Source organism: Fringilla coelebs (assembly GCF_963513975.1).
Source record: "Fringilla coelebs genome assembly, chromosome: 3".
NCBI lineage: Eukaryota > Metazoa > Chordata > Aves > Passeriformes > Fringillidae > Fringilla > Fringilla coelebs.
Window position 1 is genome coordinate 56,947,874 of NC_140030.1, and position 71,691 is coordinate 57,019,564.

A 71,691-nucleotide genomic window follows, 5' to 3' on the forward strand; every position below is an offset into this window, starting at 1 on the left:
GTCCTGGAGCAAAGGATTCCCTCCCTGACTGGCTTCTTGCTCATTCCCTGATGGCTGCCAGGGAGATGTCTCATAATTAACCTGCAGTGTCATGTTGGCAGCTGATGACCATTTCACACGAAGTCATTTCCATGGAACATCTACGACACTGGTTGCTCCTGGTTACATCCCCTTCAAACATGAATACTCTAATGCAGTATTCCATTCAGACATCACAGTATTTACAACACAGCTGCATAAAACTCCCTAGCCAGCCTTCATTGTGGACTGCTTCAGGGGGCCATCCAGCTTTCTTCTCTCCCCCCTACACTTTCCCATAGTCTACCTTGCACAGGATCTTATCTGATTGAAAGCTAATCCTGTAAAAATAGAACAATTCAGATAACAAAGCATTTGCTTCAGTCTGAAGAGTGATTTCCTTTTACAGAAACCTGAAGCTACAGCTGAATAACAACATAATGAAATTGCATCTTCATTCAGTCTCACTGCTGTAATTACTGAACAAAAAACATGTGCAGTGTCCTGAAGTTCAGTAACCTTGTTTTTACTGCACTCTTACTGATAGTCCCAAGCAGCCCACGATTCCATGCTGCAGAATGTCCAAGCACAGGAAACACCCTCCCCACATCTCCATCTCCTCTTTATTACCCAAACAAGGGATTGCAAAATAAAGGCATAGGGGAATGAAATCGTGTAGTAAGGAAGTGACAGTATCAGAAACGGCCTCTGTGCCTTCTCTGTCTGATGTCATACAGCATCCAGTAAGTTAGAGCCTCATGAAGATACAGATCCTTGGCATCTCGGTCATACTAGTAGAGGAAGCCGGGCAACCAAGTTAGAATTGGATGGAGGAATGGAGGCAAGGAAGAGAAGGCAAGGAGAGGACAACAAATTGTGTAAACTATATAGGTATAGAATAAAATTGCAGCACAACTGATAAACTTACAAGTCAAATTAGGTAGGTGCCAAATCACTTTATTTACATTCCATGTTTATGTGATCATAGCTACTTGCTTATATTTGCACATTTTCCAAATATATATCTAAAGATGCAATCTTCAAAACATGTCCTAGTCTAAACAGGAAAAGCTCAGGCTGAGAAAGCAGTCAAAACTATGAAATGATAAGGGTTCATCTCTTCATCAGCAAAAATAATATTCCCAACATCCAGGAATGACTGCACTATTCTGAGGAATATGTGCTAGAAAAAGTTATACTCTGAAGAGAGCAAGCATGTGGAGACAGACGGTGGTAGTGCGTGCTTGCAGGCATTTTGTTTTGAATTTCTGAAGACCTTTAAGGTTATGCTGAAAAAAACGTAAGCTTAATCAAAATTCAAGCAAAATCAGGGTTTATAAAGATTTTCTTCATAACTTGCCAATGTGATCAGCTATTCAGAAAAAAATAAATCAACATCTGCTGTGATACAGCCATCCAGAACCTGTAAGAACTGTCAGAGCAAAGACATCACAGCACTTTACCCCACTTTGGCTGTGTAATTGTAATGACTCAGAGCCTGAAGCCCATAAAGAACAAAACCAGCCTGAAGGCACTCTGTAAAAATGCTGAAGACACCGTGCTCAGTTACTGAACTATGGTAAATTCAGAATCCTGGTTTCCAAAACCAGGCCTTGCTTGTCGGCGTTCACCCGCAGGCGGGGGATCCGTGTCTGCAGGAAGCCACAGGGTGGCAGCGCTGCCCCACGCCGGAGTGCAACCAGCCGGGGAACAGGAGAGCCAAACCATGTCCTCGCAGCCGATTTGAAGAGAAAATTTGAAATATTTATTTTTGACGAGCGAACCTAGTCATGCATTTCAAGGATTAAACTGAATCTAGCAGAAGAAAACATGCCAACTCTAAAGAATTCAAAATTTAAATTTCATACTGTTCCTTCTATCTTAATTAAAGCTATTTTGCTACCGCATCACATAAGCAAAGTACATAATTACAGAACCTCAGTTTCAGAAAATTTTCAGTTCAGTGAATACTCTGCAGTTCACCCATATAAATATACAATTATAGAATTTTCATATAAAGACCAATATTCTATATTTGAAGTCAACTTGACATCTGTTTCATTCGTCAGTCTGGGTGTTGAGTCCTTAATGGGCCACATTGCAGGCACATTGCTGGACTCCCATGTGAAGCACAACAGCTTTTCCAAGAGAAAATACAAGTGTGACTAACGCTCTTCTCCCTTCAGACAGCACAGGTGGGACAGTGACAGATTTAGAGGACCATCCTGGACAGAGAGAACCAGTGCCATGCAGGCACCCACACTGCGTCCACATGTCCCAGTCTGTCTGCCCTCTAAGCACGCACCATGCAGTGACCAGAGTCCTGCTGCAGTGCAACACGCTCGTATGGAGCAGCAATCCCGGCAGCGAGCCCCGCTGCCTGCTGGCTCCTGTCAGACTAAGGCTGGGTTCAGGCACAGCGTGCAGTGGCCAGGCCAGAGACCAAGGGGTCCGCAGCAAGCTGAAGGGGTGCCAAGGCCAGCGCCCCACAGAAATGCCTCGTTGGTGCCACGAGTGTTCACAGCGCCCGAGCTGAACAAACACTGCATCAGCTCTCCAGCGGCTCCGCTGGCAAAGGCGCCGCCTCGGATGTGGCCGAGCTGAAGCCTGTTATCAGTTCTACAAGCTTTAGGACACGAGACAATGGCAGAAACTGATGCACAGGAAGTTCCAGCTGAACATGAGGAAGAACTGCTTTACTGTGCGGCTGATCGCGCCCTGGAACAGACTGCTCAGAGACGTTGTGGAGTCTCCTTCACCGGAGATACTCAAGAACCGGCGGGACACAATCCTGTGCCATGTGCTCTGAACGACCCTTGCTTGAGCAGGGAGGTCGGACCAAATGATCCACTGTGGTCCCTTCAGACGTGCCCCGCTCTGCGATTCCGCGCGGATCCGCGCACAGCGGGCCCGTCCCGGGGCGTAGCGCGGCTCCGGGGGCGGCGGACGACAGCGGAAGCGCTGCAAGCGCGGCCCCCTCCGTCCCCTCCTCCCTCCCTCCCTCCCGCCGCCGCGACTTCCGGCGGCCGCTCTAGCCGCGCCGCGTCTATGCCCGCGGCGCTGGGGGATGTTTATTGTCGCGGGGAGTCGGCTCAGCACCCGGAACGCCGCCGGGCGACCGGCACCCACTGACCGGCACCGCGCTGCGCCCTGCCCTGCCCCGCCCCGCCCCGACCGCCGCCCGCCCGCACGGTAACGGCCGCCGCCCGCCGACGGGCCGCGCTCCTCCTCCTCCTCCTCCTTCCCCTCGCCGCCGTCTCGGGTCCGCGGGCCCGGCCGCAGCCGCCGCCGCCGTTGTCCCCCCGCGTCCCGTCCCTCTCCGCCGCCGCCCCTGCCCGGCCGAGGTGAGGGAGGCGGCGCGGGGCCTCCCCCGCCTGGCCGCGGCCCTGCCGGTGCCTCCCGCCGCGGTGCCGATCGCGCCCGGGGCAGCAGGGCGTGCGTGGCCGGGGCCGCCGGGGCAGGGAGAGGGAGGAAGGGGCAGGGCATCCTGCGGGGGAACGGCCCGTTCCCCGGCCGGCCCGCGCCCGGCCCCGAGGGCTTTGTGGCGGCCCCGTGCCCTGCGGCGGCCGATGCCCGCACAAGCCGGCGCTGCCGAGCGGCGGAGCTCGGCGTGGCCAGGCCGCCTTGCTGCCTGCGCTTTGTTTGTGCCGTGCTGGCCGCAGAAGTTTCGGGCTGGGGTTGAGGGGAGAGAAGAAATAGTTGTTGACCAGAGCGTTGTGACGCTGGCGCATGTAGGGCTCTGAGTGGGATTCCCAGCAGCGGGAATAGGAAGGGTGCTTCTTCAGCTGGGACGCGCAAATGGTAAAAATGTTTGACTGGGAGGGGGTGAGAGGCTTACCCGTTGCCTTAAAATATTTTGTTACAGCTAAACATTTTTACTTTTCTTACGACGTTTCATCATGTTGGAATGGCCACCGAACTTGTTGGTTTGGACTTTTGATGATTTTACACATATTATAAAGACCAAAAGGATCCTTCTTAATACTTGGTATTCCTGGATGTTCTAAGGGAAAGATGGCACAAACTTGAGTTCAAGTGCATCTTGCTTTGAATATGAATGGACCTTTTGATGAGAGAAAGATTTGAGGAAAATGGCGTGTAATTAATTATTTAAAATATGCTTTCTTGTCTTGCTCCATATACTCTTCGGTTTTATTCTTGCAAATGGATTTGTGTTGGACAACCCTACAGAGATGCAGTAGGCTTATCCAAGAGCAGAATTGATGTCCTACTTGCTTATGATATAGCTGGTATTATCGCTCTCTGCATGGATCTAATTGAACAAATCCCTGCTTTGATACTGGCTTTGCACATATTTGAAAATCTTCTCCCCCAAAATATAAATAGTCATGACTCTTCAAATCCTGAAAGGTGAGAACAGTAGCTTCAAGATGGCCTTTTGCTTTAGGCACAGTTTAACTTGCCATTGCAACAGAAAGTAAAAGCATGCACCACTAGCTCAGTGGCTGGAACTAAGAAAGTTGTTTGGAGCAGAGGATGTTCTGTACAGACAATAGTAACTATGTTGCTCTTGTTTTCAGAGAGTCATTCACTAGCCACTGTGATCTTAATGTGCCTAGGAATTCCAGCAGATTTCGGAGGTGTGTCACCTCCGGCGTTCCATATGGACCTGTTTCCTGAGGGGCTGAGCACAAATCTTTTAAAAGTACATCTTCAGTGGAAGGATGTAATCATCTCTCCCCATTCCTGGCAGGCTTTATTTATTCTCCATTCTCATATGGAAATGTCCTGTAGAGGTTCATGTTAACTTCTTCAAAGATGCCTTTCAGGCATTAGTTTGACAAATGTCTACTGACACAGTAGTGACCAATATCCCTGTTGGAATTCTTTGTGGAGTTGGTCAGTTTGTGAGCTGCTTTGGAGAAAGGTTAAAAATAACCAGTAAAAGTTGCTTATACTTAGGCTGATGGTGAAAAAGGTGTTTATTAAACTGTTCTGACATTAACATAACCATTGTTAGATATCCACCATCTACCTTTATAGCTCTGAGTTTCTTGGATCAAAGGTAGTCAAGAGCTTAAAATAATACTTTGTTTATATACCCCATCCCAAGTGCCTTTCCTTTTTCTTTGATGACGGTGCTGTGGTTGGTTTGGAACTTTCTGAAGACAGACTGCTGGCTTTTTTAAGATTGTAAGATTTAAGATTTCCGTGCAGGGTGTTTTGTCTTCACATGTGTTTACAGAGTATCTAAAATAGTATGTCTGTGATTCTAACAGTGGATGTAGAGGTAATGCTTTAAGAACTTGAGTGTTCATTCCTCCCTCCAAAGTATTTCTTATTCTGTGGAGTTTCTCCAGTTTCAGAGTAAGATACATTACAGTGTCAAATATCCTTACATTAGCTTTTGTTGTTGTTTTTATTTTTGTGTTATCATGTTTAATCTAGCTACTTTTTTTTCCTTCTTTTTTTTTTCTCTTAGGGTAATATTTCAGATGTATCCCTGAAATCTATGTTGAAAAGAAAGAACAATCCTCTAAAATTTCCCTGATAAAACACAATAATGCAAACTTCTGCAGAGAGGTATTTCAGCTTGTTTCCTCTGTCAGGATAGATTGTGTTAAGCTGGCGCAAAACAATTTGAAATCAAAGTTAGCTAGTTTCTTGTGTTGGAGAAAGTCAAATGAAGTACATAATCTAACAGAAATGCTGTACATGTAGACAAATTATTTTCAAATTTAGCCTGTTATTAAATTAGCATTAGCTGGCAAAACATAATTTTAGAAATGAGAATTAGACTGCCAAAATTCTACAGTTCAGATGAGAGAACTTTCAAAGGGCAAAATTAATCAACAAAACCTAAGCTGAGCTCAATTTAAACAAATCCAGAACTGGAAAGAACCTCATGTTTGGTTTCTATTCAACCTCTCTGTTCTGCAAGTGTAACTGCGTAAATATGGAATATAAATAGGCTTATAAGTAAGGAGCACTATTTTCCCCATTTTGCAGAAAAAATATGGAAATGCAGAAATTCAGGTTTTGGGAAATAACAGTCAGTGGTACAGTGCTGTGTATGAATAGCAGAGAATACAAGAGACAGCTGGGAAAGAGGAGGATCAGAATGTTCCAGCTGGTCATGCTTACTGGAGATACGTGTAATAAGAGCAACATCTTTCTTTCTTGGACGTTGTTAGACCTTTTTCGCAAATATGTTCTTCAGGTTTTTTTTTTTTATGTAGTCCATGTATTTATATTTTTTAGGAAAGTTTAAGTTGGTTTTGTTCTCATGGTTCCTCTGAATTTAAAGTTATTTAAGGCTTCTGAAAGAAAGGTAACAGGACATCTCGGTAGATTTTTTTTTCCCTTTTTGTAAGTAAGGTGTGAGACATTAAAATGAATGCGTAAATCAAAGGCTGTGATATGTTAATGCTTACTTACTGCTTGATCACAAGTATCCAAGCCTAGAAACATTTTGATTACCCAATCTTTCCAAACCATGCCTTGAAAGAGTTTTAACATTGTATTTGTATGCTTACTAGGAATGGGTGTGTTCAAAATGATTGACATAATATATAGAAGTTGAAATTAAAAAGCCTCTTCCTTAGTGTCTGTTGTCTTGAGCTTTCAGAACATGGCTCATTAAAATGGAGGCACACCACTGTAATCTGTGTAATTTTTCTCGTCTTAATATCTATGCAAGTAGATTGTACTTCTAACCAAGATACATTGTAATTGCTGAAAACATCCTTACTGACAGCTCCACAGCCGCCTTTTCTGCCTTAATAATAGATCTTTTCCTTTTAAATTGTAATTTTCCTCTCTTTTCAACTACTTTTTCCTTTGTTCTGAATGAGCATGTGACTTTTCTCCCTGGATCTTTTTAAGATAAACCATGTTTTATGGGGACATTATCATACAATACTATGGTTTGCTTAGATGTTAGCAACCTTTTGGTGGTGTTATGCACAACTCTGATGTTCTTTCAGATTGTAGATGGAGACTGAGTGTGCCAGCAGATGCTTGCTGATAATTGGGAGATGCTACTTATTGGAGGTATTTTGTTGACAATCTTTCCTGGGTTCCAGTAAGAGCCAGGAGTTGAAGCCAGCATGGAAAACAAATGCCTCTCTGAAGATGCCACAGGTTCCAGCTCCATGCTGGCCCTGCCTGCATGCCATTCAAAATCTGCACATGTGCTATCTTTGGCTCTGGTGCCATAAATTACTTTCCCAATCTGTAGTAGTCCATCAAAACCAGATGGGATAAGTAATTTCTAACTTTGAGCATTCATGTAATTTTTGGTTCAATAAAAAAGATTAAAAAAGGGATCTGGGAGTACTAATTAGTTACTGTTTGTTCTCTTCTTTGCCTGCATTCCCTCCACCCCCACATATAACCTTTGGTTTTTTATGTTTTCCTCTTGCTGTTTCTTCATCTCTTTTCTGTATTATCATCCATCTTGCCTTTTCTTGTATTGGACAAGCCAACAATTACAGAATAATTCTTTCAGCGAGGAACAAGCTGCGGAGTGTAAGCAGGAGCCACCACAGCAGCTGACACAGTACGTTGTGCACATCTGCCATGTAGTTTTTTACTTCTGTGTTGTCAGTGAGTGGTAGTTGAAGATGCACCTTGAGTTCTCCATTACAGGCTATGTCATGATGTTTAGGAAGGCAAAGTCAGATGAAAACACTGATAATAGCATTAATGTTGTATCTTGAAGATTTTTTAATATAGAACATAAGGCCAGAACATTTCAAGTGATATAAATACATCATAGTCTGTTAGGTATGTTATTGTTCTTGATGCACAATGTCCTGCTTCTTCCATGGCAGTGACCATGTGGAGCATTTCACATATGTGACGTGTTTTTGGGTTTTCTTTCCTTTGCTTTATTTTTATTTATTTTGGATTAAATACTGCTAAAAGATTTATGTAAGTCCTTTTTGCTGTATACCAGTGATCTTGCTCTTGTCCCTTCTCATTTCTTCACCTGAGATCTATTTGAGATGCCTGCTGTCTTGCCTTTGTATGGTTCCAGAAGAGAGTCGGGTGTTCTTGGGCTGGGATGAGCAGTAGCCCAGCTGCTGGAGTTAGGATTCTCTTTCCCAGCTGAGGTGTGTGTGAGGAGTTGTCTTTGATGATCACGGATACTTCCTGGGTGCCTTAGGTTCGCAGTGCATGCACTGGGCGGCCATCCTCGCTGTTGCCCGTGCTTTTCCTCAGGAGCATTCCATCTCACTCTGCCCGTACAACGCCTTCCTGTGGGCAGCGCAGACAGTCAGCCCGGGCTGCTGCTGCCACCAGGACATTTTGTGTAGCTTGCTTTAAGCTCTTATTGGGAGAGATAGGCCAGGAGTGCTGGATGAAGATGGGAAAGCTGTGGTAGTAGGCTGTCTACAGACTGCTGTTTGTGTAACCGGTATTAGTTCAAAGTTATTCATAGGCTCATCCATTCCAACACGAATGTCAAACTGTTCAGAATTATCAACTTCAGCAGTCAGAGAAGTGTATTTTCCTGAGGTGTCTAATGACATCCTTAAATGAGCTGAGGAAAGATTATCCACTGGAGCTATGGAAGAAGTTTCAGTAATCTTCACAGTGTCTTAATATACCTAGGAAAAATTGTAACATATTTAACTGGCAATTTAAAATGCTTTTATATAGATGTGTCTATGTACTTCATTTCTGTTGAGTCTGGCAACATGGCTTTGAACAAGTTACCTCTTATTTTCGAGCACAAAGGATGCAGACCTTCCCCCTCCCCTCACATTGTTAGATGAGTCAGGATGTAGTGACTTCTGCTTCTTGTCTCTTTTAAGGGGCAAATGTATACAATGGCATTAACAGGCAATTTTCTATTGGTATGTTTAATTTTATAATTTTTCCTTCTCAGGATGTGATCTTCGTGGTGAACTGGTGGGAAAATTGAGTTGTAAATCACCCCAATGGATGCAGACAGTGATGTTGCACTGGACATTTTAATCACAAATGTAGTGTGTGTTTTTAGAACAAGATGTCATTTAAACTTGAGGAAGATTGCATTAGAGGGAGCAAATGTGATATACAAGCGTGATGTTGGGGTAAGAGATTCAGCATACCAATTATCTGTTTTTAGAAATGTTCCTTAAGCTAAACATTCTTCTGCCTAATACCTGTATATGGTGGATAGAAAAAAGCAGAATTTTCTTTCTCTGTTTTGCTTGCTGTAGGTATTTAGTTACTAATACATTGCTTGTACAGAAATGGGGGTGATGAAATGCTGTCTCAGGAGGCAGCACTTTTTTTTTTCAGGTGAATATTTGGTACAAGGTATTTGATGAGGCCTCTTACACCTCAGGGTCTGTCTTGCCTCCCAAAATTTGATGGCTGTGTCATGAAAATATATCTTGATACAGAGTCAGCAATGTCAAATCAAATAAGGAAAAAAATCACCATGGTGCTTGTAGTTTTCAGCTTTTTATTCAGTGAAAAATACCTTCATTTAATCTATTCTGTGTACACTGAGTCATTGGCTATTTCATGCTTATTTTGCTCTTCTCAGGAGCTAGGCTTTTTAAGTACTGAAAGAGATGAAGGAGCAGTTCAAGCCTATCAAAACTAAAGGGAGTTTTTGTGTAACTTTAGTTGATTTGGGTAACAGGTAATTTTTTTTTCTAGTATGAGATTGAATTACTGCTAATTTCCAATTTTTCTACTTTTCTCTTTTAGAAGGTTTTAATGAAGCTTAGGAAACCTAGGATTACGGCCACAATTTGGTCCTCAGGAAAAGTTATTTGCACAGGAGCCACAAGGTGAGTTCATGAAGATTCTTTCTCTACCTCTAAATCCTTGTGTATTTTAAAATACAGCATTGTAAATGAAGAAGAGGCGGTACTTGCTGCTGCTTAGATTGGCTCACACTGGATCACAAGTCGATCCTTGTCAAGCTACATATTTGGGAGGAAGTTTTCTATGTGAAGTGTTTGTGTCAGATAGTGTTGAAATCTTAAACAACATCAGTTTAGCCTTCTTGGGAGAACAGCAGGGAAAACTGCCTTGTTAAGAAAACCCTAAAGAGATTTGAGAAGCCTTTAAGAATTCTGTGTGTTTAGCTAGAAGTTGAGACTTGGGAAGGGATGACCTTTCCCAAGGACATCTCTATTTTTTAAAGAAACTCCACCTGAATTTAATCAAGTTTTACAGTGTTGAGGGACTGAAAAGAAGTGAAGCAGACTCTTAGTTCAGAGACATCTGACAGTCACTAAACTCTTAAAGAGCTGGATTCCTTTAAGATATGTTTGCATTTCGAAGTAAGGATGAGCTAAGGTAAACTAGTAAATTTGCATACTTTCTGTGTATGATCTCTGTTCCAAAATTTAAGAGGATTGTTCCGGCTGTTAACTCCAGACTACCCATGAACTTGTTTATCTGTTAAGGGTACTTAAAATCATGTATGATTAAAACATGTCTCTCACTTCAGCTGGAGCCAAGATATTCTGCAAATAGGGCATGAAGAACTCCATTGGAATGTCTGTCTAGTTAAAATGTAATACTTACATTAGGATCAAGTGAAGGCTGTCCATGAGATCATGGTTGATGTGCTACATTATATAATGGTTCATCTTGTAGTCTTAGTAGCTATTGAGGTGTGTGTGTGTGTGCACAACTATATAGTCTATTTCTGCTAATGCTAAATCCTTTTCTTTCTCCTTTATAGTGAAGAAGAAGCTAAATTTGGTGCCAGGCGACTAGCTCGTAGTCTACAGAAACTAGGTTTTCAGGTAATTCTGATGAAAAAGGACTTGCATGACTCAAGCAATGCTGGTAGTTTATTTTTTAGAAAGAAACAAAGAAGAGGGAGCATAATGATTTAGCAGTTAACGTGTTTTCACTCAAATGTGCCTTTTGTGTAGGAATGCATTTTCCAGATGCTGATTAAAGAGAAGCTGTTTTCTTTTGTGGATTTGAGTTTTGTTTGGCAGCTCAGAGCGGTGCTTCTTCACTGGATAATAAACAACAAAATTTGTTTAATATATGAACAGATGTGTCTTAGATAGAATTTACAATTCTCAAAAGATTTATTTGGAAAATGCTGAAACTTTACTGTAATTTGAATATAATTTTCACTCATTTCTAATGGAATAGCAGATACGTTTCCATCTGAATAAGGGCAAGTTTGAGCTTCTCAAATTAAACATGCGGGGAGAAAAGTGCTCCTGCACTGTCATGTTGCACAGCTGGAAATGTGCCAAATAAAATACTTAGGACAGGAAACACCCTCATTTATCTGGGTTTGGGTTAACATTACCAGTCAGAAACACCACTTGCATTTCATAGTAAGGGTTGAAAAACAGCAACATGAACCACTTCAAATTACACGATTTGGTGGTCTAAAACTTCCTGATAGTCTGTTGTGCTGTTTACACACAGGTTCAATTTAGGGACAGACAATTAAATAGACACAGCAACTGTCATTTTCAGGGAAAGACGACTTTTGATTATAGTACATAAAGGCAATGGTGGCAGCCTATGCTGGTAATGCTGCATCAAACCCCAGCAAAAGTGTGACACTCCTACTGTCACAAATGTGTACTTTGAACCCAGCCCTTTAAAGTCAGAATGAAATGTTAAGTCAGTTAGATGCACAGTACTTTCAGTGTGGACACACCAAGTTTTGTCATAAAGTGAGCAGTTTGTATTTTGAAGATTAGGTCAGTTTAAGGCTAAGTTGCTTCTTTCCAGCTATCTTTCTAACTATCTTTCTAACTATCTTTCTAATATCTAAGAAGTGTAGATTGAACAAGAACAGCCATTTAAAGTTTAGGCAACCTCAGAAAATGAGCAAAAGTTTCCCCAGTGACATTGCCAACACTGACCTGTCAGCAGTGCAGTTTCTTTGTATAGCAGTTGTCTGTTGGCTATTTTGTTGTCATCTAAAGTTGTCATCTACCATAGGGTAGAAAATAACTGAAAGTTATTCAAATAGTTTGAGTTGGGTTTTAGAAAGTTACAGAGTAGAAAACCAGTTTGCTCTACTCACCACTGGACATTTAAAGCAAAACAGTTGTCATCTTTTTTTTTATTCGTAGCTTTAATCCAAATGGTATATAGCAACAAGGCATTAAAGAAGTTTGCAACAATATTTAAGCTTTTTCTCTGCTTATTTTGATGTTCCATGAGCTGTTAAATTTAGTTTATTTTCAGTGGGGGGGTGTTTACTACATCAGTTTGAGTTGTTTCTGTGTCTCATCCTTAAATTGTACTATAACCATACTGCTGCAGTGACCATGATACAACTGTGAGGTATCTAGTTCAGCAGTTACTCCACCACAGAAGGATAATGTAAATGTTCTGAGTCTATGAAGTACTCTTTAGATGCCTATTAGAAAAGTATCAGTCTCAAGATTCTAATTTTGACTCATCAAAATATTCTAAGTAGTAGCCTTGTCTTTTTTTTTCTTTTTTTTTTTTGCAACCCATGCATCTGACTTGCTGTAAATTCTAATTTTTTTTTTCCTGTCTCTTTTGAAAAGGTAATTTTCACAGATTTTAAAGTTGTGAATGTTTTAGCAGTGTGCAACATGCCCTTTGAGATAAGATTGCCGGAATTTACGAAGAATAACAGACCTCATGCGAGGTACGTAGGATTTTAAAGAATTTTAGTTCTGGACTACTTCTTAAGTTTTTATTTTTCAGTTCTAGATCTCTCTTTTTTACTTTTCATTTTGTTTTCTAGTTATGAACCAGAACTTCATCCTGCCGTGTGTTACAGAATAAAATCTCTCAGAGCTACCTTACAGATTTTTTCCACAGGCAGTATCACAGTTACAGGTATTTTAATGTCAAAAAATAAATATTTAACTTGTTGGGAATATTTAACTTTAGAGCCAGTAGGTTTGGGAAATCAAGATTTTTAAAACAATCAAATGGTTATGTTAAAAGGATTTAGTTTCCCTGTGCTAGCTCCTAGTTTGTTTTTGAGTGAAAGTGCCAGAAGAGTTGTAGAGAAAGTGTTATTATTGGTAGGTTCAAAAAATAGTTAGACTGAATGTACACAGTCTGTTTTTTTAATGAAACCAAAAGTAAGGTAGCACTTAAGAATGCAGGTAATTATTGTTTATTTCAATATTTGAATTTTCTTCCTTTTTTTTTTTCCATTTGTAGAGATGTTAACTACACTGCATTTAGCATTAACATCCGTTTCATAAATACATATTTCCAAACTGCAGATTTATGGAAACTCATAGGATAGCACATTGTATAGTATAGCATAAATGAAGCTGACCAATATTTACAGTTCTTCAGACTTGTGCTCTCTTCTTTTAAAGCTCAGCTAAGAGAAAAACCACTGAATCACAGGCATCAGTGATTTTTCCCATGTAATCAGAGACATGGTTGTCCTGGGTCTTGGAGAGGCCAGCAATTTTTTCTTCTCTCTTCATCATTTTCATTTTTCATTCTCTTTTCTGTTTGCTTGTGAGATGTCCACCACAAGTGTCCAGGTACAAGAAGTCAGTTTTTCAGAGAATACATGTTAAAATGGTACAAAACAAAAAAAACCATTTTGTGTCACATTAGCAGGAATTATGTCTTGCAGTTGTTAGAGCTCAGCTGCTGGTTCAGAAGCTGAGTAAGGACTTTTTTTTATTTTCACATCTTAATTCAAATGCCTATGTTTATGCAGAACATTTCCCACAAGATATTGGAAGCAATGTTTTCTAAAGAAGACAAACTTCCATCAGATTCAGTAAAACTGAAGGGCTAAAAAGTACTTCAAGATTGCAGTATGTGTTTGGAACAGTGCAACTGGTCTAGCCAAAACTAGAAACTAAATTTAAAATAAATAAGAAGCAGTATCACTGCAGTAATAAAAAGCTCTCGGCATGTCTTGTCAGCCTCCTAATGAGATTCGGCTTCTCTGTAAGATTTTTATTACTTCATTGCTTACAAAATCACTTCCATATTTTTAGAATTTTCCTTTCAAACAGGAAGGTAAATATGGTAAACATAGAAGTTTTGCATCCTTCTAGTTTAGTTGTTGCAGTGAGTTTGAAAAATTAACTCAGACCTCTGTTGATTTTCTGGGCTTCTGCTTTGCCTCTCTTCTAGAGGACAAAAATATCCTGAGACTTACACTTCTTATTATAAAAATTATTTAAATTACTTTTCAGCCATAGTACACTCCTTCTTAAGTGTGTTCAGATGAAGTTTCCTTTAAAGATTCATGTTTCTGTAGTACTAGTACTTGTAATAATACCTCTGCCTCAGAGAATTTTGAGATACATAATTAGAAATGCAACAAAAAGCCCAGGAAGGTGAGTTCTTGTCATGAGACAAGTATAAAAAGATTTTGTTACTTTCTTAAAAGATGATAAAAATCACTAGCATGTAATAGAAAGAAGTATTGTTTCTTTGCCTCCAAAATGAAAAATGAGGGGGTTGTTTAGGGGCGTTGTGTTGTTTTGTTTTGTTTTTTCCTTCTTTTATATGCCCTAGAATGATGATCCAGTTTTTCCATTTCTTCATCTTTAGAGAGAGTAGCATTTTTTTGCTGGAACTATTTGCCTTCTCATATTCTCACTATTTGAAAGGCTTCTCCTTTCCTGAGAACTTTCTTTTCCAATAGCAGCCAAATTTAAGGAGGGTGCAGTATCTACCCAGAAGATACCCTAGGCTTGTTTTAGCTGGGTGCTTCACTCAACCAGTTTGAAAATATAGGAAGAATTCTATTCTTGTCCATTTCCTTTCTGACTGAGCATGTAAAACAATAATTACTAAAGTAACTTATGCTTCACTTATTGTTTCTGGGAGTATTTTGAGCAGTTCTCTATACTTGGAAGAAACTTCTGAAGTCTAAAGTGGGGTTACAAAAACCCTGCATTCCTACTCATCAAAGTATGTGAGAAATTGCTGTTCTCCTTTACCTGCATCACCAAACTTCTATCGAGAATTAATATCTTCCAGTAGGTTACTGCTCACTTATTTGCAATCTTAATTTTTTGTTGGCTAAAGTGGTCTGGTACCACTAGCAAGCATTGCTAGGTCATTTTTCATTTTCTTGCCTGGATACTCACAGATCATGTTAGATAACCTTCACATACTTCATCCTGAGATGATAAAATCATTCCCTGGCTTGCAGGTTTTGTCCTCAGATCAATGGTGAAGCTATTTGCAGAACCTGGGATAGAAAGTAATAGTCTATAATTTTCAAACCTATAATAACCTTGCTTGAAATGTACTTCAGTTAAAACCAGCATTATTTAACAGTAGCTTTTGTTGGTAGGTTTTTAAAGCAAGAGCAAAGAGTGGCTAGGCTTGAAGAAATACTACTTTCTATACTGACATAAGTAAAAGAACTAATTTTACCTCTGCCACTCAGCCTCTTCTCTGGGCTGTTTAAGCCAGTAAATTGAAAATCAGCCAAGCTGTTATGAAATTAAATGACAGTATTATTTAATTGTAATCTATCCATTGACAAATGTAGAACCTCTTGCAGATTTACAAGAAAAGACTTTCACATGAAAAGCGATCAGAGAAAATCTGTTAAGTTAGGTGAAATGGGGAGAACTTCTTGTCTGTGGTATGAAGTTGTGATTGCTAATAATATTAAGGCTTTTTTAGAGGTACTGTTGTTATTTTAATTTCTGATTCCCTGAATTTTCTCTTCCTACTGCCTTTTTTTTTTTAACTGTGTCTTAGGGCCAAACGTAAAGGCTGTTGCCAGTGCTGTGGAACAGATTTATCCATTCGTGTTTGAAAGCAGGAAATAAATTTTGTAGTTCACCACTTGATGGTTAGGTTCCCTAACCAAGCACCTTCAAAGACTGCTGCACATTGGACTAAAAGCAAAAAGGAAAACTGGACCAACCATAGCAGAGGAATACAGACTCTTTTACTTGCTCATGGCCACAGTATAGACTCCAGTTCTTTTGGATTTTACTCTTAACAGTGCTGTATTGTAAAAACGGAAGTTTACAAGATATGAAATTGCTGCTTTTAAAAAGACATTCTATTTATTTTTGCAGTAATTTCTGTGTATTCATAAGCAAAGCTGTCACGATGTGCACTACCTTTAAGACATTTTTTTTTTAGCTTGAGCTTGTGTTTTATTTGTGAATAGTCTTTTACATTTTTGTATGCTGAATATTGGGCACCAAAGAAGCTGTAAAAGTTATCTTTTTCACCTGATGAATGTGCACAAATAAAAGTTTGGAAAATATTTCTCTTCATACCTGTTCTGTTATAGTCCTTCCCTTTTTATATTACAATTAAAATTGTATAGTTGCAAATTAATTTGAAACAATGTAAGAATAGTCTTTTGCTGATACCTTCTGTTTCTGTTTGTAGTATGTGTAAAACTTTGTGCTTGGGCTAGATTGAAATCTATAGTAGTTACGTATGTTTATCTGAGGATGAAATTTGGTTTGTTCCCAGTTCTCTTAACTACATGCCAGACTTCAAGTATTTTCTTGTTGTTACATGAAGAGAAGACATTTCTAAATATAAAGATCTACAGCAAGTGTTTTCCTGTAGATGAATCCTAGAATATGCTGAGTTGGAAGGGAGCCATCAGGATCACCAAGTCCAGCTCCTGGCCCTGTGCATGACACCCCAAGAGTCACACCCTGTGCCTGAGAGCAGTGTCCAAACGCTTCTTGAACTCTGTCAGGCTGGTGCTGTCACCGTTTCCTTGGGGAGCCTGTTCCAGTGCCCAACCACCCTCTGGGTGAAAAACTTTTTCCTGATACCCGTCCTAGACCTCCTCTGACTCAGCTTCACGCTGTTTCCTCAAGTCCTCCCACTGGTCACGAGAGTGAAGAGAGCGGTACCTGCCCTTCTGCTTCCCCTCGCGAGGATGCTGAAGACCACAATGAGGTCTCTCCTCAGTCTCCTCTTCTCCAAGCTGAACAAACCAAGTGACCTCAGCCCCTCATAGAGCTTCCCCTTCAGACCCTTCACCATCCCTGTGGCCCACCCTTGGACACTGTCTGATAGCTTAATTACGTTATCAACTTATGAAGCTACTGTAGAAAAAACAACTGCCTTGTCCACCTACTCAATGCAAAAGAAAAAAATTTAAATGTGAACTTCAGGAAAATTGTTGTGCTTCAACTGGAGAAGATGTTATGGTCACTCTAATCCAGCCCCAGCCTATTGCTGAACAATTAACACAGACCTTTTCTACACTCTTCTTACTGTATACTGTTTTAATGACAGGAGCTGCCAACAAGCAGTGAAGCTTGATTCTGGCATGTATTATTATTGGTATTAATCTTGGACTTGGAAGCCAGTAGATGTTTCTCTCAGTAAATGCACATTTGAAGCAGAAGAGAGATGAATGCTTAAAAGTAACTGCAAATGCTACTTTTAAAAAGATAAAATAAATATGTATAAATGTATGTATGTCTTTTTTCCCTATCTCACTGAAGAGAATGTAACACTGCTCTTGCATGCTGCAGGTAATGTTCAGTCCTAGGGGGCGCTAAAAATAGTAAACTGAGCTGTTACTGTACTAGAAATCACAGCTTCCAAAGAAAGTTGGAAGAACAGCTGGAGGAAGCAAATGCCAGATTACAGATTTCATCTGCCTGATGGGGTGATGTAGAACTTGGGGCTGTCCATAGTGACTTTGTGCAGAAAGTATGTAAAGGCAGGAGCAGTATGGGAGATGCTTCACCAAATCCCCTCAGAACAAAAAGAAACAAAACTTTGCCATAAGTTGTAAGTGGTATCTTCATCAGTGCCTTTTGGAACTCTGTAGGTGTCAGAGAATTGTTTGGGTCAGAAGGGACCTTCAAGATTATCTAGTTCCAGCCCCCCTGCTATGGGCAGGGACACTTTCCACTAGACCAGGTTGCTCAAAGCCCCAGTCAACCTGGCCTTGAACACACCCAAGGATGGGGCATCCACCACTCTGGGCAATCTGTTGCAGTGCCTCACCATCCACACAGTAAAGAATTTCTTCCTTATACCTAATCTAAACTTACCCTTTTTTGGTTTAAAGCTGCTCCTCCTTGTCCTGTCACCACATGCCCTTGTAAAAAGTCCCTCTCCATCTTTCTTAGAGGTTACCTTTGGGAGTGGCAAGTTGCAGTTAGGTCTTCTTTTTTTCCAGATGAACAATTCCAATTCTCTCAGCTTTTCCTCATAGGACCTGTATTCTATCCCTCTCATCTTCTTGGAGGCCTCCTCTGGACTCATTCCAGCAGGTCCATGTCCTTCCTGTGCTGGGACTGCAGAGCTGGATGCAGCTCTCCAGGTGGGGTCTCACCAGAGCAGAGGGACAGAATCTCTTCCCTCACCCTGCTGGCCACACTGCTTTGGATGCAGCCCAGGCTCTCTGGGACCCAAGTGCACATTGCTGGGTCATGTCCAACCTCTCACCCACCAGAACCCCCCAGATCCTTCTGGGCAGGGCTGCTCCTGGTCTGTTCATTCCCAGCCTGTGTTGATCAGGAGTTGCCTGGACCCAGGTGCAGCACCTTGTTAAACCCCTTGGTAAACCATGTGAGATTTGCATGGGCCCACTTCTTGAACTTCTAAGAGGGCTTATAACCATGAAATTATGAAGTTGAGTTCAACAGTCAAGGAATTCAATATAGCACGCTATATGTAGCAAAGCTTGCTAGTTTTCCAGTTTGTGTCAAATAACGTGGACCTTGGCACTCCTGACATAAATAAGGATTTTGTGCATAGTCAAAGAGCAATGAACAAACCACCATTAGGGAACACTAGTTATTGTTACAATTTTAAAAAGGAAAAAGCAGAAGGTATTTGAACAATGAACAAAATTGTAATAGGTTTTGAGGGACAAAGTGTAGTCTCAAACTGATGAATGAAAATTTGGACATTACAACTACAATAGCCGTTGTAGATTAGGCTTGCCTCTTTGAATCAAATTACAAAGCTCTTGAGTGCTACCAGTGAATATCTGGAGCTTTTATGAAGCATATGTGTCTCCTAAATTTATCTGCGGAGAAAGAGGAACATTTTGCTTTGTTAGTACTGTCACGTAGTGTGAAATCTGTCTCAGAACAAAAATGAAAGCTAATAATGAGCTCCACTGTATTAAAATGGGCACTGGTTCTTTTGAAGTGCTGCCTAGATCCATGCTAGCAGTTTGAAGCCTTTGTAACAATCCATAACAGAGCCAAAAAGCACACTACCAAACTTGCAGGGTAATATGGAAGAGAATAATAGCAAATAAAAGATCCCTTGAAATGTGTGCCCACCCGTCCTTCTAGTTCTAAGGGAGCCTCAAACTGTGAAAACTACATTTTAAAACCTCTGATGATGAGGGGCATCTGCTGGTATATGCTTATTCTCAGGGATATCACTCCTTTTCCTACTGCTCTGAATAGGTAGGTCCCCACCTCTGTTTGGAATAGGCCTTGCTGCTGATGCTTTCTCCTGTGTGCACACAGCCACCCTTTCCCATCGGCACCAGCTAGCATTTTCTCCTTGGCTGCCTCCAGCCAGGCTCTGGCTACCAACTCCTGCATGCTCAATAGGAGATCCAGGCCAGCCAGTGTGTCCCAGGGGGATGGCTCTCACCTCCAGTGTGGGGAGCAGTGCTTTGGATAAACTTACCTGTCAATCAACCATCTCTTCCTCAGTGACCATGTTTCCTAGAGCATCTGTCCCTGATTTCTCCATGTGGATCCCATGCAAAACTCCCCACAGTGCTCAGCTGTAGCGCTGGCAGTGCCATAAAAAGTTCATTTCACATTCTTTAGAGAGAAGGGTTGGTTCTATTTATACACCCCACTAAGGGCAGTAGATTGATAACTCTGACTCATTGCTGGCTTGTGGGTTGTCACAGCTACTGGAACTTTTCCTGCCGTTTCTAGCACCATTTTATCATTCTCTGACTTGCAGTTAGTGTTACCAGAGAAATTTGTGCTTTCATTTTCAGAATTGTATGCTGCTTTTTTCACGGATTTGCGAAGTTCTGAATTCCAACCCAGTCTTTCCCAGCTTAGTGTTGCTTGCATATTTAATAAGCATATTCTGTTCTGTAATCCAGTCCATTGATGAAGATACTGAATAATTTTAGATCTGGGACAAATTTCTTTGTGGAATGCTTCAGAGATCTAGGGATGTGATTTGTGGAATGTATCCTTTTTTTCCCTTGTATTTTCATAATTGATGAGATGGTGATTGCCTGCTCTGTGTCATCAGATGTGCAGGCTTTGTTAAAAAGACTGTACAATTATGGTTACATTTATAGGTTATATAAGGCTAAGTCTGTAGGACTACAATTGAGACTGTAGCAATAATAATTTAAAAAATCCTTGACTACAGCATCATCACTTGTAGGAGTTATCTGAAGGTCTATCACTGTCTCATCAGTAAAACCAGTATTGAAACTATTCCTTCTTCAGGAATATGGCATTTTTATTTATTTGTTTCTGAACTAAACAGGTGTAGATAAGAAAAGTTTAGAAGAGTTTGCAATGATCCCAAAACCTGTAAACTGGGGAGAAAATTTCTATGGTATGTTCTGAGTTAAATTTGTTTTTGTAAGAACATTCAGAAAATTTATTACAGCAGAGGTTTTTCTGGGAAGATGCAATGCTGAGAAAGATTTTGCAGAAGCCCCTTTCACTAAATACAATGTAATAGAATTTAAAAGCCGGTACAGGCTTGGGCTGTGTGTGCAAACATCTGCTGTCTGGAAGCAGCTATCAGAAAACAGTACCAGCCAGAGCAAATGGGGATGCAAAAGGAAATGCAAATAGTCTGCTACCTTGTGAAGTCCTGGATCAGGAAATAGATTAATTTCCTATGATATAGTCTTAAAATACAGTAATACTAAATATTACTGGATTTAATCCCAGGCAGTTGTTAGTATTATGTTGAAGAATTATGTTGGCAGCATATCTGGAAGACTACCCAGAGTCACCTCAATATTTCTCATTCTGAAGCTGACTCAGTAGAATGCCTGATACTGATAACCATCCTCCAGCATAAACAAGAAGCAGGTAAAGAGATTTCCATAGACATCAGTGCTATAAAGTTGAAGCTCTCATCCTGAGGTAGCTAAATTTTCAGTGACTTCAGGCAAATTATAGCCTTGGCTTCAGTAGTTTTTTTCAGGTTTTGAACATGAGCTCACTGTCTTGACTAGACTTGTGCATATAAATTTGTGATGTCAGTATCTAGAAGTGCGACCATGTGAGAATCTGATCAGGACTGATCTGCTTAGCTAGAAGTAAAACTTTATTTGTGTCAGTAAGTCACTTTTCCTTTGGTGCAGAATACAGTCAGGTTGTTTTAATGCTATGAGACAGCAAATAAAGTGGGATCATGTGCTTGGTTCAAGCTAGTATCTGCACTCCAGCTGACTCTGTCAGTCTTCCAGCTGCCTCAATGAAGTGCTGGAAGAAATGCCACTTTGTGGCCACAGAGACAGCCAACATGCTTTTAAAGCATGCTTTGGGTTTTTTTTTTTCTTTAAACAGAGAATAATTTATTTATGTGCTAATATATATTTATCTATTGATCATTCTAACAACATTTATTAAGCTACTAAGAAAAAAATACCAATGTTCTTTTATGGGAGCCATATGGATAACCCTTTGTAGAGACTTGTTGAGTACTTCAGGATACACTTGCTACGCAGTAACCAAGAATTGGACATCATTTATGATCTGCAGGGATTACTGTTCTTTCCTGAACTTCCTGTGTGCTGCCATGTACCACACAATTTTCACTTTCTGAGTCCAAAAGCCAAAGTGTGCCCTGTGTTAAGAAATAAAATTATTTTTTAAGAAATAAAATTATTATTTCCAACTTTCCTGGAAATGAGGCCAAAGAAATCCTCTCTCCTCTTCTGTAATGTGATTGTCAGTTTAGATTAATTTATTATGCAAATCATAGAATCAATAAGGTTAGAAATGAGCTCCAATATCGAGTTCAGTCTTTGACTAAACCACAGCACTAAGTGCCACATCCAGTCATTTCTTGAATGCTTCCAGAGATGATGGCTCCACCACCTCCCTGGGCAGCCCATTCCAATGCCTAACTGCCCTTTCAGTGAAAAAATTCTTCCAGATACCCAGCCTGAACCTTCCCTGGTGCAACTTGAGGCCATTTCCTCTCAACCTGTCACTGATTGCCTGGGAGAACGGGTCTACCCCCACCTGGCTACAATGTCTTTTCAGCTAGTTGTAGAGAGTGATGCATTTAATGTCCCACATTAAACAATCTGACAATGTTTTCTGAGGAACATTTCCCAGGTCACCGGATCCTGGCCCTACTGAGAAAATGGATGCAAAATTCCTCTTACAAGCTGACTGTACTCTGCACTACAAATAATTAAGTTCAGCTGAACACGATCATTTTTCAAATCTTGTTAAGTTGAATCCTAAATTAATTTATAAAAAGTTTATACCAGTAGTTCTGCACTAATGTCATCCTTTGGATTCCATAGTTGTCCATTTTTTGGACATAGTATTGGACATAGCAATTTTTCCATAGGATTGCTTTCCCTAACTTACTGACAGAGTTGCTCACTCTTTTCTGACCCATTTTTGTTAGCCTAAACCGACCTGTCTTTGGTAGGCTCCTCCTGTTGAGACTCTTTCTTCTCCCTGGCACTCTGATTCTTCTTTGCACTTCTTCCAGACTGAACTGTCGTTGAATACGGATAGGAGAATTGTGTGCAATATTACAATTTCCATTCACCTCCTGTATGCAAGAGGTAATCTCAGGGGATCTGAGGGATGCTGGTTTGAAACAGACAGAGTCTAGATTTCCAGTTACTTGTAAACTATAACAACCTTTAATGTCGGCTGTAAACTGCCACTGAAAGAAGTTCTACCAAGAAATAAAAGAGAGACTATCTTGTGCATAATAACAATACCGCATGTCCCATAGGAGTGTGAGCATCACAGGGCATTTTCCTTTTTTTTAATCAGTCTTTTGGTGAAGGCTGCTTTGCTTGCCCCGCGTCTAGTAGAGTTGCTCTTTCTCTCTCTTGGCAAGTTCCACGGGCACCAGTTTCTCTCTGCGCTGGCTCACGCCGCACAAGGGCGTCCTCCCGTATTTCCTGCAGAAGCACAAAACCCGCACGCGTTGGCCACTGCAGGCAGCCGCCAGCGCGCTCTCCTTGCGGCACACACCGAGGGCAGGGATGGGGGCCCGGCAGGACGGCAGAGCGCACCCCGGAGAGCCACCCCGGCGCCCGGGATGGATCCCCCCGCGATGGATCCCCCCGGGATGGATTCCCCCGGGATGGATACCCCCGGGATGCCCGGCAGGGAGGCTGCGGCGGCTGCCGGCGCTGCCCCGCCGCACGCTCCGCCCGCACGCCGCCGCTCCGGCCCCGGCTGCGGCTCCGGCAGGGGTGGGTGCCTGTCCCTAAGAGAAGGGGAAGGGACAGCCCGAGGGCCAGCGGCAGCACAGCGGTTAGCCCGTAAAATAATTAGTGTATAAACAAGCTCCTTCACGCCTGGCTGAGTTGCAAATATTCTCCTGTAAGCTAAAAAGTACAAATACGGGACGATACTAAGGTGTTCACACGTTAATTACTTTAACTGACAAAATAAAGTATCTAGACTCGTAGGTTAGTTTAGGTCAGAAAATCATCTCTCTGAAAGCATCAGGTCCAGCTGTTAACTGAACGCTGCTATCTTCACCATGACACCATGTCCCTAAGTACCAGATCTAGATCATTTCTGAACATCTCCAGGGGTGGTGATTCCCCCACTTCCCAGGGAAGCCTCTTCCAACACCTTTACCACCCTTTCAGTAAAGAATTTTTTTCCAAATACACAGTTTAAGCCTCCCCTGATGCAATTTGAGACCATTTCTTCTTGTCCTGTCACTTGTTGCTTGGGAGAAGAGACTGACCTTCACCTGTCTACATCATTTAGTAAAGACACAAGAAAAGCTCATCTACAACAGCTATCAAAATCCACATGGAGCCTTGAAGTGACATCCAGAACAAGGTAATCTGAAATACAGGATCTCTCCCTCCCATTTTTTGCATGCAACCCAAAACACACAGTCCTAAATGCAAGATCAGAGTCACCCTCCCATCCAGGAATGCCAGACAGCAAAAGTGCTGGGGAGCAGGCTTGGCTGCAGGTCCTGAAAGGGGTGCTCAAAACCCACCTTGCCTTTAAGGCCAATCCTTCAGCACCAACAAAATAGTTGGCTGCTGAGATCAACATGTGCAAGCTCAAGCCTTGAAAGAATCAGAAATTTCCTTCAGTTTCCTTTTTTTCCCAATAGTTTCCTGTTTTTCAGTAGTTTCTTTTTTTTCCAATATGTGGCGCTGAAAGACTTTGTCCCTCTGGCACTTGGGGGATGAAGTCACGTGCTTGGTACTTACTGTTTAGCTAGTTCCATGGATATTTGCTCCAAAGAGCATCCTTTTGTCTCTGGTATAAACATGATAACAAAAGCCAGTGATGCTAGACTCATTATTGTGTAAATGAAGCACACCCAGGACAAGCCAATGAGCTCTACAAAGGAAGAAAACATATATTTTTCAATTTCAAGTACTGCAATTTTTCTTACTGTTGCTGTATTTTATAGGAGACAGCCCCTAATGCACAGAAGTTAGAAAGAAGCCAGGCTGCTATTCTTAGCTCACATATACTGAAAAAGAAGAGTGGCTTTGCTTTTTCTAATACTCCTTATAAAAGAAAATTAACAAGTTCATATTGGTCGGCTTAGCATGAACGTATTGGTTTATTTTATTTGCAATCACTCTGGATGAAAACAGTGAGTAGCCATTGTTACTGGTTTGTGGGAAGGCAGTGGGGATCAGGAGCACCTTGGATTTTTGCCCGGGTCTGGTTTTGGTGCACATTCTTTCTTGGAGTAAATCCAAGCATTTTTCACACTATTACAGTTGTCTCCAGCTAATCCTCCCCACCTGTCAGTGCCCAGCATTTCCACAGCGAGTCAGGGTGCTGTGCCAGAGAGGGATCCAGGAGTGAACTCTTAATGGGGCCATCCAAGAACTAGTGGCTTTCTGAGTCCAGGGGCAGGTAGCTCCTCAGGCCGAGGGATGTACTCTGCAGCAGTAAAGTGTGTACAAACCCACCAGAGTGCTGCAGCCCCCTTAGCCCTTCACCCTGCTAAGATAAACCTGGGCAGTTGAGACATTTGCCAGTTTTGTCAGGAACTGAAAATGCAGCTGAAGCTTCTGATCCAGCTGGCACCTCTGAATCAGCACCTATGTGCAGATGCTGCTGGCCACTGTGACCTCCATGTGTATTCACATGACAATAGAATTCCCAATCCTGCCTTTCTGCCATAGATGAGGAGTGCATATTTTCCTGTACTTACACTTCCATAAATCCAGATTAGACCCAGTTAAGCCAAGGGAGTTACTGGGGCTTTACACTCTTTGAAACTGAGACCAGGATAACAGAGAGATGTACATTAACAAGTAATGCTGCATGACAGGAGGTCAGGCAGCATTCCCAGTGAAACAGCTGATACTGAGCACCTGAGGTCTGCACCAGGTGGTTTTGGAGACATATCCTTAGGAATAACTCAAGTCTGGTCCAAGGACTGAGCAAGTGTTGGCAGCCAGACTGCCTATAATACGCATTTTCTTGTTTGGTTGTGTCCAAAAGCTGGTGCAGTGCAGGAGTGCAGTTCTGTGATGGGAACTGATGGGCAGTGAGTGGGAGTAACTGGATGGTTTCCTTTTGAAGAAGGCCCTTGATCCAATTAAAGTGACAGTGTGAGCACAGTGAACTTCACCTGTCATATTTTAACCAGTTTAATCAAGATGGTACTTGGGATGGCAGATGTGGATTTTTCCTTTCTCTCTCTCTTGCTTTTTCTTTTTTTTTTTTTGGAAAGAAAATGCAAATGAGTGAAACCCATTTTAGAAACAGATCACACTCATTTTCAAATCTGACATCTAATGGGGTGAAAACTACCTTGACTTTTTGTGAGTTGATTGTCTGTCTCTCTCTGGCGGAGAGTAATACAGACTTAAGGGAAACCTGGAATTTCTACTCTCGTATATTTTGATTTTCAGCACATATTTTTGTCACAATAAGGCTGAAAACTAAAATTTGCAAATCCTCATATAATATAAAATCAGAAAAATAAATTTGCTAATCAATACATTTCAGCATTTAACCTTCCCTTTTGATTATCATCACATTAGAAGTCAATATGGTAGTCTTCTACTTTCTTACATTCAGATGTGAAAGACTTTAACCTCACAGAGACATTTTTTCTAAAGAAAATTTTCTGAAAGCCGAGACATTCCTGTGAAAAGGAATGAATTAAATGGGATTGTGTTTGAAAATGTCTGATCAGAAAAGCTGTGGTCTGATCTAGAACAGAACTTGCATTGATTTCAGAAGATGCAGGACTTAATCCTAAACCTTATGTATTTTCAGCCTACCAAGGCAATGGTGTTTTTAAGCCCTGAGTTTCACAGCCTGTGGAGTGGATGTGCAAGGTCTGACAGCCAGCATGTGGGGCTGCAGTTACTGCACAAACAAAGATGTGGTGGGAACGGTGAAGTTACACCGACACCTAAACAGAGACCTTGTCTCCTGGGCTTTCACAGCTGCAACTTCACCAATGCTTTAGTGTAAGAGAGACTTATTTTGCCCACTAGGAGAATGTCAACCTGGAAGGACACAGAGAAATCTTACCAGTTACAGTCAAAAACGTCAAGGAGATGAGCAGGTTTATACCCCAGTTCATGCTAGATGTCAAAGCCATGGCCCGTCCTCTGATCCCACCAGGGAAAATTTCACTCAGGACCAACCAGGACACTGAAATACAAGGAAAGAAAATGTTTCTTTGGAAGGATGACTATCCTTGCTGTACGTTTAGGTAGTCTGTGGATTCAGGTGAGGCCACCTGAAAGAATAAGTTGATTTTCAGGGGGTTAGGTTTGTGAGGACCCACGCTCTGCAGGCAGTATGTGCAGCAATCAGCCTCACCTCAGGTCACCATCCCTTCATCCCTGCTCAGTGGGTGCCTGAGCCAGTGACAGGTGGCACTGGGCTGGGGAGGTGAGCTCTGACTGCACATCTGGGTCTGAAAGCAAGTTCTGACTAAATAACTCTCGAGCGACATAACACTAATGGAAGTGGGGCAGCAAACCAAAGCAATCCTCAGCCTCAGAGGGGCACTGTGTGTTTATGCCACCTTATAAATCAACCTGCCACACTCAACTATGCTTGCTATTCCAGCTCTCTACTCCACATAAATGAGATTGCTGAGGTATAAATGAAGAGAGAGGGACTGATTTTTGACTCCTCCATATCACGCCACACCACAGCACAGGTGATCTAAATGCTGGTGCTGCTAGCTCCCAAAAGCAAATTCAGACATGAAGAGCTGGCTGTGTAATCACCATGATAGCAAGAGGGAAAAAAAAAAAAAAAAAAAGACACATTTTTGTACTGTTCCTGATTATCAGAAAACAAATGAACAGGAACCCATACACAAACAAACCCAAAGCCCAGCCAAAAACCCGCTCCACCCTCTCCTTTTGATGACAAGCAAAATGCAAGGGGTTGCTGTGTGGAGAGGTTGTGGGTTAGCAGGTGACTGGCACAAGAGCAGCAAGGTACACATGGATGAATTGTGTCTTCAGGCCCTTGGCCATTATAAGTCTCTCATCTGTGCTGTTATTTCTGCAAAATGACAGGTAGGAGTTTACCCAGAACACTTGCACTGGGCAATCTAAAAGAGACATTTTAAAACCAAGCTCCTATATGTCCAAGTGTGTTTCACTGGTAAAGGTAGGGGAAAAAAAAGGTGCTCCAGAAGGAAACTAAAAAGGACTAGCTGAAATGGGAAACCACCCCCTGAGTTTAGAGTCAACATAGCAGATTTGAGCAAATTCTAGATTTCTTAGTATCATAGATTTGATTTTTCTTTTTTTTTTGTGGACTTGGCCCAGATTTTTATATTTCTTGAACAAAAATTAAAAAAGCTTCACTCCCACCATGGGAGTGACCCAGAAGACTGATAATTTTTTTACAGAGACTCAAGACCACACATCATAATGTTTGGCATAGTCAAGTGGCTGTAACACAGCCACCACACCTAACAGCAGCCACAGAGAGGCTTTTGTTTCTTCTTCTTTTTTTAATAACTTGGATCACATCAAGCTTTAACATACTTGCTGCTGACAAGACAAACATAGCTGTAAAGAAGCACCCTTGGTGCATTCTGTGATGTGCCTACAGACGAGCCCGGAGCAAAGAAGCAGCAAACTGACTTCTCAGTCAGGGTCTTTCCCTGCCAAGCCAGCCAGCCCTGCACCTGAGCAGAGGCACGGGGATGTCATGATTGTATTTAGCACACCCTCAGCACCAGGGCTGTTGAAACTAGTATCGTTAGTCACAGCACTTCAGGACCTGAAATGCAAAGCAGTGAGTAAGAAGAGGCAAAGGAGCCGTCCTGAGATGTGCATTCACAGCCCCTGCAGCTCATCTCCACAGGACAGCCTGCCAGCCACCGCACAAGCTCGGCTGCAAAAAGTGATACACGTCAAAAACTGCCAAAAGGGATGTCTACCATCACATTAGAATTAAAATAAAGGTTGAAAGAATCCAAACCCACTTTCTGCTGGGCATAAACCAACCCCCAGGAACAAAGCAGTGCTCTGGGCACTGGAGGATGGCTCATGCTGCAGCTGAAATGTGTGGCACTGCAGCAACTGCAACACCACGCAGTTTTCCAATGACAGACTGGCCCTTTCAGCCTAACTGATAATTTGTCTGGAGGTTTAAATCGTGTTGTTTTCCTGTTAAGAAACCAAAATACTTGAGGTTCTGCATCAGCTGTAATAGTGGTTAGCTGTTTTTATTGCAACTGCTTATTTCGTGTAGACAGATGCCACCAAAACACCAGGACTATTCTTCGTGTCTGCTGATGGCAGCTACACCCGCTAGCATGGCCCTGACCTCTGCTTAGCTGGCAAGGAGGGGATAGGCTCATTGCCCAGGGAGAAAGAGCAGTTGTAGAAATCTGACACTATGGTCTGTTTACTCCTTTCCCCAAGCTGAAGCAGCAATAACCATCGATTCTTTGCTTTTAGCACCTCTCTGGGATTGTGTTTACTATTGGTACCTTTGCCAAGAAGCAGCAGCTGCTGTAGGTATGGCAGGGATGTGACTCGCTCTGGGGAAGCCAGCAGCTAGTTTCAGGCTCCCATTCACGACTGCTGCTGCCTTCTGCACTGTGCACACAACACTGCAGGCATTTCACCTCCACGCTCCCAAGGTCGCTGCCATGCCACCCGTGTGCTCTGCCTTCGCCAGCCTAAGCAGAGGCATTCTACAGGGGAAATCAGCCTGTCCTCGAAAAGAGGATCCAAATAGCCCCCTCCACCCCACCCCTCCATCTGCTGTGTAATCCAGCAGTACTTCCAAGGGATGCTGCTACAGCAACCACACTGCACACACTCTGGAGGTTCCAGCGCCTGCTCCGGCCACCCCCGGCTGGCGGCAGGGGAACGGCAGGGAAAAGAGCCCGTGATCCCCAGGTGAGAGGGAGGTGAGAGATGAGGCTGAGGGCAGGCCAGCGTGATTCTCTGTGCTCGATTCAGCAACTGCAGGGTTTGTTGCTGCAGGCAGTAACTCACCTTTGCTGACCTGCAGTGTGTTGTGTGTTGACAGCAGTTAAGAAAAATTGTGCAGTTTAATGGTCCTTTATTATGGTACAATATAGAGAAAAGAACACACACTGCAAACGCAGACAGAAATACTGCATTGGCTCAGAAAGCTTAACTGTTTCATTAAATAACACAGAAATTTGATGGCCTGATATTCCTTGCCCAAGTGGAAGGAGCAGAGGATTCAGATATAATAAACAGCCCCATGACTAGGATGGTGACATCCACCTCCAAACAAAGTCACAGGGGCTGTGCAAGCAGGAAGCAGAATAGTAATGGAAGATTTCAGCTAGTCCCATGAAGACTGAATAAATCATGCATAATTGAGCACAGGGCTGGGAGTATATTTTACATACCAGAGATGATGGCTCCTTTAAGCACTTTGTTGGATATTTAATGAGAGAAAAAAAGGCAAATCATGCTTCAGTGCTGAGCCTGAGCAGTTCAAGATGCAGCCATGAGCAAGATGCTCTGCTACACTGGTTATAACATTTAAAATTCAATATTCTTGTAGAAAGGGAAAAGCCAAGACCTGGCCATATTTTGTTTCGAAAGGAGAACAATATTAATGTAAGACTCCTTTCTATAAAGATCAGGGTAAGGGCTTCAGTGGTGCTCTGTAGGATGTTTAAACTACATGGTTGAAGGCCTAAAATATACATACAACCAAATGAATGAGAAATAGCTCAGCACAGATAAACTACTGAATGAAGGAAACTGTTAGAAATAGGAAAGTGCCTTTAGAAAACGCATACATTGTGCCCAGACAAAGAAAACACAGCATGATTGCTGAAATGTTATTTGCAGCATCATCATCAGGCAGGCAAGTGTTTTGAGTGTGCTGGCTGAGAGGATGAAAGGCCAGGGATGGAGGCAGTGACATCCCAGTATTAAAGAAACACTCCAGTGGGATGCAGGAAGGGATCACCCTGCCAGCCTGTACCGAGCTCCTAGCTGGAGCTAGGATAAAGATGACTAATATCAGCTGGAAAGGGGATGTGTACAGTGTCTTGAAGAAGAGTCCTAGGGAAAAACCATGTCATTTTGAAAGAGTTAAGGAACACAAGGTTAGAAACATATGAGACACTGTGCTTTTCAATCTCAAAGAGCTTTGGTGAAGTGTTGTGGGATAGAAGAGCAGTGGGCTTAGTCACATTCTAAAAGATACAAACCAAGAGAATCCTAGTGAAATTACCAGATACAGCAGTTAAGTGAGGCAGAAGGATATGCTTCTTCACACCATGTGTATTTCAGCCCTGGAACTCACTGTCACAAGATACTTCCAAAATGAAAAATATCGGTCAGTTAAATCATTAAATGCTGGGTATCAAACATTATTTCTCCATATATGTGAAAAAAGATCCATCCAGAACTATTGTTCACAATAGGAAAAATAATTCCTCAATATTTTTCTTGAAGTTTTCTCAACTACAGATAGGCAGAAGGACAACTGTGCATGCTTCATGGGCCTCTTCTTCTGCATTGTCTCTCAGCACTTGTTATTGGCTGGAGGTTATATGGCTGGAGGCAGGGTAACACACTGATTAAGTGGACTTTTTGTTTGAGCCAACCTGGCCGAACTAATGAACTTTATACTTGGGCTGTAAGCAAAGAAATGTCTCAAGCTTCATGTGATGTCTTCCTTCCTTACTTCCTTATTTCCTTACTTCCTTACTTTACTGCTATGCAGTAAATAATTTTTTTTAAAAAGAAATTAATATATTCATATCAGAGAAGCAGAAAAATCTGAGTATAACTGAGAAATACCGTGAGGTTGAGGGTGCTCAACATTCAAGTGAGGTACATGGATGAAAAACGTCCTTGTTTTGACCTTTTCCTGCCAGGAGGTAGAAGCAAATTGGAAGCTGCTCAGCAGCTCTTATTAGTGAAATATTAGATTCCCTTGGTATTCATTTGTTGCTTGGCATTTTTTTCCTGTACCTGCATTGTGTGAGATCAAATTCTTTATGGTGAAATTCAGAAAATGTCCATTGCAATACTTGAAAGAATTCAGGTTTCTGAAGTAAAAACTCTGTAAAGTGATTAATTGGACTTACAACTTAGGAGGGAAGTGGACAGAAGTACTTTAGATTTTGAAAAGGAGGACTGGGTTGTTAACAAAACAAGGTCCAAGTGAAGATAAGGAAGGGATTACCCCATGAAGTAACACAGACAGACCATCTAAGAGTGTGTAACAAATGATCAGTGCTAGGGAAGGATGAGAACAAGTCGCTGCAAAGCTGCCATGAGATGGCAGGACTTGGCTAATGGCTGACTTTGCCAAGGCCAGATTTTTATTCCAGGCTTATTAAACCCAACAGGTTTTCAATATTCCTGGCTTCTGGCTTTGCTGGGCTATTTCTTTACCAGAAATAGCCAGGTGCCAACCACTTCCCACTAGAGGTCAGGTTCAGCAGTAGCTGATCTTGTGCCATCAAAGGGGATGGCAGGAGCCTTCAGAGTGGGTGGTGGTGGTGAGGACACTGTGAGGACACTGGGACAGAGCTGGGCTTGGGGGACACACGTGCTGCTGTCCCACACCAGCACTGTCCAAGCACGGCCCCAAGCACCCACATCGTGTAACTCTGGCAAAGGCTTTCACAGAAGATCCAGTGAAAATCATCTGGGGGCTGGCAAAAGTGAGGGATGCTTAAACTGGAAAAAGGAGAGTGTGGGAGGGAGCTGGTCCTTTTCCAAAGAAGATGAAGGAGATATGACTCACAAAAAGTAGACTTACACTCCACCCCACACTTTTGTGCAAGAGGACAAGGCAGACGATTGTGACTGGCGTTAAAAATCTCTGACTTTGCTTAACAAGAGACATCTTTCTCTCTGGCTTTGCCCCATAATATGAAACTGAAATGGCTCAAAATTAGTAACTGGCAAATATAGGGCAGATGTGCAGCTGTATTGCTTTGGAGAGAATGTAAGCTGCCAGCAGAGAGCCAGACTGACAGGGTCAAGTCCTACCCTGTGTGTGTCCATCAAAAGGAGTGGAATTACTGTATTGCTGAGAGATGGGGAGTCAGGAGAAGCCTCAGCTAATCTTACGCCTCTGGCTACATCCTGGTCTCTGCAGATGAAGACTATAAATATGTACTTTAATTCTATGGCTGCCAAGGTGCTTCTCTCCAAGCAGCAGAATACTGGTTGCAAAATACCTGATGCCACTGGTGATCCAGAAGGAGCTGACATAGTGTGTGGCAAATCTAAATTCTTTCTCTTTTCTTCTGATACACCACAATTCTGCTTCTAATGGTTAACCCTTTAGGCTGACTCCTTGGACTAACATTATTAGGACGAGTGGGATTTAATCCTTGTTTTCACTGAGGCTGTATCAGAGTACATAAAAATTGTTGCCCGCTGTTTGTGCTATTTGCATCACTACCTAATAGGCAGGCTGAGCACTCCTATGTGGTTTTTTAAGGAGCCTTGTGGTGGACCATTGAAATCACTCATGCCTCCTCCAGTTTATGATAGAGCAGCAGGAAGGGTTTGAGGGAAGATAGTGATTCCAAAGCATTACCTCCATCATCTGTGCTCTGGGCCACTTGAGAAGGAGGGCAGTGAGATGCAATTCACATCTGATTTTCCTAGCAATCCTTCCTCCCTTAACCTTCTCAACACTGTAGGCCTGCATTTTAATTTTTTTGTTGTTGTTGTTTTACTATTCAAATTTTAATCTCCATGAACTCAAAAGAAATGCTATGATCATATGGGCTTTCCTTATAAGTGAAAGGTGTTGTTCAATATATTCTTAAATCTGTTTTCAGTGGTCCTCAATTACTGTCCATTTTCAGTCACAAATGAGATTTCTTAGAGGTGATTACTGGGCAAGAAGTGACAGATATATAAGGATCTAGAAATGGTAGAATTCTCTTAGTTAATGTGATTTGTAGACCGTCTTGCCCAAGAGAAGTGCTCAGCAGAAAATCTATCAGTAGAATAGTCCAGTTTCAGCTGGTAGAGAGTCCATTTCCTTCTGAGCAGCTGGTACAGTGCTGTGTTTTGGATTTAGTATGAGAACAGTGTTGATAACACACTGATGTTTTAGTTGCTGCTAAGTAACTGCTTACCCTAAATCAAAGACTTTTCAGTTTCCTATGCCCAGTTTTCCATTCCCAGTGAGCAGATGCCCAAAAAAGTGGGAGGGAACATGGCCAGGCCAGTTGGAAGGAACTGGCCAAAGGAATATTCTATACTATATATAAAATATATATTCTATTCTGGAGCATCATGCCCAGATTATAAACTGGGAAGAGTTGGCTGGGAACCACTGATCCCTTCTCAGGAAAGGTCTGGCCATCAGTCAGGGGGAGGTGAGCAATTGTGTTGAGCATCACTTGTCTCTCTTGGTTTTCCTTCCTCTCCCTCTCTGCCTCTTCCCTTTTCATCACAGACATTGCTATTATTGTTCTAATCATTATTATAATTAGAATGATTCTTTTTGTTTGTTTATTTCAATTATTAAACTGCTCTTAACTCATGAGGTTTAACTTTTTTTTCCAATTCTCCTCCCTAGTGGGCAGGGGGCAGGGGAAAGTGTGAGCAAGCAGTGTGAGGTACTTGGCTGCCAGCTGGAGTTAAAAAAGAAGAATGCATCATAGCCTTGCTGGTGGCAGATATGGTAATAGTCTGTACCTCTTTTCAGGTACCCTAAGAAAAGTTGTTTTGAACTGATATGTGAGATGACAATTCTGTTTGCAACTGGACACCACAGTCACTGTTTCTCTCATTCTTTGCTATGTAGACACTCAAATTCTCCCATCAAGACAGAACAACGTGCAGAGTGGCAGAAAAGAAAAAAAAGAAAAAAAGGAAAAATTTTAAAAAGCTTTCAAGGGAGAATATGCTTACTAAAATGAAACACATACTGCCATCAAAAAAAGGCCTTTTAATTAAAACCTGAAATATGTATTCCTGTTTGTGGGTGTTTATTTGTTTAAAATATTTAATCTGGGATAATCCTTTGAGGCATTTGCAGAGGAATGACTGCAGAAGCCAGAAGCCCTAATTCATGAGGAAGTTCTGTGTGAATTAGTTCAGCTTATCACATATTTCTCTTCCACAAAGTATGCAGAGGAGAAATTACCCAGTTGGGTGGGATGAGTGAACCTGTTTTTCCAGTACCCAAGGGCTACTGGTGGTCCTTGAGGAGTTGCATAGCAGAAAAAACCTGTTGTGACACAGCAACTGGGGACAATTTAGGTCTTTGCTCTTGAAAAACAGAGATTTTATTTGCGCACATGCCTCACAAAACTTCCAGCAGAAAGGATAAACAAGGCTTTACAACAGTGACTTATTTATTGAGAAGCCTGTAGTGAGCCAGCTTTTTTTTTTTTAAGTTCCTCACTGGAAATGGCTGCCCGTGCTGCTGGAGGAAGGAAGTGAGGAGGAAGGTGTGAAGGCTCTGGGTTTTACCACCACAAAGTGTCTTTTCGTTCTGTTTCTTCCACAAGAGTTTTCTGCACTTAGGGTTGATTTCCCAAGGCAGCAGAAGCTGGGTGCCCTCCTGAATGACCTTTCCCTTTGAGAAAATCTTCCTGGCTTTCCTCCCAGAGCTCAGTGTGGCACAGGAACTTGGATGCCATGGGAGAAACAGTCTCCTGACTTCATGCACTGACTTACCAGGCTCTCTGTGCTTTGGCTGACAGTCTCACCTTCCTCAGCAGAGCCAGTAACTCATGTGACTGCACATTTTTACCTTTTTGGCATAACTATTTCCTCATACTTTATAATACCTGTTTTAGTTTCATGAACTTTACAACTGAAATAAAATACTGGCTTTGCCCTTGAAGTCCTACTGACAGTTTTAGTTTCTGCACAAAGCTGGCCCAAGATTAGCTTGCTTCTAAAAAGTTCTTCTCCAGCCCTCTTTCCTAAAGGAAACTGGATTTCATGAAGCTTGACAGATTACCTGCAAACATTTTACAGAGTTCAGTATCACAATGGTCTTGTCTCCTAGAACATGGTTAAGGAAACCAATATGAGCTAAAACTTTAAAACTGTGCATAATTTTAAGCACAGGCTCCATTTCTCTTATGCAATACCTTTGTGTCAATGGGTTTACTAACATAGAACTATTAGTAAAGAGATATTTACACTATGCAGAGCACCAAGCTCAGGATACTGACTCAAATCCCTCTTTAAGTGGACCATAGTATGCCAAGCCACAGGAAGTCACCTACCTTTTCAACAGCAGATTGAACCACTGTCATTGCAGAGACACAGGAAGAGTGGCTGAGGCATGGTGCAGTCTCTCCCTCTTTTCACAGTAGCCAGGGCTCTGTCTCTCAGAAGGCAAAGCCTTTGGCCTGATCCACCAAGACTTTCCCTCACTAACATATTAGAGTTACAAACAGGAACATAAATGTCAGTGAAAATCAGGTTTCTGATTTCAGGTGCATTTCAATATACAGTTTAAGTTCAGTCTTGGGATTGAAATATAATAAAATAATAAAACAATTAAGAATCTCCCACTGACGTTCCCATGCCTCATTATCACAAAAGCAGTTTTTCTTTCTTGTGACCTTTTTGACACTTACAAAAGCCCCGAAACGTGCAGGTTTTATTAAGTGAGATAAGACAAACCTATTCATCTGATATTTTAGAAAGCACCCTCTTCAATTTGAAATCCTATAATTAATATCCAGCTATCCAAAAATATCTTAAATTGCCTTGCACTTCATTACTACCAATCAGCCTTTGAAAAGGCAAGTCTATTCCTGGGATAGCTCACCATGTTAACAAAGGATTCAGATAAACTTTATCTGGGGCAGGGAAACAGGGAGAAGTGGGCAATTTGCTTTATTTTTCATTTTGGTGTGCCTTGTCTTTCTACTGCAGCTTGGTAGTACAGACACAGTGCAAAATAGAGGCCATGTGAGGCAGCATTTGAATAGCACAGGAATGATGAACTAGATAAGCACGTGGAGTGTCATATTCAAACCACATGAATGCATGCATTAAAAGACTATTCAGTACAAATAAACAGTGCTAGGAATCTTGTCATAAAACAAAGAATCCAAGATATTTTTTTTTATTATCTGAAATAGGACTTTCTGTACTGTTTCTCAGTGAAACATGCATATTCCCAAGGTTTATTATCTTCATTAAATTCCAACATAGCGTTTAAGCACTTGATTGGTTTTGAATACTCAGTTTAGTCCCCACCACTCTCCCATTTTCCAGAGCAAACCACAAAAAATCATAAAATTTATGCTTCTAATTTCTGTGAATTTTAAGGTCAGACCACAGCTGCTGGGAAAATGTAGAAACTCAAAAATAAAACATGGTAAGCAAATGTCATGCAAGGCAATGTTGAACATGAATGCCTGTTAACATCAGATTCCTGTGCACTACAAATTAATACGACATGCTTTTAGAAGCCTGAAGTACTGCTTTAATGTAGGAGATAGTGAGGTGAATTCTAGGTTTTCATCTGATTTTTTTACCGTTGTTTTCCAAGACAGTGCAAAACCATTAAGCTTACAATATTTCAAAACATGGGAACAGCCAACTAAATCCATGGAAGGTTCAGAATTTCCACACTGACAGTTCTCATTCCCACAAGATTTTCCAGTTTCAGGTCAAGCATTTAGTGGCCAAGATTAAGCCCAAGAGCACTAAGGGGCAGGGAAAAAGCATCCTACACAATCTGGATTGTCAGGATGGCAGGAGATATGATCTCTGTGATTGAGTCCTTGGGCTGCACAGTGCCAAACCAGCTGTTCTGGGTTTTGTTACAGATGCATTTAGTGACTGAGGTGAAAGACACGTAAAAGGTGCAGCCTTTAACTGTGTTAGTGAACCTACTCAGGTAGCCAGTTAATCTAACAATCACAGGCCCAAAGCCAAAGGGACTGTACCTGCCCCCAGTATAGTACTCTGGGCCTTATGGCAGTGTTCCAGCTCTAGGTCTTCCCTTGATTAATCCAATAAAACACATAGAGAGAGACCACCACACACCACAAAGACTGTATAAGAAAGATAGTGATGGAATGCAGATGGATTTACTTCCTTCCTCACCTCTACGGATTTCACTTTCCTTGTGAACTCTTCAGCTTTCTTCCAACCTCCTTCATCTTTCTTGCCTCATCCTTCTTCCCAATTTTCTCCAATACTGGTTTAAAGCTGCATTTAAATGACTCCAAGAGCTCACAATAATACATAGAGAAAACAAGTGGGTTTTTACATGGGAATAGAATAGAATAGAATAGAATAGAATAGAATAGAATAGAATAGAATAGTTCAGTACAAAAGGACATACAATGGTCATCTAGTCCAACTGCATGACCACTTCAGGGCTCACCAAAAGTTAAAGCATACTTCATGTGGAATGCAGTCTAATTTAGTTTCCCAGTCATCCTAAAGTTCCTTTAACATCCAGTAAGGAAGGGAGCATTGTGCCAAAGGAAAGGTCACAGATTTCACAGGTTTCACAGAATTTGCTGAGTTGGAAGGGACCCACAAGGGTCATCAAGTCCAACTTTTACGTGAGTGGCCTGCACAGGGATTGAACAGGGGTTGAACCCACAACCTTGGTTTTATTCACACCATGCCCTGAGTAAGAGAGGAGGGGTCTGAAAGGCCCCCAATGGTAGAGAAAATACTAGCCTTTGTTGATAATCTGAGGAATCTGGCTCCTGCATCAGTTGGATTCCCAAACACATTGAAACATCTGTTCCATTTTAGGTACAAATTATCTCAGTTTTAAAGTATTCATTCAAGCTGATATAAATTTAACTCAGATATACTCAATATGGCAAATCTGCCTAAGTTTAAACTAGAAATGGACATCTATCATCCTAAACTACACTTTCATCAGTAAAAATTTGCTCTTAAGGTGTGCCCTCACTTGAGGCTTGTCTTTACCAACTTCTCTGTACAGGTTTTGCTCTTCCCAGGGCTGGTGATCACACAGAGAGCTCCCACAGCAGCAAGATGGTGCATCACAGTAAGGCTTGCTGGGGACCACAGTCCCTGCACTGTCCTGGGGAAACCCAGCCTGGTGGGCACAAAGCCACAATCCCAGGTCTTTCACGTGGGAGGAATACAACCAGTGTGAAACCAGTCAAACATGAAGGCAGGCTTGCTGGCCTGCAAGCCTTTCCTGCATTAGGATAAAGAGAGTGACTGTAGTGATTACAAGCCCGTTTTGTTCACCTGTGTTTATCCCCTCTTGTGCTTGCTCCAACAACTTTGAATCTGCCTGCTCTAAGTGCCTCTGCATCCACACAAGGAGAGAAGGGAGATGTTAGAGATCCCCAAGTGCAGGAGGAGCATTAGTCTGAGGTGGCTATGAGTGGCTGAGAGTCCATCAGAGAGCCATCCTGGGAGGAAGTGCTGTCCCCAAGACTGCAATATCCTAATTTTGTGGGTCCTGTGCTCGCCCTCCCCTCGTACATGGTCTACATGCTTTGTATCCACTGAGAGTCTGGACCTCACAGCCCTGGGCCCTGGTGTGCTGCTCCCAGCAGTCAGCTGGGTCTCCTGTTTCGTAGATAATGTGATCACTTCAGGAGCTACGAAGAAAGAGTGATGTAATTTCTTTCCAGTTTTCCAATCAGGAATATTCACCTGGTGGCTGAGGCTAGCAGATGGCTGCAGAGGCCATTATATCCCAGCCTGAGAAGGCTTCCCATGGATATTTAATTTCACTCTTTAACAGGTATTTAGCAATACTGGTACTGCCAACCCTACAAGCACCCACTCATGGGAGCTATGACTCAACGGGACTGCAACAGTGACATGGAAAATCAGGGTTTGCAGTAAATTCTAAACCCCTCTTCCAAGACCTGGTTATACACTTGTTGACCATAAGTATGTTAAAAATACATGGAGAGGTAAATGTATTTCTTTGTGCCAAACCCTGAAACCCAGGAAACACTTCTCCAGCTGCAGACACTGACTTGCCTTGGGTGTGCTGTGGCCACAGCAATCTGAGTGTAAAGAAGGCTCTAAGTGCTTGGGTCTGCAGCTCCAAGTTGTTGCCTGAAAGAGGAGTTTGTCTCCAAGAGAAGAGCTCTAGAATTTATCCCTTGGCTTTGAAGAGCCACACAAAACTGGCAGCTGCTCTAGGACATGAAGTAATAGAACAACTTTGTCCCAGGTTGGCAGACACATAAGTACCTTTGGACTTTATACAGATACGTTTTGGAGTTTTGAGGATGATTCATGTCATGAAATTGCCCCTCAGTCTCACTTGTAGGTGTTTTTGTGGATTTTCATCTGCATGCTCAGCATGAAATGCCATGAAGCCAGCAGAGCTGATGTGATTTGCTCCAGCAGATTATCCCAAAGTTCATTGGCCAACTGCCTAAATGCTTTTGCAGTTACACAGAAATGTGTTTAAAGGACTCACAGAGGAAGAGCTCTTGTGCAAGGCACCAATGCCATACACGCAGTCCAAATGCATACATTTGACACCACTCTCTCATTAAAGGTGATCCTCATTCCACACCAAAAAACCCCTGAGATGTTAATGGATTCCCTTGAACTTCACTCCCATAATATGTGCAAAGAGGTACTGTCCAAGTCCTGTTTTGCTCACTTGCCTTTTATCTGCAAGAACAAATTCAGACTAGGAAAACAGACTTTCTGTTTGGTCCAGAATGAGTCTGCATTACTTGCTTCTCAGCCTAGGATTTCTTGGAGCCACTGTGACTTCTTTTTCATAAAGAGCATTGCTTCTAGACCCCATTGCATCCCTGCATACCTGTGTTTCTATATTTCTTCCAGCTACTTACTGATGAGATCATCTCATTCAGGGGGATATGCAGAAAATATGGGGGGAAGTGGTCCCTAGTTAGTATTTGATCTTAAATGGTGCAAAAGGAGATGGTCAGAGGCATCTGCAAAAGGCAGAAAAGCAGATCTTTGGTAATGGGTGCAGTCTGATATCTGAATTTTGTTCATCGGGTCTGTGAGGAGAGCAGCAGAGCTCTGGGCACCCACTCTGTTTCAGAGAGGCTATAGCTGCCCTACAGCTGCTAACCAAGGGAACTCTTTTGCACATCTATCCAAACACAGGAATCCTATACTTACAACCTTATTTTGGAAAATAAGTCTGACATCCCACGAGCATGGCTTTCCTTGTTCCAGCATCCCAACATGCTGCACCACACGCAGTGGTGAATGAAGGCAGCGACGCCTCTTTATGAGAAAGGATCTCTAGTTTCTGCCCCTCAAAGGGTTTGAACAGAGCAACTGGCAAATGAGATGCCCTGAAACTATTTCAGTTAATTCTGTGCCATTTAGCAAGTGTTCATGCACAGTCATAGCCCTGACTAGCTTATTTCTGTGTGTCCTTTGTGCTAAATTATTTTCCAAAGTCACATTGAGTGACCACATTTTAGCTTGGGTGATGCTCCACACCACTCATCTCATCAGCCTGCACTCACTGACCCTGTGAAAGGCATAGCAGTGCTTCTGCCAGGCTCAGACTTCTCCTGTCCCTCCCCTGCCAAATGCAGCAGGTTCCAATGCTTCTCTTCACAAACATGTGCTGCAAACAACCAGGAGCCCTTCTCACACTCCTCAAGCTTCACATGGCAGCAGGAATGGTTTCTTTAGGGCTCTGCAGGCACCATCCCCTCCTGAGAATGGCTGATCCTTGTTTGTCCATTCTGACACACAAAGGGTAACCCAAGACAAACAAGGGTGTCAAGCAAGCCCCCTTAGCTAATGACTGAATGCCTTGAAACACCTCTGCAAACACCCCAAGAGAAATGGCATGTGCTGTTCCGTGGTGTGATGCAACACTGATTTGTTGCATCTACAAAACGTCCTCATAATTGTGTGAAATTGAGTGTGAACAAGCACTTGAATTGCAGTTCATCAAACATAATTAAACTGAAACACAGCAGCAGAAATACCCCTTTTATCTTGTGTAAGAGCTGATAATATAAATACAGAGCACCCCAGAATCAAAAAATTGACTAAGCAGATGCTTGCTAGTCTGTGAATTCTTTTGTAATGCAAAAATGACTTTTATCTCTCACTGTCTATTTTTGAATGCTCATCACTGTGCTGCTTGGGTGTTTTGATAAAAGGCAATAAATATATTTAGCATACACTTAGTTCATTTAAAAAATCAATCTACTTTATGTAATTTGGCAACAAAAGAGAAATCATTTATAAATGTCCGCTACACTAATCTGTATTGTAACTCTCTTTGACCAGAATTAAAAAAAAATAAAAGGGTAAAAAAAAAAAAAGTACAAAGTAGTTAAAAAGAAGATGATAGAGCTCAGATTGTGTGATCTGTCCTGTGAAGAGTGTGTCATCTCCTAATGGTCCTACATAAAGTCTCCTTTATCCCCACAGAACATAGTGAAGCATGGACTCAAAATAAAGTGGGTGAATTTATTCCAGAAATGGCCTTGTGGTGTGGAAGGAAAGGAGCAAGATCTTCTCTGCTCTTCATCCAAAAGATGTCCATTTGATCTACAAGGAGAGGCATCCTCAACACCACCTTCACCTTAGCCAGGCATTGCATGGAGCATGAGAGCTTCCCACAGAAAACACAGTGGGGCAGGTGTTACAGTGCTTTTGTCCCCAGGAGCCCCAGGCACAGCCTGGACACAGCAGCCAGCAAGGGCAGCCTCAATGCCTCCTTCCCACTGATGAGCAGGCAATGGAGAACAGTCTGGTCCAGACCACAGCCAGATTTAGGGATGAGTAACATAAACATGTTAAAACTACTTACTTTACATAAGCAGAGGGGCTCATTTTTTTTTTCTTTACACTAACAAAGGTTCACTGGGGGTAAGAAAGCTAGGCTTTGAAAACACATTCAGGGATTAGAGCTCTAAACAGGAGATTTTGTAGGCTGTACATGGGACACAAATTATAACCTTGCATTCCAACCCAGACTATTCAAGCATGATAGATCCTTTGAAGATTACAACAATCTCTTGGTTCTCTAACCCTTGAATTTTCTATATTTTTTACCTGAAATTTTAACTGAACAGTGTACTTTCAAAGGCAGGAAAATGCCTTGAAAGGACTTAGCTGCAATTTGAAATGCCTGTATCTCTGCTAGATCTGGCCTTCACTTGCTGGGCAAACACATCTGTCAGTATAAATTGCCTTACAGTGGCTTTATACATGATTTCTCCATGACGGAGCTGAGAGGGTGTCTGTTCTTTCCCATTTTCTGTTTGACAGCCTTTGAGCTCTCAAGTCAAGAAAGAGGTCAAAAAACAAGTGCTGGCCTCAGAGACTTCTCAGATCAGCCTGGAAAACACATCAGTTTTTGCAGCCCTCAAGAAAATAGACAGTGTTCTCATCAACTGTACATTAGGCCAACTCAAATGACTAAGAACCCATTTACAGCCAGGTCACCAGGAAAGCAGATTTCAGCAGGAGGCCAAGACTGAACATGTGACCCCACTCTAAGGGTCATTAAATATATGTTTGAAACGCCCAAATAAAAGTTCAAGTAACATTTTCTTTTCAGGGTTCCATCCCTGTTTTTGAACCTATGTCACAGAAAGCAGAATCCAGCCCCAAGACAATCTTCAAGGGAAGGAATAATGCTGTAATAACACAGTCAAGCTTGCAACCCTGTCAGTGAATGCTTATCTCACACTGCTCTCCCTGTGAGCAATGTTTAAAATAAATAAATACTGCAGGGGAGCTGTTGTTTGTGCAATTGTTGGGTTGTATCCTTGTGGCAAGCTTTTTATCATAATACTACAGGAGAGTACAATTTGTTTGCAATGCAAGTTTGAGCCAGAGTGCAAGAGAACATAAAGTCTGTTAATAAATAACAGACTGGGCATGTGGGTTTTGTAGAGTGACTTAAAAAGTCAACTCCTTCAAAGTACAAGTGCTTGTGCAATTGTACAATTATGTTTGTGCTATTGAAACAAAACAAAAGAAAACAGAGAGATTTAATTTCCAGTCCCTTGGAATGACAGACAAGCTCTCCTCAGGAGAGAGGGAGACTCGTGCAAGTGTGATGGCAGCTGCAGCAGCACAGTGCCAGCTGTATAGAAGCACACCTTTGTGTCCTCCCACTTGTGTTGTTCCATCCAAGCAGTGGCAATGGTACTACACCTTGCTCAGGAATTATGGTACCTTGAATGTGTTTTCCCTATCTGAAGACTGTTACACAGCAGAGGGACAGATTCTCAGCGGGACTCAGACAGGTGGGTATTTTGTGGATTTGATGATGTCATACCATACAGAGGGCCAGAGCTTTCCATTGTCTTGGATTTAGGAGCTAGCAGCAGCAAATGCCTACATCTTAACCTTCCCAGTGTAAGGACACAATAGACTAGAAAGAGGAAAGATAGCTGGAGGCTCCATAATTTTGCTGTACAAAGCTAACAGCAGTTTTTGACTGAAGAGGGACCAATTAATTACAGTGAACAGAAGGGAGATCAGGTCATTGGCCTTAAGGGGCAGGACCTCTTCCTATAAAGTACATGCCAGGACGGTGTGTGACAATACCAATGCATATTGGCAGACAACACTGCTTTGCCCAACTTAGGAACTGCCTAATGCCAAGCTGGGCATGTCACCACAGCACTTCATAATGTAACTTACAAGGAGTTAGAAAAATTGAACACTTACTTGGTCCAAGACCTATGGAAAATGCAGCAACATAGACAAGCAGGCTGGCCAGTGAGAGCCATTTCAGGACAACAGGAACCTCCCCACCTTCCACGTGAGACCCTGTTGTGCTTTTGCCTCCTGCCAGGGCAGTCCTGTTCAGTTCTCCTGTCCTGGCAACATCTGGGCTTTGTACATCAAATGACAATCTTTCTGTTGAAGCCATGCTAGCAAAGAGGTCCTTGAGACTCCCATTGGTGACAGTGAAGTTTCCTGGTCTCTGGAGAGAGAAATCCTCTGGAGACTGGCTTCTGCAGACCTTGGTTAAATTCACATGTATGTTACGGTTCACTAAGCCCATAGTGACCAACGATAGTGCCATAACAGAAGAGCCAATACACAGAAAAGTTTTACTTCCAACTTGATCCACAAAAAACGTGGCTGGGACTGTGCTGACCACTTTAACCACTCCAACTCCAGTGGAAGCCAAGCTGGCAGCTTCATTGCTCTGGAACCCAACTGACTTCAAAACAGTCGATGCATAAAATAAAATGTTGGGTTGCCCAGTCGTTTGCACAAAAAACACTAGAGTGAGTCCTACCAGCATTCGGGCCCTCATGTTGTTTTTTGAACGAAACAGGTCCAAGAAACTATACTGATGTTCATCTTTCAGGGAAGATTTAATCACAGTAAGCTCTTTAGTAGCATCCGATGTTTCCCGTAGCCTCTCCAGTACTTTTCTCGCCGCTTCATCGTCATTTTTCATCACAAGAAACCGAGGGCTTGGAGGAAGGAAATACATGGCAACAGCCTGCAAAGCACCTAATGGAATCACCAGGCCAAACATGTACTTCCAGCCATGAGCTATGCTGGCAAAGGCATAATTTGAAATGTAGGCAAAGAGAATGCCTATCACAATCATGAGTTCATTCAACGACACAAGGAGGCCTCTCCTGTGCTGCGGGGCGATCTCAGCGATATACACACATGTTGCAATTGATGATAACGATATGGAAACGCCTATGGCCATCCGGCCCACAATGAGTACCTCGTAGGATTCGTAGGGCAGCAAAATCAGACTCCCCAGCACAAGTAAAGAAGAGGCAATAATAATAGCAAGCCTCCTTCCAAATCTGTCTATGAGAAATCCGCCAGTAAGGGATGCAAATAAGGCCCCAAAAAGCAGGGAACTTACAATGACTTCCTGCTCTTTGCAAGAGAGCGTTAAAATGCTGCTCATCTGAAGGAGAGCTCCGGAGATAAGGCCCAACTCATAGCCCATCAGAAGTCCACTAATGGCAGCAATGGCAGAAGATAGAAAGGTGAATGTTCCACAACCTGAAATAAGAGGATAAAACAAAAAACCATGAAAGAGTGATTTCTGCAACATTCTGACAATTAATAATAACTTTGTTTGATCTACCAGTTTAAAAAAATCTCTCTGTAACTTTAAGGCAAAGCAGTTAGGTACAATACACATCCAGCAGCAGTGGTGACATAAAAGCTATTTACATAAAAAGCTATTTCTGAAAAGAAAAAAAACAGTAATGAATATAAACTCTTTGGTTTTAATGCCTTTGTGTCCCTTATCTTTCTGATCAAAAGTCAATAAGATTTTAATCAGGTCCTAAATAATTAAACCTTCTGCTTCAGAATATTATTGCAAAAAGAAATGGTGAGAAAGAAATTTTTGCCTTGAGAATTTTCAGTGTTTTTCTTAAATTGAGAAAGTCTCATCCACCCAACTGGAGTACCATGAGCAAGGAAAGCATAAATTTCTTAGCCAAATTGCTTCAACCTTGACTCAAATAAGTAACAAGTTTTCCCTCACCACTTATTATTTCTTTTGTTTCTCCTGAGAACAACATGAAGGCTGCTGGTACCATTGTTTTTATTTTGCCAAATTGGAGACTTATTTAGTGAGCATCAGGCTGAAGCAGGTATCTGGGATATTCTAGGGAAATTGATCTTTGAGGTAAACTCATGAACTTTCTGGGCTTTGCTTACATCTAAACTCAGATTCTTTGGAATATCTTGATCAAATATTTTGCATCGCTTTTGACGGCCATAATGTCAGGAACAAGAAACAGATGATGAAAACAATGCAGATTGCATGCCTTTGAATCTCCACTTTAAAACAAAATCATTTTATACAATTGTGATTCATTGTTTATTGTTACAAGATAGATTTGACTGATCATATTCTGCTAACTGTGAAGCCTTTTGCACCCTAAACCTTGAGGAATATATCAATTTGTTATTGTTGGTCTCGTTCTTCCTCCCAGCATGATTCTCCTCGCATCATGATGTTGGCTGCCACACAACTAGGAAAAGAGTAAATCAACTTCTGATTTTGCAATTAGTTAGAGAGATGGGACATGTCAGAGGAGAGGTGGCTTTTGCAGCATAACAGAGTCCGTATTTAGTTAGTTCTCCTGGAATGAGTGGTATACGGTCTAATTGGAAATTATACACAGAGTTTGTTTATTTTTAGCTCATTTTTCTACAGCGTTAAGGCTCTTTGATCACACTGACTGCTTAGAGTTCCTTGCCAATAATTTTGAGCACATTGGTGAGGATCAGCCCCATTTGATAAAGGATATTACATTTTAAAAGAAAATCTTGAATAGAGAGAAGGAGAGCAGCCCTAGCAGTACATCTGCACTACTAAAGTAAACAGTGCCAGAGCCCGGGCCCAGACCCTGGCATGTGGCCACATACCCTACTAAATTGCTGGCAGGATCCCTGGCACATTTGCAGCCCAAGCCACCTTGTGTTCTCCTAACTGCTAGAAGCAAACAATTCCACCACCCCACCCTGCAGCCACTCCATAGGCAGACGGGTTATTATGGAGGCTAGCACAGTACAACTGTGAATATAGGCAATGCCTCGGGGTCAGGGGAGATGTGTAAGCCCATTAAGTTTATTAAGATAAGTATCACCTATTAGCTCTCCTAACTTTGAGCCAAACAGCAGCAGCCAAACAGCGGCAGCCCTGAGATACTGCATGCACCAAATGCACCTCAACTCACTCAGCCACTGAGCTGGTGTGGCTAGTAAACCAGAGATAAGAGATAGGGGAGAATCACATGGTTTTGTCTGGATGGGCTATAAGGACACAGAGGGAATAGGATTATTGTGAAAGGTCTTTCAGAACGTGGGGATGGGTGGTAGATTTATTGGGAATGGAGATGGGACATCTTGAAGAAAATAACAGAAATAAATATGGAAAATGCTCCAGTGATGGAACAATATTTTTTTTATTGTTGTTGTCCAGATCTGTTAATATTTCTAAATTTTTTTCTTCTTTTATATCTGCAGTATGTGAGACCATTTCGCTTATTTTAAATAGAAGCATGGGTTAGGTCCTGCTGTACTTCCTTTACCCATTGAACAGTGAAAGTACTGCTTCAATGGAAGTACTACTGACTACAGCTAAGCTGCTTTTTTTACCTGCAATGCACACATGCAATATTTGTTTTAACATTGCAAAACATAATTTCTCTTTCCCATTTATACTTTTGAGTTGCCTACTTGCTGTATGTTATTGTATTTGGAGAATATACCCTTCCTGGCTGGAAATCTGGGCTGATAATAACACTGTGTTGTGCTGAAGGAATGAGCATATCAGAAAATAAACTGCTAATCTGACCGCAGTGCTCTGCCCAAACTACTGTTCAGTGCTGATGTTTGTGCTTTCTTGAATATCTCCTGAATATTTTACATCATTGAGCCACATATATTTAATGTAGGATTTTACCTCAATTTATATATGATGGACTAGAGAGTATCGTGTTCATCCAGTCTGACACTCACAAACAGCACAACACGATCCTTCGGACACATTTCAATCATGTTTTATCTCCACCAGGCAATTTAAAACATTCAGCTTTGATTTTAAAATGGCTAGTGATTGAAAACCAATGACTTTAAGTCATAGGTCATCCCAACGGTTAATTACTTTCACTGTAAGTTATCTGTAAATTATTTCCAGATTTAATTTCTGCAACTTCAGCTTCCAGCCATCAGATCTCATTCTCTATTTTCCCCACAATAGCTGTGTTCACTAAGTACAAACTTATAGCCTGTCATTGGGTCATCTCACAGACATCTCCTTTTTTAGCTACTTACCCTGCAAGGCTTTACAAGTTCACCAATCCCTTAAGTATTCAAACCTCAGTTCTCTGAACTTTTTCAGATCACCAAGTTCTTCAGTAAATTGTGATCTGGACCCTGTGTTCCTGCAGTGATTACACAGTGCCAAAGGGAAACTAGACATCATTTTTCCAGTTCTGGTGGACACTTCCCTCTCTATTTGTCCAAGGATTCTCACAGACATGTATAGAAGCTTATCTTCGGGTTATCATTCAGGAAAACCTACTTCTTTTCTGTCTGGATTGTTTCCAAGGCACTGCCTTGCCTTCAAATATGGCCTGCCTCCTTTTATCCTAATGAGGAATGCAAATCACGTTACATTTGTCTGTATTAGGATTCAACTTACCTAACTGTGAGACATCTATATCATCTCTAGATTTCTCTTGTAACCACTTGAGAAAAATAGGCACTTCTAGATATCTGAATTAGGGTGGATGCCTACTTCCCTCCATTGCCTATAAAAGGAAACTGTGCAGCTTGCTCAGATGCAGATGTCTAAAGTTAGCAGAGAGGAACCCCAGACAGCACATTCACTTGCAGTCAGCAGGCCATGGCATCCAAATTGCATTCAGCCAGTGACATATCCCATTTATTGATCACCCATCACCTTTATCACCCTGTTAAATAATCTGTTATTATTTTCTTCCAAGAAACTGCAAACAGTAATTAACAGAGGGGCAAAAACTGAGTTTAAGGCTCTCCAGCTGAAACACAGCAGCATGGACAGTGTATTCTGTTGATACTTTGAAGTCTGTGTCCTGCATAGATCTTAATTCTTAAAATGTTGGGAGTGTCATTTTTGTATGGTTTCAGTTTCTGAATGAGAGTGTCATGTCAAATATCTTGATAGAGTCCGCCACCAGCACTGTTCTTTACAATCCAAACTGTGCTCACATCAGCCTGTGGTCCTTAGATCAGAGAAAATGAGATGGTTATTTATTTTTAGTCTGAGAGTCTGTGCAAGCTGGATGTAGAGCTTGGACACCTGGGAATTGATAGGGAAGCATTCAAGCCCATTTATTTACCACTTCTCCAAGTAGAGGAACTTGATCAATGTCTTCATGTTTATTTTTTTTGTTTTTACTGGGTCAGCTGGTATCCTTCTTCATGTGTCCAGTGACACATACCCACAGTTGTACAGAAATAGTGGAGGGCTGTAACTAGAGCACCCCTGAATGAAAAGCAGATCCTGACGTGATGCAGAGGGAGACACATTGTCCTTCTGCATTAGCAGCAACAAAGTCAGTACTTAACTTCGTGTCTCTTGTCCCTCACAGGCACTATTCCACTGAAAAACATTGTTATATCACCATGAGCTTTTGTTTTAACTGGTGTACCCAGAACTTGCCTGCTCACCACTGCCTGCTGAGTTAAACCTTGAAATCTCTGCTCAGTTTCCCTTCATGACCTTCCTCTAGGCAAAATTCCCTCTGACTTCAGCATATGTTTTGCTTTACCATTTCCAGATAAAAAATGTTGCAGCAGTTGTACTCACAATCCTTTTAAGTGTCACTTTGAATGATGCTGCTGGCAGTTCTTAGGCATTCCTTTTTTTTTTACAAAAAGCTTCTTTATATATTTATACATATATTTCTCTTATTTTTCTGAGATGCCAACAGAACATATGGCAGTGTACAGCCCAGGGGAATAAAATATTTTAATGATAGCTACCAGAGAATTTTCTCCTTCTGTCTGCCACTAACACCATGGCTAATGAGTGTGCGGCTGGTATGTGACAAGTGATTGGAAAGTCTATTCTCTAGTTTCCCATGTAAACAAAGTGGTTTCTCACAACTGTTGTTCAAGGCAAAAGCAGCCCTACTTGGCAAACAAACCTACCTTTAAGAACATTTGTTGGAAGTGTTTATGCTTGGTTCCTGAAAAGGAGACAAACTGCAGTTGTAGTACAGCAGCACAGTGTACCGACCATGAGGCTGGATGGGGCCAAGCACTAAGGGTGTGCCCCTTTACTCATTTCAAGCACATATTTGGGGAAATACATTCATTCCAAAGGCACAGTATTTGGTCTGTGCACGTACTTTATGGGCATTATGGATAAATGATCAGTGCCAGGGAAGATCTGCAAGCAGGCTGATTTGGGAAACAGCAGTCTTCACCTTCCTAATGGGAGGGAGAGATATGGGAAAGAAGCCCTTTCCAGCTCAGTTTGGCAGTACCAAGCTCCATGTTAGTCCAGACACCAAGATTCCTGTGATGTAGTTTTGCTTTCTCCCAAGAGATCATTCAGGGTGCATACAGAAAACTGCTGGGAGGGGAGTAGGGAGATTACTTTATGTAACCTGTGCAAATATATCTATTTTGATAGGAGGAGACTCGACAATGTCTTCCACCATGGTACTTTCTTGTGTTTACTTTGACTTAATCTGAGATGAGAAACATCTCAGTTTGGAAGGGAAGGGAAGTATTTTCCTATCAGAAAAGTTCTTTAAATCCTTAAAATTTCTTTGATCTATTTAGACCTTTGGAAAGTGAATTCAGGTTCTGTCAACCATTGGTTAATAAGCACAGGTTAGAAAACCTTAATGAGTTGAATGCATTGCCTAGATATAAATCCACAGCATGGAATAGCTTTTTTTTTCAATATAATGATATCTATTTTTATCTAAAATAAATTTTAAAACTACAGCATTTGTATTTGAAAATTTTAAGCTGTCACTAATAACATATCTGTTTTGCACCTGAGTGCTGTCTGACATACAAAAAGTGTGTCTTTCAAGGGATATGCTATTTAAATTTCCCAAATTGTCATTAAACAATATTTTGCTGAAGTGTATAACAGGAGAATCATTTTTTTCTTTTTAGGATAATTGTTTGATGGCACTGCTGCATAATTAAAACATGCTTTTGCTTTTCATAAAAGGTAATTTTCCCATTTTCATGTTATCATGATCTTTGCTGTGCTGCCACAGTCACTTTCTCTATCTCATCCAATTTGTGGTATAAAGAGATATATGTTACCCTGTTGCTCTATTCCAACACCTGAGAGTTCTTTAGATCCAGCATCTGCTCAGTAGGTGCATTTCTCCTATTAGCTAGAATATATCTGACCTACCAAAAATAATGTCAGGGCCATGTGGGATCACAATCATTTGACAAATGGGAATCCTCCCACCCAAGTGTGAAAGGCAAACCCAACACAAATACTTTGTAAATTGAACTAAGAGAGAAGGTCGAAGGAAACAAATGTTCCACTCATCTAAACTCCTCCAGTGGTGGAAAGCACTGAACACTTTGTACAGCATAAGCCATAATGTACTTTGTAAACAATATTCAAATTTCATGAACAAAAGCTTCCTGACAATGATGGAAAGACAGGGAATGCAGATCCCAGACAGACCCATCATGGCCATGTCCTGTCTTACTGCTCTGCTGTGCAATTTCATTATGTCAACAGGCAGCCTATCCCCTCATTACACGAAATGGTATTTGGGTTTTGTTTTGTCTATTTCTAGTAAGAATCAACAATTTCTTCTAATTTCTAACTATGTAATTATATATTCCTCAGGTTACTGCTTTAATTTTTGAGGGTAAGGACAGATGTGCAATTTGCACATACTCTTCTAAGCTTAACCCATGTGCTGCAGAAACTTTGCTATCTGTTTATTGCTATCCTATAACCATCTGCACTGCTCTCCTCAGTCCCAAAGGCAATGCTAAATGCATCTGCACACCTACTGACTTTCTGTTCTTGGCTAACCTCTGATTCCAGTATCAGGAGACATTGCTTGACAGATCACTATTACACTCCAACAAAGCATTTGTGCCTATGCTTTCTGAATATTCTTGCGTTAATCAGTTCATTCAGCTCAAAGTGAACAAAATCTCCTTGGGACATTGTGGTTTCAGGCTTATGACCATACTGTCTTGTTTGGGTACAGCTTATAATAAGACATAATAAGCCTTGTGGCTGAGAAATAACATGATTGTGGAGCATTATCCCCTTCATCTTATCATCTGGGAAAGTGTTTGAAAATGCAAAACCGTGCTGCAACTGAAAAAACTGGCTGGGTAGGACAGCAAAGATGAAGAGCTATGAAATGAAGTTTCTGCACTTAAAAACTTACGGCAGAATAAATGTTACAGCTGATTTTTGAGGGTGTCAGCACAGGAACCCTGTTTCTTCCTGAAATGCTAGGGAAGTAAAAACAGGAGGGAGACCCCGTCCCCCCCACCCTGTATTGCTCCCCTGCATGGACAGGTGCAGGGCTTGCCTGGACTCCCTCCACTCACTCCGGTGAAAGGGCTGACCTGCCCCCGAGCGTGCAGAGCACTGTTGTTAGAGGACAGCAGCTTCTCCTATCTTTCAGACGGCTGATCTTCATAAAGGAAAATGATTTACACAACAGACAACACCTACACGAGCAGTAGGACCAAGGCCTTTTAGGGAAAGTACCACACAAACCTCCATTCAAAACTCAAGCTGGCAGTCCCCGTCCTTGCTCATATGCTCCCCTCTTGCACTTTTAGAAACATAGAAGGCACGTCCCAGGGGTGCCCGGGCTTTGTGGGGCGGTTCTCCCGGGCCCCGAGCATTAGCGATGCGGGCAGCTGCTGCTGCTGGCCACAGCTGGCACTCAGCTCCTGCCTCCTTACCTGCTGCAGCCGGGAGCCGGGAGCGGCTGCAGCCCCGGCCGCGCTCCTCATCCTCCCCTGCTCTCATCGTCTGGCTCTGCTGGCTGAGGTCCTCCGTGCTCTGCCCAGGTACCATCACTGCCCCTTCGCACCTTGGGCGGGAGCACTTCACAGCGCTGCGCTCCTTCCCCGGCCGGCCAGGAAAGGACAGGTTGTTTTCCTCATGGCAACAAGTTCCCGAAGCTGGCTGAAACCAAATGCAAACCACAAAGTGGTTCGTGAACAACTTTGTTGCTATTTCAGAAGGCTTTGCCCTTTGCAGTGACACAGGCTGTTGCTATTCTGGGGAGCCTATTGCAGGCGAGGGGAGGGCCGTCTGTCGGAAGTATTGCTTTTGCCTCTAACAAATAGTTGAGACATCAGACATCTATCCATGCACAGCTCCATGCACATTCCTTACCCATTCACTTACAGGGTCTCTCTCTCTCTTTTTCCCCGTCCCTCTTTTCCTCCTCTCCCTGTGTTCATACGCACAGGTTTTTAGCAGAGAAGGCACACTGAAGGGGAGGGTTTGGAGTGTTCACTCTGTCAGCTAAAGTTAGGGCACTGAGCACACACACACACAGCATCGCTGCATTCTTGTAACTTAAAAGCAAATTATAGTGAGAAGTAGTGGAGAGGAAAACAACCATGACAGCTCCTTGCAGCCTGTGATAGTAGGAACCAGGACTTTACATGGCAAAGATGCACATGATATTTTACAGACAAATGCAGGGCAAGCCACTCTCTTTCCCATGACAATTATTTGAGCCAAAGACTTGATTTTGATCGCTGCTGGGAGTCACTCCATCCTTACTTACTTCTGTGGCAGCAGTGGTAGGGGCTGGATGGCAGCAAGAGGGAAAGTTTGTGCTGAGTGCAGGTGAGCTGCCTATAGAGGCTGCCTGTCCTGCTCTCTCCCAGTCCTGGGAGAGCCTCCAAGTGCTCTCAGCAGACCTGCTGCCTCCATCAGGCAAGTTGTCCAAGTTACCCCCAGTGGGAATCACTGTTGTATAATCTGGCAGTGCTGCAGGCTTCTTGTTTGTGCTCTCTGATTGCTTGCTTGCTTGTTTGTTTTTGTTATAATACGTTAATGCCTGCAGATAGCATGGGAGGGAAAGGTAGACGTAGAAACTTGGCAGTATTTCCAGACAGGAGAATTTCTAAACCTTTTTTTCCTTATGTAGAGCAGGCATAATAAGCCCTTTATCGATGTTTGCTTAACAAGAAAAATGTGACGAAAGACATTGTAACTGCTCCATCTGACAGCTGCCTCACTGTCAGCTTCAGAAACTGGACTGCCAGGGATGCCACAGGGGCATTGCTTCCATTAGGGAGTTTGGGCTTTGGCAGTGCCTTTTCCATGTAGTTAAATGAGTCAGCCTAACTCTGCTCTCATGTGTTACAAATTTCCCTTGTAAAACGTCAACCTGTCAGTCCTTACAGGACGCTGGTGGTGCTGTTAACAATTTCTTAACACATCTACAGAGGTGCTGTTTCTTCATGGTTTATGTGCAAAAAGTAATGTTAACTTTTAAAGAAATTATTTGTATGTTTTGAAAAAAAAAAAGAGTGGTTGTTTAGGCTGGGGAAGGAAAGGAAATGTTTTCATAGATCAAATTCAGCTGTGATAAGATTCCTCTGTGATACTGTGGTGTGTAATCGACCTCCTCTAGCAACCCACACCTCATATAACCCACAGCTCAGCTCAATGCAAGCTCTCTGGAAACTCAGCTGACTCCATAGCTGTTCCCACATCCCAAGTGCCTTCATGTGTAATGGTGCTGGAGGTGTCAGAGAATGCCAGAGGTGCCTCTGGCAACTTGTCAGGGAGGAAAGAAGAGATGTAACACAACTGTTCAAAAACCCCCTAAACTGAATGCCATCCTCCAACTAAATATGTTGATTATACACAGCTGCTGGCACATACAGACTTTAGGAGGACTTAAAAACTTGTCAGGAACTGCACCTTCCCCTGAACAAGAAGCATATTACCTGCAGGAATAAGTAATAAAAACACTGCATTACATTGAGTTGTCAAATCTTAGGATGAATAGATTTTACGAAATGAATGTTACATGATTATAATAGTGAATTTCTTTTTTTTTGTTTAATAGAAAGGAAAAGGTATTTTAGACAAACAGTAGGATTTCTTTTAACTGTGTTTGCACATAGAGTTCAGTCCCCTCAAAAGCCAGAGCCTACAATTCTTTTAAATATTTACCTCCTTGTTTACTAAGAAATCCAATCAAATAATCCATTTTTCTTTTCTAGTTCTGCTTTTATGTCATGGTATCTATGCCAGCTGCAACACAGCAATGGTTTAACTTTGCCCCCTGGGGTAATCTCAGAAGGTATGTACCTAGCTTGCACAGAGGGTAAAGCAGTCAATAGATACAGTACAAACCATAATGGCCAAAGAAAATATGAAGGAACACATCCTTATTCTGAGGGCTTGTGTTTGGGCTGCCCAAAGGACAGTGCACCCTTGCCATGCTGAGCTGTGGGTGCTGCTGAAGTGCAAGAAGGTCCCTGGGCTTTGACCTGCTCCCTCAGGTATACCCTATGCCCCTAAAAACTGTGTCAGTGTGATATGGTCTTTGAAAAAAATGTTCCCAGTAAGTGGAAACATGAAATATTTTAGCCTGAGATCTGCTTGCATGGTGTTGTTATGAGGGATGGGCGGCAGTGTCATCAGTTTCAGCTGATAGTGAAAAGCCACAGCTCAGGCAGTGTGAGGATGTCTTACCACAACTGTGGCAAAAATCTGAGGTATTGATGTTATTGGTGCTTACTGGTGCTAACTGGGAACCCAGAAAAAGCTGATTGCAGCCAATGAAAGCAAACAGAGTGAGAAAGCAAACAGCCTCTGCTGGTTCTGCAGTCAAGCCAGTTGTAGAGGGAGAGTGTGAAATGCAGTGACAGAAGTCCTTACTGGCGGCCACAGGGTCCTGGTACCACAACTCTGCTTCCCACTGGAAATAAGCCACCAAGCAAGCAAGAAAAACTCTGGTGCAACAGACATGACTGGGATAAGGAGGAAGAAAAAGAAGCGTGCTTTGATGCTTTTCAGTTCTCCCTTGTTTTCCTGCTACTGCCTTGCCTGTGCACAATGCTGAAAACAATGGCTTGGCTGGGCTCTGTGCCAGGAGCAAGGTGTCCCTCAGAGCAGGGCCAGGAGCCTGCCAGGACAGGACTGCACCTGCTCTGCCCCTCTCAGGGATACCCAGAAAAGGAACCTAAGAGCAGGGAGAAATGTTGCCAGAAGGCAACCCACCCAAAATGCTGAGATGGCCACAGATTAATGATGCTCTGAAGAGTAGGAGCCCTGGCTTCACAGCTGTGCTGTGGGAGGCTGGGCAGAAGGTCACACCCTTCAGGAGTGGGAAACAGGAGTGGGAAAGATTTAAAAGCCCAAAGCAGGAGAGGGTCAGGAAGCAGGCAAGGGCTGAGTGCAACACTCTCGTAAGATTCCCCTGTTGGTTTTATCCAAGTGCAGTTGGCAAAAATTCACCTTTTCTGCTATCTTCTCGGTTCCTTGCTTTCAAAATCAGCTAAACACTTTAGTACTAGAAACATGATTAGGCTAGAAAAAGAAGATAAGATAGTCACATTCAATTGCTGAATAATCTGTCTAGAAAATCTGTGAGGCTGATGTGGGAATTTCTTCTAAAATCTCTGGTCGTGGTTTGTATTCCTGGTGATCTAATAACTCAAATTTGGGACTGTGGAGAGACAGGCTTATTGCTGATAAGCCAATAGAAATTAATTAAGAGTTGAAGAGTCTTGTGAATCAGCTTTCATAGACCACTTTTATCAGAGTTGGGGTAAAGAAGGTCATCTTATTTCTCTGTAGATTTCATGTTTCTTAAAAAAAGAATATAAATATAAAAATAAGATAGTGGAAGTCTCCCAATTAATTTATTTTAAAATGTAGAAACAAATCTTTTCAGCAAACTATGGAGAGCATTTTCTTGACATATCAGCTTAAGTTACTTTGCCTTCATCTTTGATTGTTGAGGTTTGTTCTCAGAACAAATAGTTTGCCATTTGCATTGTTCATGAGATAGCTGGCTTGGAACGGCAGTAGGAAGGCTGGGAAGAGGAAAGAATGGAAGTGACATGGAGAGAAAAGACAAGGAAGAAATGGAAAAAAAACAAAAGAAAACCATACTCCATATTAAAAAAAAAAATACCAATCTAAGAAAAGCATGAGACTTTACCATTAGTGTTGACACATTGATACCCATACACAAGGAGGAAAATATGCCAAAATGCCAGTTACTGAGCAATGAGAGCTGGATCACAAAAACCGAAAGCTACTTCAAGAAAGTGAAATGATACATCCTCCAGGAACTTTGAATATAAAGAAATTGTTATTATGGTTGTGCAGCAAAATAATTACAGTTCATCAGTCAGTTTTGCAAAGATGCTTTTCATAAATGTAAGGTATATTTCATTAACACAATGTTTGGGCTATGCCATTTGTATGATTTTGCAACTGAATAAAGTACAGATACATCAATAAATGGATAATAATGGATAGTAAGTAAATAAATAATATAGTCTGATGTCATATAGAAAATTCATGACAACTGAGAACACAAGTTTTTTTGACTCTGAGTCCTGTGGTTTCTTACTAAGTCATGCTCTTTCTGTTATGTTCTTACTCACACTCAGAGGCAAAGATTTATACCAATATATTTTTATCCGGCTTTAAAAAACTCAATCATAGACATAGTCCAGAGCTCCTCACACTTCATGACTCCCTCCAGAGTCCCACTGAGTCATGGCACAAATATTTAATCTTTTGGTCTTCTGTTAGCGTCTTCTTTAAAAGTACTTTTTAGAAGTACAGTGTGGCCTTGGTCAGCAACTCTGAGAGTTATGTTTTGGCAGAAACTTGAAATCAAACTGAAGGTAAGAACTGAAGACTGGAAAATACAATACAAAGAGAATTGAGATGAGAAAACAAAATAAAATATAAATTTTAGCCTTTCCAACATGTAAAAAGAAAGGTCTTTTAGCTTCTGAGTAATCCAAAGGGGCCACTTGTACTTTGTTGCTGAATAACGTCTGCTGCTTGTACTCACACACTGTTCTTTCCTGTTTGCTTCAGATATTTTTTATTTACCTTTTCTTTTTTTACAAATCATAGAAAGAGCAGTCCTCACATTTGAAAGGAAATTGTCCATCTGAAAAAAAATTGGGAGGCAGTGCACATTTCCAGTGCAAGGACTGAGCCCAGAGAAGCCAGTTAGTAATGTCACCCACAGCTTGAAATCAGGTGGCTTCTAGGAATTTCCAAAAAGGTGCCAAAAATGGAATACTTTAAGAACATTGTACAGTGGAAAGGGGAGTTTCTTCTTTACTCTTGTGATGAATTGTTAAAAACGTGTAAGCTGAAATTCCCTTTGCCTGTTCCAGTTAAGGAAAGAGGTGTACATTGCTAAGAAAAGTCTGAGTTGCTGAAATGTATTTTTTTTTGTTGCTGGGAAACATTTTCTCCCACATGGAATATGTCAGTCACACAGGAAATGTAGTCATTTTCATGGTTTTAATTATTTCCACTGACAAAGTGTTTTGTTTTCTCCTGAAAATCTTATTGTTGCAAAAATAAACAACTAAATGTCATTAATGCTGTGCTTCGCCTTCTTGCTGGTTTTTGACCGCAGCTGGCAATCTGAAAGCAGTTTTACATGCATTCATTAAAACCAAATGTCTGGGTAAAGCTTTCCAAAGTCCATCCAAATTTTCAAGTCACTGCAGGCAAGCAGGAAATGAAGCCAGCCTCCAAAGCACAGGTCAGTTTGTGTTCACCCAGCAGTCCCCAAGAAATGAGCAGTGGGCGCTCCTGCAATGCGATAAATGCTTCAGGTCACCTGTTCCCCAGAAGCTCTCTCACCTGAGTCCATTAACAGGGAGCAAAGGCAGTCTTCAGTGAACACTGTGCATCTGGAGGTGTCTCAAATTTATTTTGAGACTACCATTCCCCTTCAGAGCTGGAGATCCTGAAAGCTCAGTAGGTGGAGTGATAGATCTGTTAGAACCCAGGACAATATAGGAAAGGCTCTCTGGAAAAAATGGAAGTTTTCTGTCCCAGAGTCCTTTCCTCTGCACACACCAAAATCCCATCTTTTGAAATACAGGTAGGGGAAATGCTATGCTGGCAGCACTTTGATAGGGAGGGGACAGTTTCCTTTCTCCACTTTATGTCCTGGAGGCACAGGTGGGCACTTTGCTGGCAGAGAGAGGCCTAGGAGAAAACAGCTTATTTGCTTCCCACTTAAATGACATTTTCTCCTGATCACCATGAGAAGAGAGTGGATGCCCTTTAGGCAGCAGGTCTGTGGCCCCTCACACCATGTGGTGTAGCTCCTGGAGGCAAGCTGTGACTGTGTGAGCAGGCGCTGCCTGGTTATCCAACACAGATCATCAGCTGGGTGGGCAACCACGGGAGCCCCGGGGAACCTCATCAGGAAAGAAACCCTCAGTTGGGCTGTGGCCTCAGAGAGGATCCCTGACACACATCCTCCAAAAGCACTTGGTGGGGATTGCAGCCTGCTGCAATTCAGGGGCTGGCATTTGCTCTTCTGTCATTTGAGTTTTTATTTGGTTTTCTTTTTTTTTTAAAGACCAAGATACATATCACCTCTGGCAAAGCTGATTTTGTGAAGCAAACCCTCTCTTGTAATTTTCTGTTTAGTTTACCAGCGCGATTGGTATTGAAGGAGCTCCCTGAGCAGCTGAGAACTGCAGCCTGCAGGGCCTGCTGCTGCCTCCCTCCACGCCCCTGGTAAAGGCAGGCAGCCTCACAAGAAAGCAGCTGCCACCTGTCACCAAGGTCCCTGTCATCCCAACACGGCTGCTTGGCTGACTTACTTCTGTGCAAGAGACTTTAGCATCAGGGCTTGGGCCTCTCTGAAGACTACAGAAGTCCTGGTGCACTCATTTGCCTCCTACACGGCAGGGGCTGCCAGCCTATGAGCGACTCCACTCAGCAGACACCCTCCTCTCTCCCTTCTCATTCAGATTCAGACTCTGTGCTGCTCAGCTTGGCTTTAACCTCTCTCTTGCAGACTAATCACTGAGGCATTAGTTGTTTAAATTCATACGGATGAAATAGGTGCTGGCAAAGCCCAAGGGACTTTCAGTGGTACAGCATGTGCTATGCTGGGCACTCACAGTGTCCTGAAGAGCACTGCACTGCCTCTGAGCAGGAATGCCCCAAGGAAAGAATGTCTGAGATTGGGTTCACAGCAAACAGGGTGCACACAATGCTTTAGCCTTCCAACACAGCTTCTAACTTCAGCAGGTCTTGTCAAACAAGAGAGAACACTGCATAGTTTTGTAGTTAGCTCTGATAAAGTTTAGCTCTTGGAAAGGACTTTCCTACCATGGACATAGTGCATGAGGAAGATTTTTGGGTATGTGGAGTCAATAGGCAGAAAGCTGCTGACTTGGCTGAAGGCTAATTTCACACCACAAAAAGTAATCAGAAACTCCAGAGCAGCACTAGAGTTGCTGCTTACTTGCAGCTACTCTCATGAGAGCAAGGAAACTTCCAAGTCTCTTCCTGGCCCCTCTGGGAAAGTGAAAGACCCTTTTTCCTTCTCCAACCTCATCTCACTGATTTTTGGGAAATCCGGTGATGAGTTTTGGCACTGCCTTCAACTTTTCCCCCTTCAGACTGGGAGCTTTAAACACATCTCACCCACTTCACCTTCTTCTCCAAATCTTACCCTTTCCTAGGTAGTTAGTTATCAACATGCACTCCACCTCTCAAAGGAAACTCTCTCCTTCCTTGTGTCTGTGGCTTGCCTGAGCTGCACCTTGGCTTTTTGCAGGGGGTATCTGCTCCTTCCTGATAGCAGCTCTGAAAGTTCAGTTGTACTCAGTGAATATGACCTCACACTGTCTACCACATACACACTCATTGTTTCTTACTCCAAGCTCTTTGACCATGTCCTCTCCTCTACCTAAGCCCACCCAAAGGGGCAAAGCAGTAAGAAAAGAAAATCAGGCCTTCAGTACCCTTTTGAAAAAGGTCCCAGTTCACTGCAAGACATCTGACTACAAAATGACTTTCTATGTGATTTAGAGAATTTTTTTCCCTAACATGTTCAGACATATATATCCATGTTTACCACTGTGGGGTTTGGATCCATTGCCAATTCTAGAAGCTAATACTCTTGTGCCAGCTCTCAATCTCTTGGACACATGCCATGAAAATCAGAGGCAACATATTAAAGTGCCTAATTCCTGGAGTCTTATGATTATCACATCTACACAACCCACCCTCTTAGCTGTAAAAACTTAAAAGCCTGAGTTAATTAAGCTTCATTCATAAAAACTCAAGAGTGAGCACATGAATGAAATAATTCAGCACTTTTTATTTCTAAAAGCCATGTTTTCTAAGCCAGTATTTTGATTATGTTCCGAAAGGTTTAACATTTACATGTTTAACATTTTATCTTCAGCTTGAATATACACAAATTAAAATTGAGGAGAAGAATCAGTTTTATGGGTAGAAGACATTTAATCCTTCAGGTTCATGACTGCAGGATAGTTGGAAGAGTTCAGTCCTTGCACCATTGATATGGATGGGGCAGTATTGGGCAGGTACCCTAGGGACAGTGCTCAGATGTGCAGCAACACACTCCTGGTCCCAGTTTTGGCTGGGACAGAGTTGGCTGGGAGGCACTGATCACTCTCAGGAATGGGCTGGGCATCAGTCAGTGGGAAGTGAGCAGTGGTATTGTGCATCATGTGGCTTTTTAGGTTTTACCTCTTCCTCTCTCATCTTATGATAATGATTATTATTATTTACTTTGTTTTAGTCATTAAACTACTCATATCTCAACCCACCAGTTTTACTTTTTTTCCCTTATTCTTGTCTTCATCACACTGGGACAAGCTAGCTGAGTGAATAGGAGGCTGCATTTAATTGCTGCATATAATTGCTGTCTGGGGTTAAACCACAACACTCCTAAAAGGCAAGTTTTCAATTTGCCACTTAAAAGGGAGGGCCTGAGCACACCCTACAAATGCTTCATTCACCTGAAATCCTCCCTGCCAAGGGAAGCACCTGTGCCAGAGGCAAGCTAGAGCAGTGAGGGCTGGGCAACACAGCTGCAGTGGAATTTCCCTTAACTATTTGCCTATGTCTTTTTGCAAGTGTTGGGAGGTCGGGGCAGGAGCAGAGCAAATTATCAAAGTCTCCACCTCTTTATTGGATCCTGGCTCCTCAAAGATAATGAGTGTCACGGAGCAAGTGGGATTTGGAAGGAACATTTTGGAGAAAAAGCAGAAGTGGTAAGCTCTGCATGGTAACTGCAGCTGGCCAGGTGCTTGCATCCAACAGATGGGTTTGCACCTACTGCATGGACCCTGCAGTCTGCTGTAGCTGCACAGGCTGCTCTCAGATTTGGCTAGTCTGCTTTCAGACAGCTTTCAGAGACTCCCACATCATTCCATCCCTCCAGCTTCATTTCCAAGTGACTGCCAGATCAAATTGAGGTTTGACCTCTGTAGGTTGCTGTGAGTTTAGACAGGAGAGATGTCTGGGCAGCCCAGCAGGCCAGGGGCCACTTGGTTCCCTGTAGATGGGGCTCCTGCCTGGACTGTGCCATTCTGGGGGAGAGGAAGCTAGGGAGCAACGCACAACTACCTCAGCAACAGCTTGTGCTGTGCCTCCCTGCTTAACTGAGCAGGGAGAAGAACCAAACAGCTTCTTCTTGAAGACAATACAGGTTTGTCTCAATTAGTCATATCACAGATAATCACAGATATTCTGAGTTGAAAGGAACTCACAAGGATCATCAAGTCCAACCCTAAAGTAAATGGCCAGTATGGAGATCAAACCCATCACTGGTGTTATTAACACCATACTCTGACCAGCTGAGCCAATCTCAGGATCCTATAAATTTGTTCTTCATGTTTGAGTACTGCATAGGTTGATTTCATGCATGGGGCACCTGGAAACACTATTACAAAAGGCAGCTGTGTGCAAGCTGGTAAATCCCAGAAGCAGAGGGTATTCGTGCCTCTGGTACTCTGCACTTTTGTGCACGTGTACAACAGATTGTTTAAAATCTGTACTGCATATGGGTTTTTTCACACACCCTCCCCTTGTTCAGTACACAAAGAAGATAATTATTAGCTAATAATATTGTGGAGGTCTGTGGTACATCAGAACTCAATCTGCAAAACCACAGCCATTGCTGCTTCCTTTATAACCTACAGTGATAGTGAGCACTATGATGTTTGTTTTTTCCAGCCTGTGGTATTAACCTTGGAAATGGACATAATCTGTCATGGAAATATAGTTAACAGTTTCCCCATAAAATGCTAGATGGTACAGTAATAGATAAAAATTTCATAAGACTGAATTAATCCACCTTTACAACATGACAAAAAGATGAATGGATAGCATTAACTCTGCATTGGAGTTCAGGAACCAAGATGTGTCATTTTAAAGCCCAAAACATCCTTTATATTTGGACACCTGGGAAACCTAGACTCTGTCCTTGTGATTTAGTATTAACCAAGCCTTAAAACATATAAAGGCAGTTACCGTTCACTTTGTTCACACTTGGGAGTCTGGAACACAGATGAAAATAAAGCTTAAACGTTTCAGATCATGCCAAAGGGAAAAATAAGTCTGACAGCGTCCCCTGTAGGCCATATAGTCCATCTTCCTGCCCTAACAAAAGGTAAGCTATCTCAGTCTTTGCTGGTTATCTTTATTGCTTAATTTTTCCTGTTTAACCTGCTCTTTAAAAATGCCTAAACACAGAGATTTCCCTGTCTTCTGAGGGAGGTCTCTTCCAGTGCCTAATTATGCTCGTTGTTAGACTCATGTTTATCTTAAACCCTCTGTACAAGTGCTAGTCCATCTTTCCTTGCTTTGTCCCCAGGGGACATGAAGAACTGTATATTTCTCTGCTATTTGAAGACACTGGATATCTGCTGCTGACTTTGACAAGACTCCTCACTGAATCACACCCTCTTTGGGGAATGTTGCCCAGAATGGGACATGAAACACCAGTGGATGCCTCAGGGCTGCTGAGTAAGGCAGAAAAATTTCTTTTTTCTTTTCTTCGTGACTCTTATGTGTTACTTTTTCTGCTTATATGTCACAGATACGATCCTCACGTTTCTGCCCAACAGTGTCAACATTATTGCTCATTAATAACATGGGGTATGCTACAGCCTCAATTCCCTTTCTGAAGAACTATCAGCCAGCCTGCCACATCCCATTTCATAATTCTGTAGTAAATTACTCTTACGTAAATGTATAATTTTGTGGTCTGACTTATTACTCACACTTTTACAGCTCTCTATACTAATAAGCTCCTGTGTGCCTGCAGCTCCCCTCCCAGCTGGGTCTTGTTTGTGGTCTCCCACAGAAAGTTAATCCACACATCTGCTAGTGACATGAGTGCTGGAAGGGGAACCAAGAGAAAATAAGTGAGCCCAGGAGAGACCACTGTGGAAGCGACCACAGAGTTTTCTCCAACTTGACAATTATTTGTTAATAATTCTTCATATTTATTAAGAATTATTAACAGATAATTGTAATGTCCCTACTGCAATTATTTTCCACGCATTTAAGAAACAAGGCATCTACCAGTGAACAAACTGACTTGGAAAGTCTGGTGTAAGCGACTTCCCTAGAATCAGGTGCCAAACAGGCACAGGTTGGAGCTCTACTTCCATCTACCTCCAGCATGGGGCAATTTTCTTTATGCTGTTCACTTCAAAACTCCCTGGGGTGGCTGGATGGGGGCAACTCTCTCTTCCTGAGGACACTGAAGGGCAAGGTGCAGCTTCTTGGGTATCAAGAGCTGGGAAGCAAGGACATGAAACACTCCCTGAAGACAGCAGCTTCAGAGACTTCAGCTTTTAAGCTCTAGCAAGCTTAAAACAGCTTAGTACCTGCCCTAACCCCTGATTTAACCACAGCTAGGGTTTTTTTTCAGGAAGAGGAAAAGCATTCTTGGTACAAAAACTAACTCATTGGGTGTCCACTGAGGGCCTACTTTTAAGAAACCAATTGCCTTTTATCTTCACCCTCTGGTGACGGGAAGAACAACAGGAGAGCTGAAACAGAATTCATAAGAGGTTTGGATGGAATTATCCATTACAGGTTCTTCATGTTTTCTCAAAATCCACAGCTAAATGCATTACAGCAATGTCATGTGCCTTCTTTATCAGAATCATATCATAATCTTTGCATTACATAAATCCATCAGAACTGTGAGCTCACAGAAGCAGATTTTGTAGGGTTGCTTTCAGCTTCTTGAACATAAATAAGCAAAATAAGCTTCTGTTTTATGGGTTTTCTGTTTTTCTGTTTTATGGTAAAGAGCTAACTGTTTAATACAGTTTGGAGGGGAGAAAAATCCTGTGCTTTAATGGGGATTTTTTTGAACGATCCTAAAAAAAAAAAAAAGAGTCTATTTTTACTCCACTAGAGGTCACCAGCACTATATTTTTCAAAGAATACTACGGGAAAGAAGCTAATTTCACTCCAAGAACTTCACTTGGGGCTTAATGCGATGTATTTGACCAACTAATCACTCCAGAATAGCTTTACCAAACTACTTTTGAGAACCATCTCACACAAATTTCTGCTTTGATAGCTGATAATTTTTCTAGGAAAAAAACCCCAAACCAAATGAAATCAAACCACAAAAAACAACAACAACAAAAAAAAAAAACAAACCACCACTCCTCAACCAACCAACAAAACCCCGTCACTTTAATTTTGTACTAGTTTGTTCACACCATAAAGGATCGCTTAGAAAAGTTAGATCATACCAAAATAAGAGCACTGAGCAGTTATTTCAAAGTGCTGAGGCCACAACTAAAAAGGGGAATACTCACTAACAGCAGTGTAAATTAAAATAAGGATTTAAAATTAGATTCTGTGCTCCTCCTTGGCCAGCTCAGTAAATGAGAACCAGAGAAGATATTTTATGTCAAGATACATTAACCCAGACTTGAGACTAGCCCTGTGGTTACTCCAGAGTCTGCAACACTTTGCAGTAGGCTGGCTGATATCTCTACCTATGGCACTTCTGCTGCTCCTCACTGCAGCCATACGGGGACCTGGTCTGGGGTCACAGCAACAATTTAACTCATGAGGGGCACACTCAGGTCAGGCACTGCTTTTGCTGCAGTGCTGTGCTCTCAGCTACCTTGCCTCTTCCTGGGGAGTTGGAGCTGAGCTCAGCAAGAGGTTGTCACATCTCCATTGTGAGTAGAATCACAGCTGATTAATATCAATTTTTTTGTGATAAGTTATACAACACCCTCATCAGAGCCAAGGGTAGCAGCAACAGTTATTAAACTAGTTATAAACATATCTGGAGACAGGAGTATCCCAAAGGGAGCACCAAAACTGGCCTTCAACTGCAGCAATCTGAGGCTTCTCACAGCACAGCTCCCCTCTTGTTTCCCTGCAGCAATGTTGCATCCACTTTTCTTCCCCCTTAGCTGCTCTGTGCAGTTTTCTTTCTCCATGTCATTGCAGCAGTGTCAAGTTGAAGCCCTGCTTAACCTGTTACCCTAAGGCCTAAGTATGGCCTTGCCTTGACACCTCATCCTTTAGAAAGGATGAGGTCCTACAGCAGAGCCACAGCCTATCTGTATTGGTCTAGGTTGTATTTTTCCATGGACAGAGCAATCACAGGCCTCAGCATGCTTTTCCAGAGGGGAGCAGGGCCATCACACATCCTGCTGCGCCGGGAGATAAGGGTGCACAATAGGCCAGTTCATGGTGCACAGCCCATAGCACACTAAAAGGAACCTCACCTTTGCTGACAGACCAGGTCAGGGGCCAGGCAACGGGAAACTAAAAGAGTCTCTTCCCAGAAAGTTGTGCCTTGCTCATGAATCAACAGATATCATCAGTAAATACAACTGCCAGACATTGTGCAGCTCCACGAGCAATGGCTTAAATGTACACCATTTAATAAGTTCATATGTACCTTTGCAAAAATCTTCCCCTTCTATGTTCTGCCCCCATTTTTCAAAGCCTTACCTCAGTTATCTCCTTGCTCTCTTGTCCACTTTTGGGTTTACCCACATGCCTAACCTGACCCCTCCATGGACATCACCTTGTCCGTGCTCCACCAAAGGAGGTCAGGAGACAAGGGACCATCCTCTTACATTGAACTCGAGTCCCCACAATCCCCATCAGCAACAGAGCAGGTCAACTTCTGCTTGTGAGAGAGGAGCAGGTGTCAGGCAGGGAGCAATTCATGACAGAGCACTAAATGTGTTGGCTGTACTGTTTCTGGGCTTTTTGAGTGCTTACCAAAATGTTACTCCTTGCAACACCCAGCTGAAGGAGGAACATGGCAGAGAGATAGAGAAGGTAGTTACAACCTCCTAGTGTTTCTGGCAGCAAGGAGCAGTGTAGTGTTATCAGTGTAGAGGTAACAGAGACAGCAAAACCCTCACCTGCTTAGCTCAGCCACTCATGTTCGGGATGGCTGGAGCAGGAACTGAAGCAGATCCTTTCCAGTGCTCCACTGGGAACCATAATTTTGGAAAGAAGAGCTAGGCCACTGTATATGTGACCACTTTCATTTCACACTTACACAAACATCAGTTGTCTTCATTTCATGGCAGTTAGTGCCTCTCATAGCATTGTCACTGCAATGAAGTCTGTGTGGTTTAGGAAGAACAGGGTGTTTCTCTAGTTCTCCTCTTGGTCATTGCTAGCATCAGTTTTGCCCTTTCTTGTTCAGGGTCAAAGAACCAATGTACACAGTTTAGGTAAGGCTCCTGGATGGAATAAAATTAGCCTTTCACTAAATCATGGATGTTCACCTCCCTTACTTTTGCTCTCCTTGAGCTCATTTATAAATCACAAGAGGCATGGACAGGGTGAACAGGGATTGATCATTTCACTGTTGTCTTAGCACAGTAATTCTAGTTCATCGAGGAAAAGAGAAGTAGAAGAGAGATCTGGGAGAAGATATAGTTCACAGCCACAGTTAAGCACCACAGCTGTCCTCCCACAGTAGAAACTGACAGGCAAGACATGGCCTGTGGTGTTCAACTGGATGCTTATCTCTCATATTGGGAAATGTGGGAAATCTGTTGCCACGAGAAGGTGTGATGACAGAACAGGGAAATGCACTTTGTTGCAATTTAATCTGGCGAGCCGGAATACAGGCAGTAGTGAGGAACGCTTTCTGTGCTTTCTGCACAAGCTCACTGCTTGTGGGCATGTCCCCTGTGGGCTTGCAGAGCCAAGACTGAAAGCCTGGCTGTCTCACCTTGCTCACTGTTGCTGTCAGAGCTGACCAGGGTAAACATCCATCAAGCTAATGATGTCCCTGCAGCAGAATTGAGCGCAGGCTGTCAAAACCAGCTAGGAAGCACAGCAAGTACCCGTCAAGCTCCCTGCTAGCAGCCCCCTGCCTAGGGTTGGGGATGTTCACATCATCTGCTTCTTCAGAGCAGCTTACACGTACCTTAAATTTAGTTCAAGGCTGACTGTGCATTCATGCAGGCACGCTCTGGTTACAGGGTGTACACCCTCCCAGGGGAGGGTTCAACTTACAGTTTGGGAAAGAGGATTTCCTACTGCTGACATGCAATACCATGCCTCCTCCTAAGCATGGAAAAATGGTGCTTTTGTCATGTGGTTTTGGATTAACCCAAATGGGAAAAGCTTCTTATATCACTTACCTGGAGGGTAGAAAACATGACCTATTGTGCTCTTCATGATAGTGAGGTAAAAATGATTAAGATAGAAGTAGTGTGCGTGGAGTGAGAAAATATCAGGGTATACCTCTGATTTCAAGATGCAGCTGCTATCAGTGTTTGTGCTTGTGCTTCTACACCTTCTCCTTTGTTATATTTGGAGTGTAAATTAACTTGCCATACAAGTCCTTAAGGATATGTCATTAATAAGCTTATTTGTGAAAAATCAGTACAGAATATTTAAAATAAATGCAATTAAAATGCTCTTTGATAAAGAGTTTAGAAAAGTTCTATAATCCCAGCTCTGAAAGACATACTGGCAAACTGACATTATATTCAAAGGAGGGAAGGGGATTAGATTTTGCACTTGATGTGATCAGCTAGGTTCTCAATTGATTCTTCATTTTAGTAACAGCGCTTTCCAGCTGCCTTTTCAAAGTGCAGATTTCAATAATAAAATTTTAAAAGGCCATATTTATAGAGGACTAAGCTTCCTGGAAATACCACAATTGAATTCACAAGCTTCTTAACATCCTTTTTATATCCTGAAGATTAAATCAGTGTATTTTTGTCTTTAGACAGCAAGTAATTTGGCATTAGCGCTTCACCTTATTTAGGTCGGTTGAAAAAGACTCCTGATTTATGGTGAACATAAGGAGAGAATCTAAAATTGCAAAGACCGACAGCCTAAATTTAGGAAAGGTAACAGAAAGCATTGTACTCAGAGCTCGTAGCATTGTGGGAACGGGGTACTGTCAGGTGTTTCAGTTCTTAAGCAGGACTCCCCTATTTTGTGATGATAACAACCATGGTGGCCAAATTCTGCTTTCAGTTTTAACTGTGAAAACCCATAGGACTCTTCAGCCTCACTGTAGCTTATGTTGACATAAATAACAGCAGGTTTTTCTCCTTTTTTCTTTCTTTGTCATTTAAAAATTTACCTTCTTTGAAAACTGGCCTGTTCAAAAAAAGATTTAAACAACATTTTCAGTCTTTCAGATAGAAATAAATTTCTATTTGGATTTTGAGCGTCCAGGACTAATTTGGAACCTAATTATTCTGCAACAAGTTGTTTCGGAGTCTATGAAGTAAAAATCTCAGTTAGAATAAAAGTTTTCCTGGTAATAAAAAATGGGCAATAAAGTCAGGAAAAGCTGAGATGTGCAAGGCCTTACTTTTTAGATCTGACAGGATATTGTTAGAGATGTTTATAACTTTAAAAAATTTGGGTAAGATTGCAGAGAGAGGCTTGCTATGCCATGATCAGGGCAGAGCCTGAATCAAAAGAATCAGAAAGAAAGCTGTCAAATGCGCACTACAGAACATTAAGCTACTATCTATAGAGGGAAAAGAGAAGGTGTGAGATTTCTGTGTTGCAGAGAAATATGTCTGAATCTCAAGGACTCAGAGATGAGGGTGTGACAAAGGGCAGACAAATAGAGGGGGTCCCAGGCAACTGGGTTGATGGGTTTCTGGTGTCATCTTTGTGAAACCAAATTCTAATTGCAATTTGCTACTCAGTGTTGGATAAATAGAGAGATATAATAGATCCTACTTTTAATATGAGGTTACATGAGTAGCTGCTGGATTCTAAACTGTAAGCAATGTGTAGCTCATCTCCTCGTGTCCTGGGTTTGGGTACTGCACGTGCCTTGTGACTAATACAGTATACCCAAGTGTCATCCATCAGCAGTGAACACGGAGACAGGAGAACAGAGCACTGAAAACAGCTCTTGAATTCTCATCCAGGGAAGGGTATTGTTATCTTTTTTAAAATAGTCTATTCAAAAAGGCAATTCTGGAACTGAAGCAGCACTTTTTTTTTTTTTCTTTACTTGCAGAGGACTCTCAGGATGATATGATAACATTAAGGTATATTTGCTGCAAACAGATGAAAGAGCTTAGCTGAAATGAAAACACTGAATAGAGACTATATACTTGGCTACACGTGGGAAAAATAATCACTGCTTGGTTCATGTGCATCCATAAAGTGCTAGAGGATAGATGCAAGTAATCTGTTTGCAATTTCTCACACTTGGTAGATATTTGTGGTTTATCTAATTTAGAAGTGTCTTATAAAGCTGTCCCTAACAGAAAATGGCAAGTACATATCATCAAAAAACATTTTCATTATAAAAACCTGCTTGTAATTTTCAAGTGGTTGTGGGACCAATCTTTTTAATTGCACAGGAAGCTCGGACTAATTTCCATAAATTCAGTCTTATGCCAGAACCAAACTAACAGAAAGAGAGGTGAAAATCAGGATCACTCTGTTTTTTCTTACTTCACAATTAGTGATATCCCAAAATAAATTTAGCAATTTATACTTATCAAACTTACCAAGTTAAAAGATGTGAGGGGCATTCAGACAGTCAAGATGAGCATTCTTGGATTTCTGAAATGTCTGGAGACCTGACTACATAATGGGAAGAAGAAAAGCTTGGATGCATGAACATCTTTAGGAGAAGATTATCTTCAATATATGCTTATGTGGAAGATGACACTGTTTCTCTCAGAGCCTTCATGTGGACATTATAGTGGAAACACAGGCACTATTTCAAAAGGCTGCACAATCCATGAACATGTTGGAGCAGGGCTGTTGTGGTCCATAGCCTCGGGCCCTGACACATAGGGTTGTACAGAGAGAAAACAACAACAAAGCTCCTGCTGCCAACAGCCAAAAGCCTGCAGCCTTGGGTCAGCATCTCTAACCTCCAGTTGCAATCACATGACTCAAAGGGATTGATTTTTCCATAGCTCAGCTGCATGACCATCAGAGGCCTTAACAGCCATGTGAGAGTGCTGAGACAAGCCTCACTTTTACCAAAATATTGTTGTTCTGCTCCCTTTTACAACTCCACCCCTGTGCTGGACCATTATTCTGTGCCATAATAAGGAAAATGAGGGGTGTTATGGGACCCTTCTCTTTTGCTTAAACGAACTGTTATTTTGGCCCAGTGGTCTGTGGAAGCACATCAGCGCTGTCGGTCTAAGCCAGATGTGAAGTAAAACAGCACCTGAGCAGTTTGACC

At 42.1% G+C, this 71,691-nt stretch overlaps 2 protein-coding genes across 4 annotated transcripts; one reads left to right on the forward strand and one right to left on the reverse strand.

The window, feature by feature from the left end:
* Positions 1 to 3,030: 3,030 nt before the first annotated feature.
* Positions 3,031 to 17,308, forward strand: TBPL1 (TATA-box binding protein like 1). Of its 3 annotated transcripts, none has more exons than XM_084201876.1 (7): positions 3,031 to 3,819; positions 8,876 to 9,062; positions 9,691 to 9,773; positions 10,679 to 10,742; positions 12,495 to 12,598; positions 12,698 to 12,792; positions 15,661 to 17,308. In XM_084201876.1, exons 2-7 carry the CDS (start codon positions 8,928 to 8,930, stop codon positions 15,729 to 15,731), a joined length of 552 nt encoding a protein of 183 aa, XP_084058002.1. In that variant the 5' UTR covers positions 3,031 to 3,819; positions 8,876 to 8,927; the 3' UTR covers positions 15,732 to 17,308. The 3 variants fall into 3 exon arrangements, with proteins under 3 accessions (XP_084058002.1, XP_084058000.1, XP_084058001.1); XM_084201874.1 differs by having other exon boundaries at positions 3,031 to 3,210; XM_084201875.1 differs by lacking the exon at positions 3,031 to 3,819 and having other exon boundaries at positions 7,878 to 9,062.
* Positions 17,309 to 22,771: 5,463 nt separating this feature from the next.
* Positions 22,772 to 53,046, reverse strand: SLC2A12 (solute carrier family 2 member 12). The gene is made up of 5 exons (XM_084203303.1): positions 52,916 to 53,046; positions 44,168 to 45,484; positions 26,604 to 26,726; positions 24,302 to 24,434; positions 22,772 to 23,014 (listed from the first exon to the last, which is right to left on the reverse strand). The coding sequence occupies exons 1-5, from the start codon at positions 53,028 to 53,030 to the stop codon at positions 22,918 to 22,920; spliced, it is 1,785 nt and encodes a 594-aa protein (XP_084059429.1). The 5' UTR covers positions 53,031 to 53,046; the 3' UTR covers positions 22,772 to 22,917.
* Between the last annotated feature and the right edge of the window lie 18,645 nt (positions 53,047 to 71,691).

Excerpts from the sequence above, each read along its gene's own strand:
- TBPL1 (XM_084201876.1), top strand. The coding sequence starts at position 8,928 with ATGGATGCAGACAGTGATGTTGCACTGGACATTTTAATCACAAATGTA. Across the intron at positions 9,063-9,690 it reads TATACAAGCGTGATGTTGGG|AAGGTTTTAATGAAGCTTAG; the intron begins GTAAGAGATTCA and ends TTTCTCTTTTAG. Across the intron at positions 12,599-12,697 it reads AATAACAGACCTCATGCGAG|TTATGAACCAGAACTTCATC; the intron begins GTACGTAGGATT and ends TTTGTTTTCTAG.
- SLC2A12 (XM_084203303.1), bottom strand. The coding sequence starts at position 53,030 with ATGGTACCTGGGCAGAGCACGGAGGACCTCAGCCAGCAGAGCCAGACG. Across the intron at positions 26,727-44,167 it reads TTCCATAGGTCTTGGACCAA|TGTCCTGGTTGGTCCTGAGT; the intron begins GTAAGTGTTCAA and ends CTTGTATTTCAG. Across the intron at positions 23,015-24,301 it reads TCCATGGAACTAGCTAAACA|GAAATACGGGAGGACGCCCT; the intron begins GTAAGTACCAAG and ends GTGCTTCTGCAG.